This window comes from Cetorhinus maximus, chromosome 18 (genome assembly GCF_964194155.1).
Source record: "Cetorhinus maximus chromosome 18, sCetMax3.hap1.1, whole genome shotgun sequence".
Classification (NCBI taxonomy): Eukaryota; Metazoa; Chordata; class Chondrichthyes; order Lamniformes; family Cetorhinidae; genus Cetorhinus; species Cetorhinus maximus.
Window position 1 is genome coordinate 55,778,513 of NC_135896.1, and position 72,089 is coordinate 55,850,601.

General features: G+C 44.6%; 1 long non-coding RNA gene across 2 annotated transcripts; it reads left to right on the forward strand.

The window, feature by feature from the left end:
- Positions 1-34,196: 34,196 nt before the first annotated feature.
- Positions 34,197-41,233, forward strand: LOC144693186 (uncharacterized). 2 transcript variants are annotated; one of them, XR_013579482.1, is made up of 2 exons: positions 34,197-34,273; positions 38,025-41,233. It is a non-coding gene; the product is annotated as an uncharacterized LOC144693186 (long non-coding RNA). The 2 variants fall into 2 exon arrangements; XR_013579483.1 differs by lacking the exon at positions 34,197-34,273 and adding an exon at positions 36,275-37,888.
- Positions 41,234-72,089: the final 30,856 nt, after the last annotated feature.

Consider the following 72,089-nt stretch of genomic DNA (forward strand, 5'->3'; position numbering starts at 1 on the left):
AACAGCACTAAAATCCTAGCAAATTATGTCATTGCTATAACAGTGCCATTATTCACTAACAGAATAATTTCCTGGGGCTTTAGCAGTGACACTAAATAACTGAGTGAATTCCTGCCAGCTGATATTTTGGAGTCCTCGAATATCCCTTCTCCTGCCTTCAATCCCAGTTTTAATGTCTCCCACCTGCTGCCCATTCTCATTTGATCTCCAGCCTCCATCTACTCACTACCAGTCCCTCTATTACTCCCACTTGTTCCTACCATGGTTTGGACTCAGCATCCCATTTTGTGCCCTGAATATCTGCTGTTGAACCTCATGACACCGAGCCACATCAAGCAATATTAAGATGACCAAAAGCTTGGTCAAAGAGATAATTTTTAAAGGAGAAAAGAAAGAGAGGCTGAGGGTTTTAGATAGGGACTTCTGAGCTTAAGGCTATGGCAACTGAAGTTATGGCTGCCAACGATGGAGCAATTAAAATCGGGATTGCTCAAGAGGCTAGAAATAGAATAGCGCATTTATCTCAGAAGCTTGTGCGGCTGGAGAGGTTTATGGATTTGGGAGAGGTAAGGCCATGGAGGGATTTGAAAACACGAAAGGGAATTGCATAACCGGGAGCCAATGCAGGCCAGCAAGCTGCAGGTAGGTGAACCTGCACCTCCCCTCTTATATTCCTAACCCTAAGATTCGGCCTGAAGCCGTCTAAGTGGGGAAAATGGAAAAGATTTGTAACTCTCCTTTTTAATAATTTATTGTAACATTGATAAAGTTACAACATTCTTACCCTGCTCTCCTTAAATTAAATCAATACTTTCAAACGCTGTTTACCATTGATAACGTCTGAGCTGCACTCATGTTATTAAACTTTGAGGAGTTGCTGCTCTTTCTTTTAAATTTCTTTAGCATATCCCATTTTAGTTCATCCAATTCCCTTGCTAGTTCATTTTTAAAAGTACAAAAATCCCACCCATGACAATGATTGCCACAAAGTCTTCCCTCTTTTGATTGTGCCTTCTAACATTTTGCAACAATCTCACACTCTGGGCTCATGACTAACCCATTAACATATGCATGTGTTTCAATGGGGAAGATTTTTGCCCACCACATTATCAGGCTTTGCTTTAGCTAAGCAATTCTTTGCGATTAGTATTTCCAAAGAATTTGGGGGCACCCAGACACAGTGGTTCCGTAGCTCATTAGTCTGCAAGTAATATTTACAGTTCTATAGCAGTTCACGCAATCCCATGGTTGAAACAAATTCCTTTAAATCTTGAATACATGCATTTCATTGCTTGTCTTCATTGCCTCTGTCATCGGTTGTTTAGTATGTTGAAAATTCACTCGTGTCTATGTGAAGTTTTCAAGATATTTTTTTGGGTCCAGTTCGAAGGTTCCATGGAATGCTGGGAGGCAATGTTTGGCCAATTTCTGAAAATCGTCCATTTCAAAGAGCCTTTTTTCAGTGCCTTCTATTGAACTTACTCAGGAGTATAAGAGGGGAGATGCGGGTGCACATACCAACAGCACCTTCTTTTGGGCTTCTAAATGTTGTCTTCTTTTATGTTGAATGTGTTTTTGCTGAAGGGCTAGCTACAAAGCAGAGTGGTGCTGGCTGAATGGACTTGGTGCAAGCAAGGTTACAGGCAGCAGAGTTTTCGATGACTTCAAGTTTGCAGAGGATAGAAAATGGAAGGCCAGTCAAAAACATTATTGAAATAATCAAGATGCGAGGAAACAAACGCATGGTGGAGGCTATCAGCCACAGATGATCTGAGGCAGCGGTGGATTTGGGCAATATTACAGAGATGGAAATAGGCAGACTAAGCTGTGGATGGGTGATCAATGACAGTGAGTTTGTGAACAGTATGGTTCAGTCTCAGAGAGTTACTAGAGAAAGAAATGAAGTCGGTGGTTGGGGAACAGGGTTTGTGGTGGGGACCGAAGACAATGGCTTTAGTCTTCCCACCTCTATTTATCTTGCCTGGAGTCTAACGCTGGATACCAAATACAATTCATATCAACTTACCATCCACTGCCAGAACCCTGCCACACAATATGAGCAGAATTTAGAGCCCCCAGGGAGTGGGCTGGGGGGCCTGTATAATGGTGGGCCGTATAATAGATGGGAAGGCGTGGGTGGAGAGCCCACCGCCTTCCCAACCCCCCCACACACACACACACCACCCCCCATCCCCCCACCCCCACCCCCGCCACCAGTTAAGTCCAAAGTGGGAAGAATTGATGATGGCCTTCGTGACTGAGGGTCAGTTGAGGCCCTTATGTAAACAACTGAGAATTACTTAAGGGCCTCAGCCCACCACCGCTGGTAAAATACCAGTGGGCGGTGCTCCATGTGAGCAAGTCACCAGGTACACCCAGATCTCCTCGGTGGCACGGCTGGGACTGAAGACCTGCTGTTTCCTGATTGGGTGACAACTCTTGGAGGTGTGATCCCGATTTCGAAGGCACTGGGAACCCTGGCACTGACCAGGCAGGTGCCTGATTGACCTTTAATCATATCAGGGTGCCCGGGAATGACTGTGGAAGGGTTGGCACCAGCCCTCCAACAGGCAGACAGGCCCACTGCCCGACCCAGTTAATCCAGCACTATGACTTCTTTCAGCTATATCTTCCACAAAGCAGCTGTATGCCAACTCCCTATCTTGTTTGTACCCCTTGGCTGCACAAGTTCCCATTATCCCCTGCCTATCATTATGGTCCACACTACTTGACCCATCAGAATAGCCTTTTGTGAAGCTAGTTTCCTACAGTAAACTTGGGATTGGCAATTTGAAATACAATACCATAAGCTAATGAAAATGTTATAAGCATTTCAAGAACAAACTTTCATTCCCCATTTACTGGGATGTGGTTAAAAAAAGATCAGTGCAGCGGTGTTTGGGTGGTGAGGCCAGGCAAAGGGTGTGACTAAACAGCAAATATAGTAAGCCAGGGCTACAATTTCCTCCTCACTCCTTCAACCATAGGCTCTATCTTATTCCTTCACACCAGTTATTTCACCCCTAACTGGCTCCATTCCAGAGTCCTTCCCTAATAAAGTTGACTCCCAACACTATGCTGGGGTCATCAATTAAGTTTTAACCTTATGTTATGGTTTTGATAGAATCCAGTAGCCTTTTTTTAAAGTAGACAAAATTTGAAATCACGGTTATTGACTCAGAGATGAAGCCACAAAATTCCACCATTTAAAACAGAAGAACTTTACTGTACAAGAGTCAACAAAGCAAACAATAAATATTATTGGGATATTATTGGGGGAGGCAGTGTCAGAATGGTATTGTCACTGGACTAGTATTCCAGAAACCCAGGGTAATCCTCTGGGGACCTGGGTTTGAATCCCATCAAGGTAGATGGTGAAATTTGAATCCAACAAAAATCTGTAGTTAAAAGTCTGATGATGACCATGAAACCATTGCTGAATGTCATAAAAAAAAACCCATCTGGTTCACTAATGTCCTTTAGGGAAGGAAATCTGCTACCCTTACCTGGTCTTGCCTACATGTGACTCCAGACCCACAGTAATATGGTTGACTCTTAAATGCTCTCGGAACAAGGGCAATTAGGGATGGGCAATAAATGCTGGCCTAGCCAGCGATGCCCAAATCCCATTAATTGAATTTTTAAAATTGATCTATCCTATACCCTAACTTTCAGAATTAACATGAATTAACGGGCAAATTATGGTTGAACATAAACTATAAATTACACAGTAAATGACAGATACACAAAGACAGAAGTTAAGAATTGGGTCAGCAGTCCACTCAGATTTTGGTGAGCACACTCAGTCACAAAATCCTTCAAACTCTCATGAGGAATTTCCACTCCTCCTTATAGGAGCTAGTCTGATCCCTGGCCAACAGCAGCGCACAACCAACCCAAGTTCTACTGGCAATATTTTCACCACAAATGCCATGTGTCTGCAGAACCTGCTCAACTTGGTCTGGATTTTAAAAAACATTTGTTAACACTTTTATTTACAAGAACATCTCACTGGAAAGATTGACACCCTCTTATGAGGATTTAAGCTGCTCAGCAGATATTGCACTACAGTTGAGATGGCATTCCATTGAATAACATAGTTTCTTTTCTTGAGCATTTGGTGCCAGACTAAAACAAATGGAATAGGAAAGTCAGCGCCACAGAACACTGCCATCATTGCCAATAGCCTCCACTTGTTCTCCACAGAAAATGGCAAGTTCTTTCCTGGGCCTTCCTCATAGTGTGATCTGTGGGTTAACGAGGTACTGAAGTTACAGACCATGTGTCCACAACATGTCTCCCAATTTCAGTGACTTGAACCTTATTCCTGACCTTCACCTGTGAGCCAGAAGGAGGATCGTAGGTCCAACAATGTTACCTTCAAGTAATAGAAACAACTGCAGCAACTTATTCTCTTTGCTTTTTATCAGCTTCTAGATCTAGCCTCCTCTTCTTAAGTCTTCTTCAGCTCGTCTGTTCTGCTCCAGTGGATTCAACAACTCCTCCTGGGCAGCTAGAATTGATCTGTGTCCTTTTATATCTTTAAACAAGGTTTCAGTTCAATTTTCCAACCTCAATTTGTTTTTGGGTTTCTTAGAAACTGGGAAGTTCAGTTTCATTTCCAGGTTTACCTTTTATACTTTCCTTTCAGTTTAATTTTCAATTCAGTTTCTGTTTTGAATTTAGGACTGTCTCAAAAACAAACAAATTAGATTTAAAAATATAGATTCCCTCTCACTTTTAACACTATCACTAAATAAAATTTTGTAAGTTTTTAAGAAAAATAAATGACCAGTACTTATCTTGGCGCAGAGAGAAGACGACTGGGATGAGAGGGGAATTTGAATTAGGAAAAGCATCAGGATGAAAGGGGCACTGGACTAAAGAAGAGGGTGGAAATGAGAGGGGGACTGGGTGCAATAGAAGATGGCCAGGATGAGAGAGCAATTAGGACCAGGAAAGAGGATGCGGCTGAGAAGGGGGTTGGGACTAGAGAAGATGACGAGGATGAGAGGGAAACAGGAACCAGGGAAGAGAGAAAAGAACCAAGTTCAAAATTTGGGCTGGACAGCACAAGGATGCATGAGGTAAAGCCCTTTCCCAAACTATTTACAACCACATTCCTACCGCAGAACAAAAATTCTCCTTTGCTGTGAACAAATGGAATAACAAAAAGTATCACAGCCAGACCAGCTCCCTCCTTCTATTCTAGCACTATTATTCTTCACAATTGCACTTCCTTTCCTTGTTCCTCCACCTAATACTTGGTATTGCCCTTTCATCAACTTCCTGGAAAGCAAACTACAGGGGAACCCTTTTAAATGCTACCCCCATCCTATCCATACCACTGCAACACAAACAGATTCACTGGAGCCAGAATATTTAAATAAACCTGAGGGCAATTGACATGAATATCACAGAACTTGTTAAGCAGAAACAGGTTTAAAAACATACCTATTCACACAAAAGCTTTTCACACAAAATTTCCATTCTCATTCCCTGTCAAATCCTACTGCCTTCAGGCTAATACCTGGAGCTCCCATTTTAACTGCCCCTTTAAGGTTGCTGCAAACTTTAAAGATTCTTTAAACATTCAAACTTTCTCAATATTCTGTGCCCTGTGCAGATCAGAAATATTGCAAGGAGACCAAACAAGAAGGTCATGTGTTGGGATCAGTGTCCCCACAGGGTGCTCTTCCATTGCCCTGATCAAAAGGATCCACAATATTGTTAATGACGTGGACAGCACATTAATGCATTGAAATAGCCCAGTAGGGACACAACAATGATTCATGGATTTAGAGCTCTAAGTTGTGAAGACAGGTCCATCTGTTCTCATTAGTGAAAATAAAAATGAAAAGGGAATTATCCATGTCTTTGCACCATTGAAAGCACAGGACAATTGTCCTTTTTAAACCGAGGAATTCTGGGACACCTTGAATAGTTAATTCTTGAATTCTGGAAGTGCTGAGTCAAATGATCATTAGATACCATCAGATGTTGCCAATAAAAAAGACTGGTGTCAGATGGGCATTGGTTTACCAGTGGTACAGGTTTATTGATTACTGGATGAATAACGTGGTGTGAATAGATAAAAGCATATTGAAGGAAAAACCATAAAAGACTAAAGTGTCCTTTTGTTTATGTTGATGCAGTGGAAAAAAGGAAGAGAGTTTAATTTCTAGATCGAGTGAAATCTGATTTCAGGTTGAAAACTTAACAGTGACACATTAATTACAAACTTTAAATGTAATCTTGCTAAGCAATATTGTATTCTTAGACATTGAATCTAATTAAGTGATACTGCAATAAGCAACTTCTAACTAAAGTTGGGACACAATGATATACAGAGGTTATATGTATTCCTATTATATTAGACTCTGTCAATTAATAATATAGCTGAGTGTTCTATGTATTCTGCAATGCTTAACCCAGTGATTTTGTTGACCATATGATGACAAATGTTTTCAAAAGTAATTTTCTACTGTGTCCAAATTCATCTTTAACAGCTCTAGCGAATAAGATTGATTACTTCACTAAGTGTTGTATTGCATACCTATGTTATTTCAATTTATTCCTTCATCGGATGTGGGCGTTGCTGGCTAGGCCAACATTTATTGCCCATCCCTAATTGCTCTCGAGAAGGTGGTGGTGTGCCACGTTCTTGCTGCAGTTCATGTGGTGTAGGTAAACCCACAATGTCGTTAGGGAGGGAGTTCTAGGATTTTGACCCAGCAACAGTGAAGGAACAATGATATATTTCCAAGTCAGGATGGTGTGTGTCTTGGAGTGGAACTTGCAAGTGGGTGGTGTGCCCATATGTCTGCTGCCTTTGTCCTTCTTGGTGACAGAGGTCATGGGTTTGCAAGGTGCTGACAAAAGAGCCTTGGTGGGCTGCTGCAGCACATCTTGTAGATGGTACACATAGCTGCCATGAGCTCATTCAAATTCCACTGCCTGTATCCGAACTTGCACCAAGTTCTCTTCACCCATCACCCCTGGCCTGACAAGCTAAATAAAAAAATATTACCTTGCCTTCGAGAGCCGCCCTTTTCTCCTTCCTGCAGCAGGCACTTCAATTGGTGGTGCGGCCGAGGCTGCAAGCTGCTGGCTCTCTGATGGGGCCAGCAGCTCTGGGAGGGACTGGCTACCATCCGCAATTGGATAACAGCTCTGGAGGCAGACTCTTAACTGGCTGCTTCTGGTGAAATGCTGCCCACAGTTCCACTGTCCGGCCATGGGCTCGGGTCCCACTTTCTGTCCTGGTGGTGGGACATCCTGACCTTTGATAAAATTTTGGCCTCTGTCCCTCTATGTGACTCCGTGTCAAATTTCAGTTTATAATCATTCCTGTGAAATGAGATGTTTTATTACATTAATGATGCTATATAACTCCAAGTTGTAAATTGCAACCCAAATATCTAGCATGTATACAAAAAATAAAATACTGTGGATGCTGGAAATCTGAAATAAAAAAGGAAATTTCTGGAACTATTCAATATGCAGGCAAAAAATGAAAGGAGAAACAGAGTTGACATGTCAGGTCAATGACTTCTCATCAAGGCGGGAAAAAGCGAGGGAAGAATTTTACCCTTGGCATGCAGGCGAATGCCCGACACGTCCGTGCTTGAAATAAAGCACCTTGACGTCAGCCGAGCGTGCCGACATCACACGCACTCGCGCGATGCTTAGGTCGGTGGGCGTGCGTCAGAGCCAGCGGCGCACCTGTTGACAATTAAAAGGCCTGTTAAGGCCATTAAGTTAACAATTGTCCTGAATTTTTCACTGCCCATTCAACCTAACAGTTGGCGGGCAGGCAAAAAGGCCAAGCAGCCTTTGCATTTTTTATGGAACTATGGGCGGCATGAGGTTTTTTTATTCATTCACGGGATGTGGGCTTCGCTGGCTGGGCCAGCATTTATTGCCCATCCCTAGTTGCCCTTGAGAAGGTGGTGGTGAGCTGCCTTCTTGAACCACTGCAGTCCATGTGGTGTAGGCACATCCACAGTGTGGTTAGGAAGGGAGTTCCAGGATTTTGACCCAGCGACAGTGAAGGAACGATGATACATTTCCAAGTCAGGATGGTGAGTGACTTGGAGGGCAGCTTCCAGGTGGGGGTGTTCCCATCTATCTGCTGCCCTTGTCCTCCTAGGTGGTAGTGGTTGTGGGTTTGGAAGGTGCTGTTGAAGGAGCCTTGGTGAATTTCTGCAGTGCATCTTGTAGATAGTACACACTGCTGCTACTGTGTGTCGGTGGTGGAGGGAGTGAATGTTTGTGAATGGAGTGCCATTCAAGTGGACTGCTTTGTCCTGGACAGTGTCCAGCTTCTTCAGTGTCGTAGGAGCTGTAGTCATTCAGGCAAGTGGGGAGTATTCGATCACATTCCTGACTTGTGCATTGCAGATGGACAGGCTTTGAGGAGTCAGGAGGCGAGTTACTCATCGCACGATTCCTAGCCTCTGACCTGCTGTTGTAGCCACAGTACTTATGTGGCTAGTCCAGTTCAGTTTCTGGTCAATGGCAACCCCCAGGATGTTGATAGCGGGGAATTCAGTGATGGTAATGGCATTGAAGATCAAGGGGCGATGGTTGGATTCTCTCTTGTTGGAGATGGTCATTGCCTGACACTTGTGTGGGTGCGAATGTTACTTGCCACTTGTCAGCCCAAGCCTGGATATTGTCCAGGTCTTGCTGCATTTGGACAAGGACTGCTTCTGTATCTGAGGAGTCGCGAATGGTGCTGAACATTGTGCAATCATCAGTGAACATCCCCACTTCTGACCTTATGATGGAAGGAAGGTCATTGATGAAGCACCTGAAGATGGTTGGGCAAAGGACACGACCCTGAGGAACTCCTGCAGTGATGTCCTGGAGCTGAGATGACTGACCTCCAACAACCACAACCATCTTACTTTGTGCTAGGTATGACTCCAACCAGTGGAGGGTTTTCCCCCTGATTCCCATTGGCTCCAGTTTTGCTAGGGCTCCTTGATGCCACACTCGGTCAAATGCTGCCTTGATGTCAAGGGCAGTGACTCTCACCTCACCTCGGGAGTTCAGCTCTTTTGTTCATGTTTGAACCAAGGCTGTAATGAGGTCAGGAGCTTAGTGGCCCTGGCGGAACGCAAATCAGTGATCAGGTTATTGCTAAGCAAGTGCCGCTTGATAGCACTGTTGATGACCCCTTCCATTACTTTACTGATGATTGAGAGTTGACTGATGGGGCAGTAATTAGCCGGGTTGGATTTGCTCTGCTTTTTGTGTACAGGACATCCCTGGGCAATTTTCCACATAGCTGAGTAGATGCCAGTGTTGTCGCTGTACTGGAACAGATTGGCTAGGGATGCGGCAAGTTCTGGAACACAAGTCTTCAGTATTATCGCCGGAATCTTGCCAGGGCCCATAGCCTTTGATGTATCTTGGGGCCTCAGCCATTTCTTGATATCACGTGGAGTGAATCGAATTGGCTGAAGACTGGCATCTGTGACGCTGGGCACCTCTGGAGAGACTGAGATGGATCATCCACTCGTCATTTCTGGCTGAAGATTGTTGCGAAGGCTTTAGCCTTAACTTTTGCACTGATGTGCTGGGCTCCTCCACCATTGAGAATGGGGATATTTGTGGAGCCTCCTCCTTCAGTGAGTTGTTTAATTGTCCACCACCATTCATGACTGGATGTGGCAGGACTGCAGAGCTTGGATCTGATCCGTTGGTTGTGGGGTTGCTTAGCTCTGCCTATCACTTGCTGTTTGGCACACAAGTAGTCCTGTTTTATAGCTTCACCAGGTTGACACCTCATTTTTAGGTATGCTTGGTGCTGCTCATGGCATGCCCTCCTGCACTGTTCATTGAACCAGGGTTGATCCTCTGGCTTGATGTTAATGGTAGAGGGGGGGATATGCTGGGCCATGAGGTTACAGATTGTGTTCCAGTACAATTGTGTTGCTGCTGCTGGCCCACAGCACCTCATGGATGCCCAGTCTTGAGTTGCTAAATCTGTTCAAAATCTATCCCATTTAGCACGGTGGTAGTGCTACACAGCACGATGGAGGGTATCCTCAATGTGAAGGCGGGACTTTGTCCTCACAATGACTGTGCGGTTGTCACCCCTATATGGACAGATGCATCTGCGACAGGCAGGTTGGTGAGGATGAGGTCAAGTATGTTTTTCCCTCTTGTTAGTTCCTTCACCATCTGCCGCAGACCCAGTCTAGCAGCTATGTCATTTAGGACTCGGCCAGCTCGGTCAGTAGTGGTGCTACCGAGCCACTCTTGGGTGATGGACAATGAAGCCCCCCACCCAGAGAACATTCTGTGCCCTTGCCACTCTCAGTGCTTCCTCCAAGTGATGTTCAAAATGGAGGAGCACTGATTCATCAGCTGAGGGAGGGCAGTACATGGTAATCAGCAGGAGGTTTCCTTGCCCATGTTTGACCTGATGCCATGAGACTTCATGGTGACCAGAGTCGATGTTGAGCACTCCCAGGGTAACTCCCTCCTGACTATATACCACTGTGCTGCCACCTCTGCTGGGTCTGTCCTGCCGGTGGGACAGGATATATCCAGGGTTGGTGATGGTGGATTGTGGGACATTACCTGTAAGGTATGATTCTGTGAGGATGGCCATGTCAGTTTTTTGCTCGACTAGCCTGTGACAGTTTTGGCACTTTCCCCTAGATGTTAGTAAGGAGGACCTTGAAGGGTTGACAGGGCTGCGATTGCCGTTGTTGTTTCCGGTACCTTGGTCAACGCCGGGTGGTCCGTCCGGTTTCTTTCCTTTTTTATGTCTTTGTCATAACTGAGTGGCTTGTTAGGCCACTTCAGAGGGCATTTAAGAGTCACATGTATCCCAGATCTCCTTCCCTAAGGGACATTAGTGAACCAGATGGGTATTTACAACAATTGTTTCATGGTCATCATTAGACTTTCAATTCCAGATTTCTATTGAATTCAAATTCCACCATCTGCTATGGTGGGATTCGAATCCAGGTCCCTAGAGCATTACCCTGGGACTCTGGATTACTAGTCCAGTGACAATACCACTATGCCATCACCTCCTTTAAAGCAAATAAAAAAAAAATTAACACTTGAATTAAAAACATGTCCCTGCTCATGTGACAGAGTCACATGAGGGGACATGTCTTATGACATTTTTATTTTGTTCATTAGTTTTTTTAAACAGTGCTTCATCTCCCTGAGGCAGCTCCGTGCTTCAGGGAGATTGGAGTACTCTTTCACGCTCATGCGTGAAGTTTGCATTAGGCTCTCTCGCCCTCCTCCCCCACCTCTGCCGCTGCCGCTCGCGTTACACGCTGGCCTTAATTGGCCCGTCCGCGTAAAATTGGGTTGCGGTGCCGATCGCGGGCAGCGGTCAGCTTCCCGACCGCCCCCGCCCGCCCCCACCGAGCACCCCCGCAAACGGCAAAATCCTGCCCTTAGGGATGGAATAGGTTTTAAGGAAATATAGATGCAGGGAGAGGGGAGGAAAGAACAAAAGGGGGTGAGGGGTTGGAAGGCAGCACAGATTAAGTGACAAAATGGATGATGGTGCAAGGCAAAAAGTGATGGTAATGGGACAAGAAAATAAAGAAAAGATGTATCCCGAGCAGATGAAAAAAGCAATATCACAATTATTACTAACAGCTGCTGTCTGAAAAATGGGAGCAGTACTTGTGATCTGAGATTGTTGAACTCAATGTTCAGTCCGAAGGCTGTAAAACGCTTAATTGAAAGATTTCAGAAGTGCTTTCCTCAAGAAACCATTGGGCTTTATTGGAACAGTGTAGAAGGCAGAAGATAGAGTGGGGCTGGGAATTCAAATGTTCAAGCACCCTGCACCTAATATTCCATACATAATTAATGGGGTTATCATTCTCACAATCTTATAAAAGATAGGAATAATGTTTATGTAAGTGCAAAAGCGAAATAGTGTGTCGCTGGAAATCTGAAATTAACAGAAAATGTTGGAAACGTACAGCAGATCTGGTAGCATCTGTGGAGGGTGAAACACAAAGTTAATGCACAGTATTTAATGCAGGCGACAGATTTCGCTGAAAAGCCAGCGAAGGAGAGCATCACATCAGCTCCTTTGGGGAAGACCCACCGATGTTAAGTGCCCTTCAGGCACTTAAGCCGATTAGCAGGCCTTCCCCTGGAACAAGGACCCGGGAGCGGAATCCTGCCCCCCCTCCGAGAACTGTCAGCCAATCAGAGGCTAATGGCTGTCAGTTGCAGGAAGCATCATGGGAGCGGTGCCAGCTGCCAGCAATGCACCAAGGGAGGGCCCTAGGATTGCCGAGGGACCCGGGCATCAGGTGGGTGAGGGTGGTACGAGGGGTTTGCAGAGTGTGTGTTGCAGGAGAGGGGGAAGGGGAGTCAGCAGCAAGGGCTGGTGGGGGTGGGGGGGGGTTCTCCCAGCAGGCCCCACTCCTTCCTGATCCCTTGATCAGGTACTAAGTGTCTTTGAATAAGGGTCCCTCCCCAGAGCCCAAAAGCAACCCAGACAAGGTTTGCTTTGCGGGCTTCTCGCGTAGCAATTGCCCTGCCCGCCGCTGGTTGAATATCAATGGTGATAGGATGAGCCCTTAACTGAGCATTAGTTAACCACAGAAGGGCCTCAATTGGCTCAGGGACAGGAAAGCCATCCATGAGCCTTCCCATCCCAGACTTAATCAGGGCAGAGATGAGGAGGCAGTGGGGTCCACATTCAACACCCTCCCATCTGATTCAATGCACCCTGCCTCCAAATGCATCTTGGGAGAGGGTATTAAATACCCCCCTCTAATGTTTCAGGTCACTGACCTTTCAGACCTGAAACCTTAGCTCTATTTCTCTCTCCACAAATGCTGCTAGACCTGCTGAGTATTTCCAGCATTTTCTGTTTTTATATTATATGTGAGTTATTCTATGTAAAACATTATTACTGGACTAGAGAACACGAGTACAAAATTAACAAAGTTCAATGAAACTGGGGATTAGAAATTTTCTCACCCAGAATATCAAAACTTGTAATCTATTGTGAAAAACATGTGGTATTTGTTAACCTATTTAAATTGGAATTGGATAAATATCTGGAAAAGAACAAGATCGAAGTGTAAAGGCTAAGATAAGCATGGATGATTAAATACTGCACATGAATGCAATAATATAATACTGGTACAAACGTTAAGAGCTCAGTCTGGATATATCTGATCAGAGTTTTGTTGGTTGAAATGTTAGGCTGGAGTTTTCATTGACAGACTATAGAGGTTTAGAGGACTACAGGTTTAGCTTCATGGCAATTTTACCCCTGGTTACTCATTTCACACAATATTAAAAAAGTAGAATCCATGATTTATTCCTGCCTCCTGGAAAGGAATGACTTGATGCACAAAATGACTTTTTTCTGATTGCATAATCTTTTATCTTATCTGGGACTTGCCAATGTATGTGATATTCTGAAGAGGCATTTTTCACTGGCTAATTCTGTTTGCTTTCAAACCTCTTAAATGACATTATTAATGATATCTAAAATGACAGTAATGCTGTCATGAGGGATTGCACAACTATCCCAGTTCTAATTAAAAATAAATTGCGGTGTGCAGAGTCCAACTGAATGCACAAAGTAAATAACGCTCATTTAAGTTATGCAACAAATATTCAACTCCAAAATATTTTAGCCAATTCCCAATGAAACAGGTTATTTGAAATAATAGACAAATTATTCCAACATAACAATGTCTCTGTATGAAGACAAATGTCAGTTCAAATGATTCAGGAGCTTTGTTACTTGCTGCATACTCTAAAGACTTGTTACAAGCAATTGTACAGACTTTGCAGATAAAACCTTGATTTTTTTTATGTATTCTGATTTATTACAGGCACCAAGACTGAAACTGCATTGCTGTGATTTGTTTTTTGCTGTGGATGTTTTAATAATTTGATCTAAAGGACTGCCATGCATATCAACATATGTGAACATGGACTCAGAAGAACATGATTCTTATTTAATTCTGCAGTTCAGCATTTCAAAGGTCAATGTTATTACAGCAACCAAATCAGTGTACATTTATGTATCATCTTTGCAGTTAAACATACATCAAGATGCTTCACTGCAGTTTTATCCAATAAAAGTGAATACTGAGCTAGAGAAAGAGATTTTGGGTGTATGACCAAAAACCTGGCTCAAGACATGTCAACAACAGGCAATTCTTTATGGCCTGTGGAAAGACAGACCTGATATACCAAATGACTTTTTCTCACTGCGTTACTCTTGTATATTTTTATCCGGATCTGGGCGATGTATTGCAAGTTCTGAAGAAACATCTTTCACTGAAGTATTTTCTCAAAATTGTGTAAAATGCATCATGGCATTTTCGATATTAAAGAAGCCTTTAGCAGGAGAGGGAGGTGCAAATATGGAAGGATTTAGGAGTAAATTTCAGGGTGTGGGGCCTAGGGGCAGAATTTTGCCCATGGCGGGGGTGCTCGACAGGAGTGGGCGGGGGTGATCGGGAAGCCAACCGCTTCCCCCGATCGGCATCGCACCGTGATTTCACACTGCAGGCCAATTAAGGGCCACTCAGTGTGAAATGCGAGCGGCAGCACTGTGCGGGCAGGGGGAGGAGTACGAGCGGGGCGAGCGCGAACTTCACGCATACGTGTGAGTGAACGCTGCATAGTCTTCCTGAGGCATGGAGCTGCCTCAGGGAGATGAAGGGAGATGAAAAAATAAATAAATAAAAATGTAATGAAACATGTCCCCTCAGGTGACTCTGTCACATGAGCAAGGACATGTTATTAATTAAATTTTAAAACTTTTATTTGATTCGTATTTGCTTTTGGAAACCTCATCCTGCCCGTGGATGAGGTTTCCAAAAAAATGCATAAAGACAGCTTGGTCTTTTCACCTGCCCGCTAACCGTCAGGTTGGATGGGCAGCGAAAAAAATTAATTTACTTGATTATTTCATGGCATAAACAAGTTTTTTAATTGTGAGTGGGCACGCGCTGGAGTTGGCATGCTCGGCCAACGTCATCGCACATAATTTCACGCTCAAGCAGGCCAGGCCCGGGCCCACCCCACCTGCCGAGCGAAAATCCCTGCCCTAGATGTCAGATGACCCTGATCGGAGCTACTGATGTCACTGAAATGCTGGGGGGTTTGTTTTGTAACAGTGATTGCATGGGCTGTAGGGTTGGGTAATCAAGCAGAGATCTGAATCATTGGGTGGAATCTTCCATGCCCACTGGCACCGGGCATGTGGTGTGAGTGGACAATATGGCTAGAAGGCCAAAAATTGGTTTCCCAATGTCCGCTCAGCCCGTCAATGGCGAGCCGTGGTTCCCGTCATTGGACGTCAGGAGCCTCATTGTAATACACCTCCGTAACATTATAAGTCCAGCCCACCAAGATCATCCCCTCATGCTAGATTGGTGGGAAAACATGCTGGTGCAGAACACACCTTGAGAACTGTGACGTGCAGAAGTCGGAGCTTACTACCAGGGCATTGTTAATATCACAGATATCTGAGGGGCAGAAGATGCTGGAGCCCGACAGCAACGGGACCCTGGAGGAACGTCCATGGTATGCTGGGTGCATTCTCATGGATATAGCCCAGTCGTGAAGCAGCTCATGGAAGTTGGAATGTCACTATTGAGGGTCTGCTCACAACTGATGATGATCAAGGGGGTGGAGAGGAAGATCTAGGATTAACTGGGAGAGGAAGAGGTATCAAGGGAGGAGTGAGGTTAGGAGGGATCGAGGGGTTGAGGTTGAAAAGGGAGGAACAAAGGTGTTGGAGGGGTTGGGAGGGGGGGAAAAGGTGTCAGGGGAGAGGTTGGGGGGAAGGACTATGGTGGGAGGAGGTGGTAAATGGGGAGAAGACAGAAACTGCGGAGGTAGGTGTAAGGAGGGGGTCGAAGATGTAAGGGAAGGAATTCAGTGGGGTGAAGGAGTGCAGAAAGGGGAAGGAGTCCAGGGGGAGGCAGGAGTCTGGGAGAAGGAAGAAGTGTAGAGAGGGGAGGGAGTAAAGGTAGAGGAAGAAGTAAGGGTGGAGGAAGAATTAAGGGTGGCTGAAGAAGTCAGGAAGGGGGAAGGACAATGGCGGGGTGGTGGGGAGGAGTTCCAAGGTGGGGAGGAGTTCCGGAGAGGGTAGGGGTTCTGGGGGGAAGGAATTTCAAGCGGGGATGAAGTTTCAAGGGGGGAAGGAATGCGGAGAAGGGGATGTCCAAGTGAATATGGAAGGGACGGCTCTGGTGAGTCCATGACTGCCTCCTGGGGAGCAAACTGAGGGTCGACGAGGTATGAGGGAATAGTGAGAATGACCGAGGGAAAGTGAGGCAGTATGGGGGGGGGGCAGGTGATGAGAAGGAACAGTGAGGGTGATTGGTGGGGACTTGGAGACAGACACGGACCCTGGAGGTGGGAAGGAGCAGGTCGGGGAGGCGAATGTGGATGGGGATTGGATTTTCGGGAAAGAAGGGAATGTACACGTTCACCTGGACATCCCCGATAGAAAAGGGCTGTGGTTGGTCGGTCATGGAGGGGAGGTGGAAGGTGATGCCAGGTGGGTCGACAGTGATGGGGAAAAGGAAATAGGTGACTGGGGGAGGGGAAAGGATGGGGGAGCGAAAGGAAAACAGTATAACCACCACGCTGTCTAAATCGAAAGTGTAACGAGAGTCATGGTGGCCAAGATCAGGTGCTGCATGGGAGTGTGATCAGTGGGTGGGCGGAGATGCAGGTCAGCTCAGATGGACAACTGAAAGCGAACCCCAGGAGGCAGCATTGAAAATGCTCAGGACATTGAGGTGAGCGTTAAATGGGAAGGATCCATGCGTGTGGGAGTGTGCTTGCACAAGGCTCCAAAAGGCCCTGCTACATGCGTACTTCTCCCTCCAGAATCACTTATGGTCCGGCTGCGTGCAGCTGAACTGCTAGTGGCAGGTGCCGGGGGAGTTGCAATGGGAGGACTCATGAAGCCTGTCAATGAAGTTGAAAGACGCCATTACACCTTGTTCAGTGAAAGTGAATCTCTTTCCAGGTTTTTAAAAATTCATTAATGGGATATGGGCTTCGCTGGCTGGGCCAGCATTTATTGTCCATCCCTAGTTGCCCTTGAGAAGGTGGTGGTGAGCTTGTAGAGTGAGAAGTGTGTTCACCCATGTAACCAACTGCACTCAGAATTTCTTGGCTTTTTAATGCATTAGACTTCAAGTTGCTGCCCTGACATCCACAGCAGGGGTGGAGACAGCCTGTGCAATGGTTGGCCTTGTTGCCTCTGATGACTTTGGCGTGTATCCTCTGGAAAGCCAAGGACTTGGAGGCCCTGGCTTGCTTTGGCTGCCCCCCTGTGGGGCAGTTGCTCCCTCTGTGGTGACAGAGGATGAGGTTGAGGGGCTCACTGGCAAAGGGGACTTGGAGGGAGAGGACAGCCTCTAGGATTCCTGAATGGATGACCCAGGGGTGTCGAGCTGCCATTCCTCCTCCCTTCGGGTGCTCAGGGGCATCGGCCTGACACCTTGAGGGGAAGGAGCACCTGGGGGGACATCTAAGTCCCCCGTTTCCCTCTCGCGTCGCCACTGCAGGAACTCATCTTTGGTTATCGAGATGGAATGCAGGTCTGCATGAACCTCATGTGGTGCACATGTGGGCACCACTTCATCAGAGAGTAGGTGGAAGCACTCTTCCAAATTCTGTGCCACTTTACTCAGGGCTTCCAACAGTTCTGCATCATATTCCTTCTGTTGACTCTCCAGGATGAGTTGGAAGGCCAAATCCAGAGGCTCGTCATCTGACTCGGACCTCACAGACACCTCTTTTCCAACAGTAATCCACCTGCTGTGTCTCCGTGCCCGTGTCTGTGTGGTTATAGAGAGGGCTTTAAACTAAATAGAGGGGGCATGGGGGGGGTGGTTCTGGAGAGGAGATACATAGGCTTAGAAAGCAAAAGGATATGGAAGCATTGCAGGGCAACTATTTAGGTAATGATACCCAGAGTGTGACAGGAAGGGACTAAGTGTACAAACTTAAAAAAAAAACAGAAAATAGGGTCAAAGGGGGAAAAAATGGTAAAAGGGCAAAATTAATGGCTCTTTGCTTAAATGCGTGTAGCATTTGGAAAATAATATAAATGAGTTAACAAATAAAGGTTAATGGTATGATCTTATAGCCATTACGGAGATAAAGCTGGGAACTAAATAGTCAGAGATATGTGACTTTTTGAAAGGACAAGCAGGATCGAAAGGGTGGTGGGGTAGCTTTGTTAGCATGAGATGGACTAAGTACAATAGCAAGAAATGATCTTGGATCAGAAGATGTAGCATCTATATGGGTGGAGTTAAGAAATAACAAGGGGAAGAAGACACCAGTTGGAGTAGTCTATAGGGCCCCTAACAGTAGCTATACTGTAGGGCAGAGAATAAATCAGGAGATAACGAGGGCATGTAAAAAAGGCTGTATATTAATCATGAGTGACTTTAATCTTCATATAGATTGGGAAAATCAAATTGGCAGAGGTAGCCACGAGCAAGAATTCATAGAGTGTATTCAGGACAGTTTCCTAGAACAATATGTTGTGGATCCAATCAGGGATCAGGCTATTTTGGATCTGGTAATGTGTAAGGAGGCAGGTTTAATGAATGATCTCAGAGTAAAGGGTCCCCTAGGAAACAGGGACCATAATATGATAGAATTTAGCATTCAGTTTGAGAGTGAGAAACTTGGGTCAGAAACAACTGTGCTAAACTTAAATAAGGATAATTACAAAGGAATGAATGCAGAGCTGGCTGGAGTGGACTGAGAAAGGAGTTAAGGAAAAAAGACAGTTGGTGAACAATGGCAGACATTTAAGAAAATGGTTCATGACTCACAACAAAGATATATCCCACTGAGGAAGAAGGATTTGAGGGAGGAGATAAACCAACAATGGTTAACCAAAGAAGTTAAGGATAATATCAAATTGATAGAAAAAAAACAAACAACATGGCAAAGATTAGTGGTAAACCAAAAGATTGGGAAAGTTTTAAAAAACAACAAAAGATGACCAAAAAATAATAAAGAGGGAGAAAATTAAACTTTGAGGGTAAACTAGCAAGTAATATAAAAATGGACAATAGGAGCTTCTTTAAATATATAAAAAGGAGAGAGGCCAAAGTGAACATCAACCCCTTAGAGAATGAGGCTGGGGAAATAATAATGGGGTACCAGTGTGGGAATTTGCAGATTGCCATGGACTCAGAATGATACTCATGGATTAATATAGCATGATCTGTCTAATGCTTGCAAACACCAGATGGCCATGACTAACATGGGAAAGAATGTAACAAACAAGATAAGTCCTTTATTTGTACCATACTATAAAGGTGGGAACCTTCCAGTCAAATTTCAGTCAGACTTCACCCATGGACTGGGTCCGCGACTGGTGCCAAGGAACTTGAGGGTATCTCTCGACCAGCTGTCGCTGCCGGGTCCCTGACAGGCAGAAGGACGTGAGATTATTGCTTGTAGTTATGTAAATATAATAAAGTAACATTTAGTAGTTAGTTGTCTCCATTGATTCCACGAATATCGGTCAGATCTGAACAAAGCTTTACCCTACAATGTAACATTGACGTAATCGGCAGGATCTGAGCGATATGTGGAAGGAGAGCAAAGCGAAGAAACTGGAAGGTAGATCCAGTTAAAGTACAGGCGTTGCTAACGTCCAATTAGGACCCCGGCCACTGGGACGGGGATAGTTGGTACTCTTCGGATGAGGAGTACGAGTGGACAGATGGAGAGGAGGATGAAGGGGGTCCAGAAATCCGTCCCCTTATAACATCAAAAATGAATTGATCTAAGTTACAAGAGCTATTTGTGCTGGAGAGAGAGAGAGAGAGAACAGGGGTGCCCCTAGGGGGGTTAATGAGCAGTGACAGGCAGGAGCAGAGGAAATGTGAGCTTCAGCCAGTTTGATTGTCCCTGTTGGTGGAGGCTCCAAGATCCCTTTATTCCCCTCACTGCTACTTGAAATTTTGGTTAGAATATTTTAAGTCGTTAAGTTCATGTTATCAGAATATAAATACATACCTTTATATATGTGTTTGTTTGTGTGCAAGGAAGCATTTGTATGTGAGCTTTAATGTGTTTTCTTCCATAAATTGTCATTTGTGTGTTTAGTTCAGCACCTTAGAGTCGAAAGCCCAATGTTAGTTTAAAGAAAAAGTATAACCAAACATTCCAAAGTTTTGAGTATAAGGCTTGAGTTGAGATTTCTGGCAAAAATTGCAATTTGAAGGTATTGTAAAGCTAAAACAGGGTTAGATGAACCAACCTTTGTACCACCCCCTTGCAGACTAGTATCACCAGCTTCCAAGCTGATTGGAATTGATACATATGAGTTACATTTGCTCATAAGAGTTGGTATTCTAAAATTCTGAGGGAAAATAATTACCTGAAGTTCAAAGGATCTTAGGAAAACCAAGGGGCATAAACATACGGTCTAGGTGGTTCCAATAGATAAAAAGGAGTTTCTTTTGAGGAGATGAATTAAATAGGAAAGGAAATATGCATCCCAACAGCACTGTGATTTGAATTTGGGACAACATTGAGATGTGAAAAGTGCAGTGTAATTTAACAGGTTACTTCTGAATAACTAGGATGCTACCTAAGATGAAGAGCATCTTTAAAGGGACCTTTAAACTGGATACAGATCAATACACATGAGAAAGAGATAGTTTAATTTTAATAGTGTAAATTCCATTTCTTACAGAGTTTAAAATTTTGAGGTTTGGTTCGTGATAAAGTTCTCAAAAGGGAATTTTCATTTTAAAGGGTTTTTGACAACAATTGGCACTAATTCAAATTCTGCAAGCTTTTGTATTTGTAAGTCTGTTCCCAAAATATGAAGTTAAGCTCAAGACCTTGACAAAGCTTGGCAGAAATCCAATTTTGGCCGAGTTAATGAATCTGGGATAATTCTAAAAAAAAATAGTGGGTTACTTTTGAGACAATAAAATGTTGCTTGAAGAAGAAGATAAGGAAACAAAACATGTCAGTGCCTGATTTCTGTTTTAAAACTGTTATGAGAATACATTATTGGACTGTAAGTCTCTCCAGACAACCTGAACAAAATAAGATGGTAGCTTTTGCATGTGTAAAATGGTATGAAGAAGTGAGACAGAGAGAGAAAGAGAGAGTGAAGCAATTTGTCCGGGAGCTGTGCAGGCAGCTTCACCGACTAAGGCAGGCATGCTGGACTAATGTGACAGAGGCGGGTAACTATTTGCAAGAGATGGCGACCCAAATAGGAATTTATACCGCAAACCTTCAGGGACCAGATCATGAGCCATTTATGGCTGGTATGTGAAATCGATTAATGCAACACGGTCCTCCACACTTAAAAGCCGCTTTGCTAGCTTTGTTAGGTCCAGCACAAGGACAACCAGTGGAAACTGTGGTAATGTTGTTAGGACAGCTAGGGGATGTCGAAGAAGGGCGAGCGAGAGCCAGAGTCACAAATGGTGGAAAAAGGAAACCAAGGGGAGGTAAAAATGGTGGTATTAGGAAGAAGATTGCCAGATGAGAGTTTCAGCTCTCTTGAAGTCGGGGGTACCTGAAGAAGAAATAGTTGGTATCCCGGCTGGGATTATGTATGCATTGTGGAAGAAACAGTGTGGGGTTAAAAGGGAGCCGAGTGCGCCTCTGGTGCGGGAAGCGGCGTCTGACCTAGAGAAACCAGATAAGTCATACGATAAAGGCAATCAGGGAGAGCCGCCAAAGCTGCCGAAACTGAGATTGTGCCCTGATTTAGAGGAGTTGGGAAACTGGAAGGTTAGTTATCCAACATAGGGACATGGCACAGGGACCGAGGTACGACTAATAAAGAGAGTCGAGCCTGGGGACCTGAGGCCACATGTGCCGATTACAATATATTGGAATAACGGGAATAGACAACATGTAATGGCTCTTATGGATACGGGAGCCGAGGTGACATTAATTTACGGAAATCCTAGAAAACATGTGGGCATACAGATGGTAATAAATGGGTTTGGAGATGCCGAGAGCCCGGCAGGTAGAACTAATATACGGTTAGCTATTGATAATAGGCCACCAAAGATAGTCCCAGTATTGATCACTGAAATCCCAGAATCAGTTTGCCTTCACATAGGATGGCAGGCAATATACTTTCCAGAGACTGCCCCTGGGTTATCTACATAGTCCAACTCTGTGTCATGGGTTGATAGCATGTGATTTGGAAAGTTGTAACCTCTCCTCGGGAATTAGCATCACCCACTATATTGATGATATTCTAATCTGAGGACCAACTGAAGAGATAGTCAGGGAAGCTTTGGCTACATTGGTGTAACATATGAGAAACAGAGGATGGGAAATCAATCCCAAGAAAATCCAGGGGCCTAGCAAAACAGTTATGTTCCTGGGCATACAGTGGACAAGAGGAGAGCGAATTATACCAGATAAAGTGAAAGATAAGATCCGAAATATGCAAGCCCCTACAACAAAAGAACCGATGCTTTATCGGGCTACTAGGATATTGGAGACACCATATTCCCCATCTAACAAGTTTGCTACAGCAAATTTATAAGGTAACGAGAAAGAAAATTGCCTTTGAATGGGGACCAAAGTAATAACGGGCCTTTGAGACAGCAAAAGAAGCTGTGTTGACCGCTATGCCTCTAACCCTAAAGGTTGCGGGACACCCCTTAGAATTGCAAGTATCAGTAGAGCAGAATGTGGCAACTTGGAGCCTATGGCAGAATTTGCCAGGGAGACAAGCTCCATTGGGATTCTGGTCCCAGAAAATGCCAGAAGCTGCGACAAATTACTCTCCATTCAAAAAACAACTGTTGGCGTGCTATTGGGCTCTGGTAGAAACTGAAGGATTGACCAGTCCAGACAAAATTATTCTTAGGTCAGCTATCCCTATCATGACCTGGATACTGTTTGATCGTACCGATAAAATGGGACAAGCACAGCAAAGCTCGATCGTGAAATGGAAATGGTACATTGCAGATAGAGCGGCTAAGGGAAGGGATGGGGTGAGCCGAATACCTAAGGAAGTGGCTAACTACCCTACTGACCCTAAGACTACTGCTACTCAGCCTCCACCTCTACCTGAATCTTCTGTTAAATGGGGTCAAATGTATGACAGTTTGGAAAATAAGGACTTAAAGCATGCTTGGTTTACTGATGGGTCGGCTATGTATTGCCAAGGTAGATGAAGCAGGAAAGCTGTGGCATTTAATCCAAACACCCAGACAATCTTAGAAGAAGAAGGTACTGGTGGTTCTAGTCAATATGCTGAACTAAAGGCAGTAATCCTTGCCTTAGAACATGATCAGGAGGGACCGGCAGTACACATTTACACTAACTCGTGGGCAGTAGCCAATGGAATGGCAGTCTGGATGCCAAAGTGGAAGGATAATCAGTGGGCGATACATGGAAAACCCCTTTGGGGTAAAGACTTGTGGGCTCAGATATGGGAAGAAGCTCATAAGAGATGGTTGTAGTAAATCATGTGGCCACCCACATGAAAACTACCACACCCACTAGCATGAACAATGCAAATGTTGATGAGATGACAAGGGTTCGAGCTATTGAAGTTGAAGAAGAGGAAGTTAAGCAGGTTGCACAATGGGCTCATCGGAAATCATGACACCTAGGGGTGGCAGGAACCCGACAATGGGTATCTGACAGAGGAATCCCAGTTACACATGATACCACACGAACGGCAGTTGCTGAGTGCCCAACATGCCAGAATGTAAAACAATTCCCACTACAGAAGAAACCCTTAGGACAGATAAAAAGGGAGGTAGGACCAGGGCAAACCTGGCAAATTGATTATATAGGGCCTTACCCCTTTAGCAACGATATCAGTATGTACTTACAATGGTAAATATGTACTCAGGTTATATGGTCACCCATCCCACTGTGAAAGCAAACCAAGCTGCAGCAATAAAAGGGTTAGAGTATCTTGTGCAGAGATACGGTGTCCCTAATAAGATACAGTCAGATAATGGCTCACACTTTGCGAGACAAGGAGTTAGGCAATGGGCAATAGACAATGGGATTTTGTGGGTGTATCATATACCACATTATCCACAGGCCTCAGGATTAATTGAACGAATGAATGGGCTATTGAAGCAACATATCAAATTGCTAACCCCCAACCATACTCTAATGGGATGGTTGAAAGTATTAGCTCAAGCAGAATACAACCTTAACGATCAGCCTAGGCCTGGGGGTATTCCTGTTGAATGGATGATGGGGCGGAACCGAGTTTCTCCCTAACAACTAAAGTCCACTGAACAAAATGTATGTGAAGGTGGAAAAGTATTGGTGCATTACCCTAATAAGAAACCAGTTCAAGGAGAAGTATTGGCACATGGGGAAGGTAATACCTATTGGGGGTTACTTGAGAATGAAGATATACCAACCTGTATAAACACTGATAAACTGAGGAAAAGAGAGTGAAACTGTAAATAAGAGCAGCTATTACATTATGTTATTACAGGTGAAGATGACGTGGTTACTTCTGATGGATGGACATGGGACCTTATTTTTGACCTAATGCAATGCAATTTAATGGAATTGTATGAGATAGCCCAACGGAATGAATTGAAACTTGCTCTATATGCCGGACATTATAATGCATGAATGAAGCTGTTAAATTTGACTAATACTAATTTGACTATAAATCCAGACCTGAAATGTACGCAATGTAATAGCACTGCATGCAATGTAATATTTCCAATTTTAAATGAAACTCATAAAGATATATGGTGTGTATTTATTACATTACCACATTTATTTGGAGCTAGGTTTTGGCTCCCCGTATTCTATGGAACATGGTTGGATAAATATAATAAGACCCAGGTCAGGGAGGATTGTGAGTATTGGCCTGAAGGATTGGTATGTCCTTATCACACCCCAGTGTTTGACGGACAAATTACATACCTTAACCACCCATCATTGGTGGGATATTTTCAGCGGATGGTCTCCCAAAGCCTCCACGATCCTCATCTTAATTATGCATCCAATTGTGATTTTACTAATCATACTCTGTATTGCATGTTTGGTTTTATGGATATTACTATGTAAATTATATAACTTGTATCATAAGGTAATGGCTATTGAGCAATTAATTCGTGCAAATACTCGTTTGCTTGATAACCCCTGAGTATCAAGGGGTGGAATGTGGCAATTTGCGGATTGCCACGGTCTCAGAATGATACTCGTGGGTTAATTTAGCATGATCTGTCTAATGCTTGCAAATACCAGATGGCCATGACTAACTCGGGAAAAAATGTAGCAAACAAGATAAGTCCTTTGTTTGTACCATACTATAATGGCGGGGGCCTTCCAGTCTAATTCGGACTTCACCTATGGACTGGGTTTGCGACCAGTGCCAAGGAACTTGAGGATATCTCTCGACCAGCTGTTGCCGTGGGGTCCCTGACAGGGAGAAGGATGTGAGATTATTGCTTGTAGTTGTGTAATTATAATAAAGTAACATTTAGTAGTCAGTTGTCTCCTTTGATTCCATGAATATCGGTCAGATCCGAACAAAACGTTACCCTATAACGCTACAACCAAGAAATAGCAGAGGAGTTGAATAAATACTTTGCGTCAGTCTCCACAGTAGATGACACTAATAGCATTCCAAAAATACTAAATTAATCAAGGGGCAAAAGGGGGGAAAGAAATACATATAATAACTCTCACTAGAAAAAAAGTACTAGGGAAACTAATGGGGCTAAAGGCCAATAAATCCCTTGGAATTGATGGGTTTCATCCTAGGATATTAAAGGAAGTAGCTAAACAGATAGTGGATGCACTGGTAGTAATCTTCCAAGAATCCTTAGGTTCTGGAAAAGTCCCAGGGGATTGGAACACTGCCAATGTAATACCCTTACTCAAAAAGGGAGACAAAAAACAAGTAACTTTAGGCCAGTTAACTTAACCTCCATCATTGGGGAAATGTTAGAGCCTATTATAAAGGATGTAATAGCAGAGCATTTAGAAATGCATAATATAATCAAGCAGAGTCAGCATAGCTTCACAAAGGGGAAATCATGCCTGACAAATTTATTTGAATTCTTTGAGGAGGTAACAAGCAGGATGGATAAAAGGGAATCAGTAGATGTAATATATTTGCATTTCCAAAAGGCGTTTGATAAGGCACTGCACATAAGGCTACTTAATAAGTTAAGGGCCCATGGTGTTGGTGGTAGTATATTAGCATGGATAGAGAATTGGCTAACTAAGAGAAGACAGAGTTGGGAAAAGGGGGTCATTGTCAGGATGGCAACCAACTAGTGGAGTGCCACAGGGATCAGTGCTAGGGCCACAACTATTTACAATACATATTAATGACTTGGAGGAGGAAAGTGAATGTACTATCGCCAAGTTTGCGGATGACACAAAAATAGGTAGGAAGGCAAGTGGTGAGGATGACACAAAGGGTCTATAGAGGGATATAGACAGGTTAAGTGAGTGGGAAAAAACTTGGCAGATGGAATATAATGTGGGAAATTGCACTCTGGCAGGAAGAATAGAGGAGCTGAATATTATTTAAATGGAGAAAGACTGCAGAAAGCTGCAGCACAGAAGAATTTGGGTGTCCTTGTGCATAAATCACAAAAAGCTAGCATACAAGTTCAGCAGGTAATTGGGAAGGCAAATAGAATGTTGGCCTTTATTTCAAAGGGAATGGAGTATAAAAATAGGGAAGTCTTGTTAAAACCATACAAGGCACTAATTAGGCCACACCTAGAATACTATGAACAACTTTGGTCCCCTTATCTAAGGAAAGATATGCTGGCATTGGAGGCAGTCCAGAGAAGGTTCACTAGGTTGATCCCGGGTATGGAGTGATTTTCTTATGAGGAGTGGTTGAGTAGGTTGGAGTCATGAGCTGTACTCATTGGACTTTAGAAGAATGAAAGGCAACTTTATTGAAACATATAAGATTCTTAGGTGGTTTACCAGGGCAGATGCTGAGAGGCTGTTTCCCCTTGTGGGAGAATCTGGAGCCAGAGGGCATAATCTGAGAGTAAGGGGTTGCCCATTTGAGACAGAAATGAGGAGGAATTTCTTCTCTCAGTAAATCTGTGGAATTCTTCACTGCAGAGGGCGTTAGTGGCTAGGTTGTTAAGTATATTCAAGGCTGAGATTGATAGATTTTTAATCAGTAAGGGAATCAAGGGTTATTGGGAAATGGGAGGAAAGTGGAGTTGAGGATTATCAGATCACCATGATCTCATTGAATGGCAGAGCAGACTCGATGGGCCGAATGGCCTACTTCTGCTCCTACATCTTATGGTCTTGTTGTGAACCTGAGCCTGCTCTACATCTAGGTCCCACCGAAGTGTGTGTCTCTGCATTGGTGGAGGGTGTGGGTAAGCATTGTGATGGGTCTTCCAGACTGCTTGTTTCCAGTTCCTCAATGGAGGAGGAGTCCTCTTGGCTGGAGATGCGGACCTGAATGGAGCTGAAGGACTGGCTGGCTGAGGGTGTCAGTTGCTCAGTAGAGTACCCTATGAACCAAAATAGATATAATTAGTGCATGTCAGCACAGTCAAAAGCAGGAGAGAGCAATCACAGTTGCTGGAGAGCGGGATGATGTGGTGCAGGATCCTTATGTGGGTGTTCATCGCCGACTCCATCGTCGCCGCAGGCAAGGTCCACATCCTCACCAGTCAGCGCAATGGCCCACTTGTCAAAGTGAGTGAGGGGCCTAATGTGGGCCATTCCACTCCCCCTCATTCCTTCCATGGCTCCACTGACCAAACAAACATTCCTCGTAGTGCCATGTGTTCTGCTCATACTCTCTCCATCTGTTCTCATGCAGGAGAAGCTTGTTCACAACAGTAGGGAGAATTGTTACAGTGCAGAAAGAGGCCATTCAGCCCATTGTGTCTGCACCGGCTCTCTGAACATTTTAACTTAGTGCCAATCTCCTGGCTTTTCCCTGTAACCCTGCACATTGTTCCTATTTCAATAATCATCCAATGCCCTCTTCAATGCTTCAGTTGAACCTGCCTCCACCACACTTCCAGGCAGTGTATTCCAATCCCTAACTACTCACTGTGTGAAAAAGTTTTTTCTCACCTGGCATTTGCTTCTTTTGCAAAACACTTTAAAACCGTGCCCTCTGGTTCTCGATCCATTTACCAGTGGGAACAGTTAATCCCTATCTACTCTGTCCCGACCCCCAATGATTTTGAAAACTTCTATTAAGTCTCCTGTTAGCATTCTCCTCTCTAAGGAAAACAGTCCCAACTTCTCCAATCTTTCCTCATAACTGAAGTGTCTTATCCCTGGAACCATGCTCATAAACCTCTTCTGCACGCTCGCCAATGCATTCACATCCTTCCTATAGTCTGGTGCCCAGAATTATACACAATACTCCAGCTGAGGTCTAACCAGTGTCTTATATAAGTTCATCAAAACCTCCCTGTTCTTTAACTCTATGCCCCTATTAATGAAGCCTAGAATACCGTATGCTTTAGAAACAGCTTTCTCTACCTGTCCTGCCACCTTTAATGACTTATGTACATATACACCCAGGTCTCTGTGCTCCTGCATACCCTTTAGAATAGTATCCTTTATTTTATACTGTCTCTCCATGCTCTTTGTACTAAAGTGCATCACCTCACACTTCTCCGCATTGAACTTCATCTGCCACCTATCTGCCCATTCCACCAATGTGTCAATGTTCTTTTGAAATTCTACACTGTCCTCCTCACAGTTTACAATTCTCCCAAGTTTTGTGCCAACCACAAGCTTTGAAATTGTCCCCTGCACACCAAGATCTAGATCATTTATATATATCAAGAAAAGCAAGGGTCCCAGTACCGATTGGGGCTACACCACTACAAACCTTCTTCCAGCCCGAAAAATACCCATTAACCATTACTCTCTGTTTCCTATCCCTCAGCCAATTTTGTATCCACATTACTACTGTCCCTTTTATTCCATGAGCTATAACTTTCCTCACAAGTCTGTTGTGTGGCACTGTATCTAACACTGAACACTGTATATGGAAGTCCATATATACCACATTAATGGCTTTTCCCTCATCAACCATCCCGGTTATCTCTTCAAAAAACTCCAGCAAGTTAGTTAGACACGATTTTCCTTTAACAAATCCATGCTGACACTTCTGAATCAGTTCACATGTTTCCATGTGATTATTCATTCTATACCAAATAATTGTTTCTAGAAATTTTCCCATCCTTGAAGTTAAACTGACTGGTCTGTAATTGCAGGGCAAATCTTTACAACCTTTTTTGAACAAGGGCATAATGTTTGCAATTCTCCAGTTCTCCAGCACCTCCTCCGAATCCAGGGAAAATCGAAAGATTATGGCCAGCACCTCTGCAATTTCCATTCTCACTTCCTTCAATATTCTTGGATGCATCTCCTCTGGTCCCGGTGCCTTATCAACTTTCAGTGCAGACAGCTTATCCAATACCTCCTCCTTATCAGATTTAAACCCATCTGGTGACTGAGTTTCCTCCTCCGTCATCGTGGCCTGGGCAGCATCTACCTCATAGGTAAAGACAGATGCAAAGAATTAATTTAACAGCTCAGCTATGCCTTTTGCCCCTGGGCAAAACTTTTAGCTCGGCTGGCGGGTGCCTGCCCGACCCGCTGAAGCATAAAATGGCGCGCTTCCCTATGTCAACGCGCGACAGAGTCACTTGAGGGGACATGTTTCATAACATTTTTAATTTCTTTATTTTTTTTTTAAACTCTTCATCTCCCTGAGGCAGCACTGTGCCTCTGGGAGATCTTCAAACGCTCACTCATGCTCGGTCCGCTCACACTACCCCCCACCACACCCACACAGGCAGCGCTGCTGCTTGCGTTTCACGCTGGGTGGGCCTTAATTGGCCCGCCAGCGTGAAATCACCTTTCGGCCTCGATCGCGGGTGCCGGTCGGGAAACTGACTGCCCCCATCTGCCCCAACCGAGCCTGCAAATTCTGCCCCCAGTGTGTAAATCCCCCTTTTGGTCCCTAATCAGCCCTACTCCTCCTTTTACCACGCATTTACTATTGATGTGCTAACAGAATACTTTGACATTTCCTTTTATGTTAGCTGCGAGTCTTTTATCATAATCCCTCTTTGCTTCTTATATTTGCTTTTTCACATCCCTTCTGAACCTTCTGTATTCAGCTTGGTTCTCAACTGTATTTGCTACCTGATACCTCTCGTAAGCACACTTTCTCTCCTTGAACTTAATTTCTATCTCCTCTGTCATCCAGGGACCTACTCTTCTCCTTTAAGGGAACATATCTTGACTGTGCCCAATCCATCTCCTCTTTGAAGGTAGCCCATTGTTCAGCTACTGATTTTCCAGCCAACCTTTGGTTCCAGTCTATCTAGCCCAGCTACGTTCTTGCCCCATTGAAGTCTGCTCTGTGCCAATTGATTAATCTTACTCTGGATTGACCAATATCCTTTTCCAACATCACCCTAAACCTTATGATACAATGATCACTGTCCCCTAAATGTTTCCCCCACTGTCACTTGATCTACTTGGCCCACCTCATTCCCAAGAACCAGGTCTAGCAGTGCCTCCTTTCTTGTTGGACTGGACACGTACTGTAAGAAATTCTCCTGAACACAATCTAGGAATGCTTGTCCCTCACTGCCCCTTACACAACCACTATCCCAGTCTATATATGGGTGATTAAAGTCCCCCTCCATAACTACTGTATGATGTTTACACCTCTCTGCAATTTCCTTGCAGATTTGTTCCTCTATATCCTTCTCACTAGCTGGTGGTCTATATATTACATCGAGCAATGTATTCCTTATTCGAGCTTATTCCTTAGCTCTAGTCAAATCAATTCTGCCCTTGAATCCTTTGACACATCCTCTTTCTCCGGTATTAACCAAAAATGCCGCACCTTCCTCCTTTTTTCCGTTTCCTATCTTTCCTGAACACTTTGTAACCAGGAATATTTAACACCTAGGTCTGCCCTTCCTTAAGCCAGGTCTCCGTTATTGCCACAACATCATAATCCCTCAAGGCAATCTGTGCCTGTAACTCCCCAATTTTATTAACTATACTCCATGCATTCACGTACATGCAGTGTAACCCTGATTTAGACTTCATTACTTGCTCCCTTATGTAGGGGGTGGTGGTGTGTGTGTCAGCTTCACCTCTGACTTCTGAGTGGTTTGAATTGCCCCCACTCCCTGGATTCTAGACCTTGGTCTTATTTGGGGGTTGTGACAAAGTGCAGCAGACAACTGGTTTTGGTGCAAGAAAAACTGAGTTTATTGAAGTCACAAATGGACTTATAATATTAGAATTACACTGAGATTATAAAGACCTACAAAGTACACTTAGTTAAGAATGGGGAACACATGGCATAATGAGGGAAAATCACGCTACTAATCCCCTAACCCTTGTCCCACCCCCAAAACCTAACTAAATTGAACTAGGAGAGGTCAGGGATCATGCTCACCAACCAGGGTTCCTTGACAGTTCGAAATCCAGCCAGGTAAGCCGGTTGCAGTTTTGGGTTATGCTCTTTGTGTCCTCTGGGGCCTGCCGTCCCCACGCAGTCCTGGTATGTGGAATCTGCGAAGGTTCTTCAGTTGGGTGGAGGGTGCGGTTGTGGGTGGTCGACCTTCATGGAGGGCTGCGGTTGCGGCTTTGTTTCCACCCAGTGCCCCTCGCCGTGATGTTGCCTGTGGGCCTGCAAATCGCCAGATCTCCTTCCTCTGCTTGGCTCAGCTCCCTGTTTAAACTCTGCAAAACCACTTCCAACTGCTCACTGCCCTGAGTCAGCTTTCAAAACTGCTCACCCTTCTGTGTCACTGCCCAAAAACTGTCCTCTTCAGATCTGCTGGCCCAGTTATACTGTTTTTTTTGAATTTCTTGTCTCAATCCAAATCAATGTTAGTTCTTTGTTTGATTTTGGTGGGCTTCCCCAGGTGATTGCTGTCTCGTTCTTTTTAATGGGCTCGTATGATGTTTATCATTGTCTTCCTACTCCCATAACTAGTTTTGAACTGAAAGCCATTGTATGTGTGGAATATTGATGGGTTTGCATAATTGCATTGATTGTTGTCTTCCTGCCTTAGTAGTTAGTAGTGATTATTTATGCAAGATTTTGATGGGCTTTAGTTTAAGTCTTTCTCTGGTTTGATTGCTTTAAATGGAAGAATGTGTATTCTGTCTCCTCTTGTTGTCTGGTTTCAGGTAAAAGTCCAAAAGTCATATCCTTGTTGATGATATGAAAAATGTGGGAATTTTGAGAACCCTTCACTTACTCCAGCTCCATCCGTTAACTCACTAGTCTTTATTTTAGTGCTACCTGCTCTCCCAGCTTTCCACGCACCCTGGTATTACTTTCTAATATTCTCTCCTGGTTCCCATACCCCTGCTGCGTTAGTTTAAACCTTCACCAACAACACTCGCAAAACGACCCGCAAGGAACTCAGTCCCAGCCCTGTTCAGGTGCAACCCGTCCAGCTTGTACAGGTGCCATCTCCCCCAGAGTCAGTCCCAGTGTCCCAGGAATCTAAAGCTCTCCCTTCTGCACCATCTTTCCAGCCACGCGTTCATCTGTCTTATCTTCCTATTTCTGTACTCACTGGCACGTGGCACTGGGAGCAATCTGGAGATTACTACTTTAGAGGTCCTGCTTGCTAATTTTTAACCTAACTCCCTAAATTCAAACTGCAGGACCACATCCCCCTTCCTATCTATGTCGTTAGTATCAATATGGACCACAACCTCTGGCTGCTCGCCCTCCCCCACAAGAATGTCCTGCCGCCATTCTGTGACTTCCTTAACCTAGCACCAGTGAGGCAACAAACCATCCGGGAATCACATTGACAGCCACAGAAATGCCTGTCTGCTCCCCTAACTAAAGAATCCCCTATCAGTACTCAGCAGGTCTGGCAGCATCGGCGGAGAAGAGCAAAGTTGACGTTTCGAGTCCTCATGACCCTTCAACAGAACGGTTCTGTTGAAGAGTCATGAGGACTTGAAACGTCAACTTTGCTCTTCTCCGCCGATGCTGCCAGACCTGCTGAGTTTTTCCAGGTATTTCTGTTTTTGTTTTGGATTTCCAGCATCCGCAGTTTTTTGTTTTTACCCCTATCAGTACTGCCCTTCCGCTCTTCTTCCTCCCCTCCTGTACAGCTGGGCCACCCGTGCTGCCATGGGCTTGGCTCTTGCTGCACCCCCCCCAAGTTTCCATCGCCCTCACCTATATCCAGAACGGAAAACCAGTTAGTGAGTGGGACCTCAGGGGACTCCTGCACTACCTGCCTGTTTCTCTTGGACTTCCTGGCGGTCACCTATTCCCTATCTCCCTACTTGCCCTTAATTTGTGGCATGACCACCTCTCTGAACGTACCATCCACGTTGTTCTCTGCCTCACAGATGCACCTCTGTGACTCCAGCTGCTGCTCAGGCTCTGAAACGCGAAGCTCAAGCTTGTGTAGCCGGTGACACTTCCTGCACATGGGCTTGTCTAGGTCAAGGGAAGTGTCCACAACTCCTCACATGCCACAGGACAGGCATTCCCCTTGGCTGAGCTGTTCTGCCATGCCTTAACCTTAAACTTTTAAATCACTTTTTCACTTAAACTTTAGTTACTTTTACTTGCTTTAACCTTACTTTTGTACTATTAACTATAAACTAGTAGAGAGTAGAAATTTTTTGTCCTTACTCAAAAATCAGCTCCTTCTCCTGTGCCTATTAAATTCTTCCTTTCTGTGTGCTTGTTTAGAAATGTACGTTTCTATACTCACACTGCTTTCAATTCCCAACTGTCTCTCCACTCGGCTGCTTATCTCCTGAACTCTCGCTGTTTTACCCCCTGAACTTTCGCTGTTTTGTCTCCTGAGCTTTCACAGTTTTATCTCCTGGCCTCTTACTGTTTTATCCCCTGAACTCTCGCTGTTTTATCTCCTGAACTCTCGCTGTTTTATCTCCTGACCTCTTACTGTTTTATCCCCTGAACTCTCGCTGTTTTCTCCAAATAGAAAATTATTTTGGTTGGTCCTACTTAATAAACCTTGCCAAAAAGTACAGTTCCTACTTTATTCTAAATCCTAGGAATAGAATAAACCTTAAACACTTAATGGATACAAGATAGTCACCAGATACTCACCAAACAGCTAGCTTTGTCTACAACCAATCAAATTGCTTCTTCCCTGTGATGTCACAATTTGTTTTTTCACTCTCCTTTCGAACAGCAGCACAGGCTGGTTCTGAGCAGCTGACAGGTCCACCTCTCCTTCTGCTCTTCCCGAAGGTGAGTGATAAAGGCCGTGCTCCCCGGGCTGTATTTATTCCCTCCCCGCTTTGTCTATCTCCCAGAGGTCCATCTCTCCATCTGCTCTTCCCAAAGGTAAGGTCCTGTGGTCTCAGTGAACTACAGCAGAGGATGGATGTTGGCTGGTGTTTTGCCCAGTAGGCTCCTGCTCTTCTTCTGTCATCACCCACCTGCTCCTGCTCACTCTTGTCTTGTGCTCCACCCAGTAAGCCCGACTCATGCTGACATCAAAATCCCTCGGGGTAGATCTATTTGTACTGATTTTTCCTGTGTAATGTCAGCTGTTGTGAGCTATTTTATCCCAGACCTGCAGCATGACCTTTTTGGAGCTATCAATCCTCCCCATGTCTCCTACCCTCTTTATTTTCCTGTGTGACTTGTTGGTATTATGTGGATTCCCTCAAACCAAAGCACTCCTTTGCTGCTTTGATTCTGTTTCCTTCTGTTATGAGCAGCCCTGTCCTGTAAAGTAAAGTCATGAGATACTCTAAATTGGAGAAGTACATAGATGAGTGAGAACCAAGTGGGTATCCTTCAACATAAAAGTAGAGTGCAACCATTGTGGAGTTAGTATTTTTTTGACATCCGTCACAGCTTTAAGTGACAGAAATATTTATTTTATTTCAGTCAAGGTAACTGTGAAAGTCAGTGGGCTTACAATAGATATTGACTAACAGCCTGTCCCCAGAAATAGAAATAGAGAAAATTTCTGCCCACCCACACCACTCTGCTCCACTTTCATCTTCACATGGTCCATCTCTAATTCATCCCATCCTCGAATTTCCTGTCTCCGTTTCTGGGGATAAGCTCCACAAACTCCCACAGCCACCTTGACCATCTCTTCCCATCCTGCTTCCTGATCCACTTAGTTTTCTCAGTTTCTGTATCTCCATCACATTTATTCTGACAACATGACCTTCTACACTGGCATTCCTGACATGTCTCTATTTTACCTCAACCAAGGATAGACTTTCCCTTCCCTCCCCATCCCCTTTTTTCTGCTTCTGTAATTGGTTAAAACGATGGTATTTCTAACACTTTCCTGTTCGATGAAAAGTCACCAATCTGAAATGTTAATGATGTTTCTCTCTCCACAGATATTGACTTCTTAGCCTGGTTCCCATTTTAAGCTGTGTAATAATCAATTACTCCATTTGGCAGGCTACAGTCACAAAATTTGATAGGCTCAAAAGCAGCATGGGAATTGTGTTGCACAATTAACCCGTGCCCGTTGTTTCTGAATCAAATAGCATGCAAACTTTGTGCTTCCTTCTCATTTACTTGATTGCAGCATGCAGTTAGCACTAAGCATGCTGTTGAATCACTTCAGGCCTGAACAGGGGGTGCAAAATCTCATGCAAAATAAGCACGGTGCAAAATCTCTTAAAGGAGGTGCATTTTGACTGGAGTAGATGCTAGAAGTCATTTCAGCAATGGATATATCCTGAGGAAGAGACAACAATGGCCCAGTTAACACCACCCCACCTCAATTCCATGACCCCACATAGAGCATCACTGCCCAACAGTACCTCTTGCAGCTGCACACCTGCTGCTTGAAGATCTACCTCCTGCAAACTGCTGCAGTGAGAAGATCCATGTGACTGATGCTCCACCCGCCCACTGCTACATGTGATGTTCCAGAGTCCGGTCACTGGAGGCCTCCATCTTCTCTTCCAACATGCGCAAGCTACCCCAGGCCTTCTTCAGGTAAGTGCCAACATGTACATGCCATGTTGGCCCAGGCTTGTTCTGGATTGGCGTGATTTCCCACTGGCGGTACAGACAATTGGGCGGGGCATTGATTCCAGCTGGGCCTTCATCTGTATCCTGTTAATGGATGCAAATCGGTTACACACCTGGCCTCTGGCGAGCATGGCAACCCGCCATGGCGGGCAGGAGCGCAAGTTCCCATCGTCATTTTATGCCAGCGGGAAGCCGATTTTTAAGCTTCCGCCGCATTGTCCACCCCCCTGCCCATCACTAAACCCACCGTGGGGGCCTGGAAAATTCCTCCCATAGTTTCACCTCAGCCTCATACATTTAGCAGTGCTGTACACAGCCTGCACACTGTGAGCTATTTAACCATGACAGGAACATCACCAAATAGATTGCAACACGTTCACTCACAGACTTCCCTCTATCTTGCAGGACAGGTGGTGCAAAAACAACAGGCTGCAGGAACTAACTGGAGCACAGGCTTAAGTCCTAAACCACATTGGGTACACTGTGCTGGCTGTTTTTAAAACAGCCATTGTTCAGATCATGGCCTGTGGTAGGGCTCAAGCCCTTGAAGATGATGGAATGCTTATTCTTAATCCTCCTTCTCACATCCCACTTTCCTCCTATCCCACAATTTGTTCTGATTTAGAAGCTGTAAATGTTTTAAGAAAACACCTCTTGGCTTTGCCCATCCCTCCCCCCACCGCCATCCCTCCACTCTACCCTTATGCCTTCCTCATTTTTGATATCAAAGAACTACACCTTGGCCAAGCAGCACTACAGGGGGAAGATATGGAAGGGGAAGAAGAGCCTGATAATGAAGGAACTCCATCACTCCCTCCAATACTCACAGCCCAACCAGCTGAGATAATGAAACTGCTTCAATTTAGAGTCTAGCTTAGAGACAGGATCTGCATGTGTGAGATAGCAGGAGAGAAGGAATGAGTAGTGCAGTTGCCAGCTCACCAGATGGTAAGGTTGCATGCAAATTCTGCTCCAAGGGATTCAGATGATGAATTTGATGGGGCAGCAAACAAGAAAAGGTTGATGGGTATGCATACAGAAATGCTTGATGCATTGGCAGGCTTGCCAGGAAGCCTGCTGTCATTGCCATGGTGGCCTCTATCACCAACCTTGCAGATGGCTTTGTGCAGAGATTGGAACCCATCATTTCCAGTGTGGAAGTGGCGACCAACTCCATTACCATACTTGTAGATCCAAGCACGATGCAATGTTGGAGGGCTGATAACTCAGCTTCCATTGCGAACCAAAGAGAAGCCACCCAACATCTCAGTGCTGCAGTGGAATGTCAGATTAAAGTCATTCAAAACCTCAGACTGCTGCCATCCTGGCTGCAGATATCAGTTGTCAAAGGAGATTGCAGCCTCTCACAACAGTCCAACAATCTGCCCAACAATAAGGTAATCAGGATTGCTAAGGTACCGTCCAGGTGAGTGACAGTGGCTCCATGAGGCAAAAACCTGCTGCTATCTCTCAGGATGTCAGCATTGATCCTCCCACCCCTACCACTATGTCAGTGCTCTTGCTGTCACTTGACAGCCAGCCAGATTACTGCTGCCCATGCCAAGATGGCACAGTTCAAAGCCAGGCCTGTAGGGCCAGAAGGGTTAACTGCAAGTCAGCAGCCTTCCACCAGCCATGCTTCAGCCACCAGTGTAGCACTGCAATAGAGCACTAGGACAATCAAAGACACACAAAAGGCAGGCACTAAGGGAATGAAGAATGATTGTTGATTTTTGCATGCAATATTGGATGGTTTGAATGATAAAAGTTGGTTTGAAATGTTTATTTTGTTTTATGTTTGCATTGTGATCAAGTGGACACCATTGTGGTCAGTTACAGAGAGCAGAGCAGGTAAGATATGGGCCTGAAATTTTCAAATGGCGGGTTCTCCCTTCCCACCATCCATGAGTTGGCGGGGAACACATCCCTGCTGATTCCGAGTTCCCCACAGTTAATTTACGGTTAAATGAGTGTCAATATGTTGCAGGTTGAACTTCCTCACTTGGGAGGAAGCCCCACCTTGGAGAGCTGACAGCCAATCTGATTGGCTGAGAAAGTCCCTGCAGTAACACTGCTGCAGTGCACAGAAGAAGGAGGTGCTGAGAATTTTGTATTGGACAGTGATGTTCCTCCAGAGAACATGAATGGGATGGAATGGTAATGAATGGGATATGTAAAATAGAGTGAGAGGAAATGATTGAGGAAGGTGAAAGAGATAAAGGAATCACATCGCCAAATGGGAATTGGAAAAATCACTTGGACACAGTCCAACAGAATATCTGGTAACCATGGTTTTGTAGTGAAATTTAGGAAAGTGCAGGTGAGATAGTATATTGATAGCTTTCGCTTGGATGTGTTTCTGTCGTTGCCTGCAAATTTTTAAAGAGAACTACATTTGATAGTCTAGCCACTACCTGCGGCATTGGGACCATGCAGGCTGAGATAAGCAAATATATCCAACCACTCAGCCCCTGCCCTGATCTTTAGATCAGATCAACTGAAAGTCCAAGAATAGTTTCTATTGGAAGCCATGTTTGACACGATATTGGAATATCTAAGTATGCAGATGTTTTTTGTTGCAGGTGAAGTGACAAACATGTGGAAATACATGGTGAACTTGCACTGCAGAACCTGTCTTAGGCAAGCTCAACCTACTGACAACAGCACAACATGAAATGGATAATGTGGCCAGTAGATTGAGACAAATTTTTACATGAACATTGACACATATTCCATGCAGAAATTGACTTTGAAGCAATCAGGATAGGGTTAAACATACTGACACCTGCCAGAGTGAGTCAAATTAAAATAAAGAGGGGCATGGAATGTGGAGAAAGAAAACAGAGGCCAAGAGAGGAAAAATACTTAGTAAGAACTATCTACAAAATGCTTAAGGCTGAAGTGAGAGCTGGAGAATCTTAAAGTTCGTGATTTATTGATGATACGGTAAACTGCAGCCTTCTGTACAATATGTTATGATTTTCTTTGTCCATATCATTATCTATTGCTTGAAATGTATGTACATGGTCAACATGCTAATAACCTAGAAATATCACTTAATTAATATTATTATTAAAATGGCCCTCCTGCAAAAGGAGAAAAGATCATGCAGATGTCACTCCAGGCACAGTCAGGACAGAACTGGAAAATAATGGAGTGAGATGGAGTGAGTGTCAGAGATTGCTCTTCCCCCTCAAAGGGGTAGACTGTAAGAATCCTGGAAAATGTCGACATCGGATTTTCTTGCTAATTATTGAAAGCTAACTTAAATACCATGATTGATTGTAAATTAGAATTTTCATTAGTTGTGATATGGCAATCTTATAGTGAACTATTTTTTTTATTCCTGCTTGCAATATGCCCTGGATAACAGGCACTGAGAGGTGAATTGTTGGAGAATTATGATTTGAACCTTCATCGACCGAGTGGATAGAAAAGTCAACTTCAGCAGAAATTGAGCAGAACATGAATAGGGACAGCCTGCTGCATGAGAAGTAAAAGATAAACATCTTAGCAGAACAGAGGCCCAGATAAGGGTAGAACCAAGATAAAATCGCTGACTACCCAAGGCCATATTTTGCTCCCTTTAGCCAAGCCTGGCATTGGAATGCCAATGTATTGATAAGGGTCCTAGAGTAGGAAGAAGATAGATGATGTTAGGAATCAGGAGACTCTGACCTGGTTTGGGCAGGCAGATGCTGAATGACATCCAAAATAATTGGGCTGGTCAAATAATAGTAAGGTAATGATTGGATTAAATAGGCCTCCATAGACTTTCCTGTGTAAAGGAAATGTAAGAAGGAATTTCCTGAGCACAGAAATTGTAGAGGTTTTACATGTCATATTGACTGATACTGATAGTACCTGGGGCACAACCAGTGGGTAGTTACATGGGGAGATCCACTTCTTCTCACGGTGTAATGATAATGCTGTTGTGCTTTGATACTGCTGCTCGGACATTAGCATGTGTCAAGGCTTACTTATACTGAGTAAAATAAACTACTGTTACCAATAAGGGTATCACTTAAAATCATTTCTGAATTTGAGAATAAGGGGTTAATTGACTCTGATACCTCTAATTCCAAAATGAAGTACTTTAATAGCCTGATTAATAACATGTGTGTGCCAGCATGGCTGTCATTATATGCATTCTGCCCATGTGTTCATGAAAAAGTGGTCATCAGATAGCCCTTATTGCCCAGTAGCCTCTGGTTTCTCATGATGCCTCAAATACTGATGGTCCAGCAGATTGGTGGAGACTAAAGGCAGCATGCCTGCAGCCAGGATGATGGGCATTGCCTTGCCTTGCACACTGACTGAATTCATGATCTGCCAACTCTGCAAACTTCCAGCCCATGCTCCCAGCACCCACACCTTGGCCTGTCCAAAACAGCATTAAAGTAACCAACGCCAGACATGTGAGCACATGCGCATGACATGAGCGCCATTTTGGGCCCAAAATAATGTCCATAGTGCTGAAAATATGGGTGCTTCACAATTGAATTTGCAGCCTACATGGAGGGCTTAATTTTTGGGCCCCAGTGAGGTGAGAAACAATGGCGAGTGGGGCCCAATGATTATGTGGTCAGCCAGTGTCCTAGTATCCCAACTCCATCCCTGATGTCAGCCCGTTTGGCTGACATGGGTTTGGGGCCAGGAAAGGCTTGGCCCCCATAAGGCGGACAGGCAATTAGATTTCCATTTCAAAAGTGAAAATCTAGCCAGTGGAATCAGGTTTTTTTTTCAGATATGATTTGCTAATAGAGAAGGTACTTTACTGACCAAGATTTTCCTGCAGCTTTGCACCATTGACATGGCGTATTTACAGTTTTGGGCCCCCTGAATGGTACAAAAGATGAAAATTATGGAGCAAGTGGCTTATGCCATTACTTATGCTAGTCCATATTTTTCTGGGACTTTGATGCTGCACCATAGTCAATATCACTGCAATCGGTTTAGAAGATAATTATTAAAGCTCTGCAGTCCATTAAAATCAATGAAATTGCCATTCCCTGCATTTATGTCAGTTTTCATGATGCTGCCACTTAGACTGAACAATAATGGCCAGCAATTGAGTGATTTTTTACTCCAAAATCGATTTATTTTAAATAAGTTTGTTTAGTTCTTGGTGTTTCTCATTTTTTCTTTGTTCTGAAGTAATTTGAAAGATTTACAAATAAAATTGCACTGAAACCTCTAAGTTGTCTGCTGAAATTTGTATTTTCTTGTTTTGTTTCCTGCTTTCTTAATCATGGAATGATGATAAACCATAAAGGTCCACTTTCTAACACAAATGCCGTAAGGAAAGTACAGATAAAGATGAGAAACAGAAGCATGTGGATAGATGGCATGGACTGAGTGTAGGGAAAGAATAAATAAAACTCGTCTATCTCTTTTATAAGATGTTTAATTAATCCTGGGATATGTATGCTGTAAGTTGTTATGATCTGGATATGGACTAAATGAAAGGGTGGCTAGCAGAAGCAGTTTGAATAATAACTTCCAAAAGGGAATTGAAATAAATTTGCAGGGCTACAGGGAAAGAGCAGGGAAATGAGTATTAATAGGATAGCTCTTTCAAAGTGCCGGCACAGGCACAATGGGCTGAATCCTCCTTCTGTGCTGCTCCACTTTATGATTTAGTGATTCCATCATATGAGAGAGGACAGCTACAAAGAGCAGCACAGAACATGGTTTCAGAAAGCATACAAGTTTGCAACGCTATTTGGACTTAGATAAGTGGGAACTTGAATTAGTCTAAATGCTTAAATTATATCTCAAAGGCAACAGAGGTAAATTAGTAAAATACATGATGATTTGCTTGGCAGAGGAACCATGTTGGAGGGACTTTCTATTTCCTGCCTTTTTTCAGTTGTTAAGACGATGCTGATGAACAGGGCAGTGTGCTTTTGGCTCTTGTGTACTTTAATGATTAGCTTATACTGTTAATAGTTCATTTATCTTCATAAGCCTATTGCATTGAGGGTACTGCTACCCTGAGCATGGGCAATATTAATTGACACATTGCGTTATGAACAGAGTATATTTTTTCATAAAACTTCCTGAAAATGTTCAAATGTAAATTAGAAATAGCAAGAGAGGAAGAAAATATGAAGAGGTGGACCATTCAGTGCCAACAGAAAGCCATGTTTTCTAAATAGAGTTGATCAAATATATGACCTGATACAAGCACCCAATTCCAAATTCCCATTCAGACCCATTTTATTGCAATCAATTCCCAATAATGTAAAGTTTAAATCCTGATCCTTTTAAACCAGGCAAGTTGTCCAACTGTAACTTGAGTCAATGATGTCAAGGGGGGAGGACGGTTGTGGGGGGCAGTGGGCAGTGGAATGTGGGGTGCACAATCAGATTTTAAGGTTAATAAATCAGCCTTCTGAGGAGAAGAATATTGGTGCATAGTGAACAATTATATTTCCCAGGTGGACTAAAATAATCGACATGAATAAAACCATTGGTATTTGGAGCAGTAATTTATGTCAGCATTTGAGCAATTGATGGGAATTAATCAATTACTGTCCCAGAATCCATACATCATGGATCATTAAATAATTTTTGCTGACCAATGGGCAAATGTTATTGATCTGATTAATGACCGCATGTGAGGGTCATTCACTGATGATTCCACGGGGACTGTGAGAGTTATACATCTGGTGAAGCTATGTGCACAGCGAGAGACATTTTCTGTTGACTCTTGCTAGGATTTTAGAGTGCAGAAACAGAAGGCAATAGAGGCAAGGGCGGGGGAGCCGTAAAATTGCGCGGGATGGCATTGGGTCATGGGGCAGAATTTTTTGCTCAGCATGCGGGCGCACGCCCGACACTCTCGAGCATGAAATAGTACGCGATGACATCGGGTGAGCTTCCTGACATCATCACACAATCACGCGATATTTGGATCGGCAGGTGCGCACGAGAGTCGGCAGCACATCCGCAGACAATTAAGAGGGCTATTAAGCTCATTAATGCTGCAATTAATTGTGATTTTTCGCTGTCCGTCCAACATTATGGTTGGCGGGCAGGTGAATTGGCAAGGCAACCTTTGTATTTTTCAATTAATTTTTAAAAAGATAAAAATGTTTGGACGCAAATTTCAGCATCTGTATGTTTATTCATTCTTATGGGTGGGCATTTTTTGCAGATTTTAAAATCTGTTTTTATTCAATTTAAATTCTTCAGCTCCCTCAGGCAGCTCTCTGCCTTCAGGGAGCTTGCATTCCACGCTCCCCTGTGCCCACACTGACTTCAGTGCTTGCCCCCCTCCTGCCCCCATCCCGGCAGCGCTGAGCCTTCCCTCATGCCTTTCACACTGGCAGGCCATTAACTGACCAGCCAGCGTGAAATTGAGCTCAACAATTTCAGATCATGAACTCTCTCCTCCATCCCCATCCCCTTTCCGATCCCCCTTTTTCCAATAATTTATAATTTTTTAACAAATATATTTTTCTTTTCCCTCCTATTTTTAAATTTATTTCGATCTATTGTTTCATCTCCACCTTTTAGCCCATTTCGATCCCTTCCCCCCAGCCCACCCCCACTAGGGCCATCTGCCACTAGCTTGTCCTGCTTGCTACCCTTAATGTCCCCATTAGCACATCCTTTAGATAATATCACCACCGTCAACACCCCTTTATCCTTTTGTCAATGACATCTTTGGCAGTCTCTTCTTGACCTCCACCTATCACTGGCCCCCTATCGAGATCTACCTGTCCCACCCCCCTCTACCAGCTTATATTTCATCTCATTTCTATATGTCTTAGTTCTGATGAAGGGTCATATGGACTCGAAACGTCAACTGTATTTCTCTCCGCAGATGCTGTCAGACCTGCTGAGTTTTTCAAGGTATTTTTGTTTTTGTTTTAGATTTCCAGCATCCGCAGTATTTTGCTTTTATTAGGATAGTAGCAACCTCCTAATCGCCTGCAGGGCCAGCCGGGTAATAATGAAGTGACATAAGGCTGCAGAGGACTATCAAGGTAGCAGTGCAGAGACAAAGGTGCCCTATCACTGGAGTATACAAACGAAGGATGAAATACCTCCAGATTTCAGAGCGGCAGTGTTGCCGATGCTGAACCTCTCTGGTGAGGCCATGACCAATATGCGCACCATGATGGTGGAGGAAGTGAGCTCCAGTTGTTTTGGTGGTCAGCCGATGTCCTGAATTTCCATGCTTCAGGTTCAGTCCAGGGGTCCACAGGGGCCCATGTGTGGCATTTCCAGATCAGCTGCACATCACTGCATCAAGATAGTGGCAGATCCCCTCTTCAGGTGGGCCAACCAGCACAACAATTTCCAAACCAAAGCAAACAGTCAAGCCGAGAGAGCCCGAGGGCTCAGCGCCATGGCTGGGTTCCCCCAGGCGCCCGGCCTCATAGACTGCACACATGTGGCCATCAAGGCTCCCATAGGCCAACCAGCAGTCTTCATTAACTGGAAGGGATTCCATTCCGTCAATATCCAACTCCCCTGCAACCACCATCAGCAGATCCTGCACATGTGAGCGCATTACCCCAGGTACAGCCACAATACTTACAATCTCTAGCACTCCCAGACACCACATCTTTTCAACCTCCCCCTCCACATCAGCAGGGATGTTACTTACAGACAAGGATTACCCACTGAGGAGATGGCCACTGACACCAGTGAGGAACCCAAGGATGAGGGAGAGAAACCTTGCAGCACGAGCTACACTGCAACCAGAGTGACCTTCAAACAGGCCATTGGTCTGGTGAGGTTCTGGTGCCTGGGTTGATTAGATGGGGCATTTCATTATGTCCCAGCGAGGGTCTCTCAGATCGTGGTGGTATGCTGGCAGTATGTGTTACACAACCTGATGTTGCAGAGGGGGGAACTCCCTGGTTGCTGAAGATAAAGGAGTATGAGGCACCCTCAAAAGCGGAGGAAGATGAGGAAGCTGATGACGAGCAGCAGAATTCTGATAGTCATGAGGAGCCACTTGGAGGACATGAACAGAGAGTCGGGAAGTACTTATATTCATGCGTTTCAGATGAAACTTACCCATTCAGCTAAATAAAGCACACTCCACACTCCCCACACTCCAAGCACACCACAGTCACTCGCCTTGGCACAGGTCCCCCCCATCTACTAGCACCTATTGTTTCTGTGATATGTAAATGGTGAGCGTACACACCACGATCACCCTCAACACCGGATGGAAACTTTCATGACCCAAATTAGACACTTAATGCATTAACAATGAATCATTAACTTTCTAATCACCCTTGGGGCCCAAGTGCATCGAGTGTGTTTTCTTAAATTTCCTGTGTGCTTCTATGGTGATCCCTCTTTTCTGCCAGCTGAAGTGGAAGCAAGCTGCTGAACTTGTTGCCCTGTGACCCGGGATGACACCCGCTGGCTGCCTGAGGCCTAGTAGGCCCCGACATGCTGCACAGGTCTCTTCAGTCATCATGGCAACTTGAGGCAGTGGTGTCACTGGCAGGCAAGCTGAGGAACCGCTGTCCACCAGGAACGCCCTGAGAGGACAATAAATATAATTTTGACTTCTTTAATTCCCTGTTACTCAGACTCCATCTAATACCATATTATTTTATACTCTAGTGCTACCTGTCATTCCCAATTATCTGTGCACTTTGTTTTTCCTTGTTAATATTTTCTGCAAGGTTAGTTTAAACCCTCCCCAATAGCACTCGCAAAACCCACACAAGGATATTGGTCTCGACACTGCTCGGGTGCAACCCCTCTAACCTGTACAGGTCCCATCTCCTCCAGAACTGGCCCCAATGTCCCAGGAACCTAAAGCCCTCTCTCCTGCACCATCCCTCCAGCCATACATTCATTTGATCTCTCCTTCTACTTCTATCCTCAGTAGAATTTGGTATTGGGGAATAATCTGAAGATGACTATTTTTGAGATCCTACTTGCTAGTATCTTTCCTAGCCCCCTAAGCTCTGCCTGCAGGACCACATCCCACTTTTAACCTATGCCATTGATACTGATATTGACTGCGACCACTGGCTGTTCATTCCCACCCTCCCTCTCTGACTGCTCTACAGTCGCTCAGTTACATCCTTGATCCTGGCACCAAGATTCACATGCAGTCACAGAAAGGCCTGTCTGTTCTCTTAATTATAGGGATATGGGGAGGTTACATAATTTAAACAATGCATGTAAGAATATGCAGTGCTAGGGAGATTTTAGGCTGCCTGTCAAAAGGAGGATGCAACTTCGGAGGAATGCAGGCCATGGTCCCGGCCTAGACTTCCAGCTGGACTCTGCTTCTGCCTATATGTCAAGCCTAAATGACTGCAGTCGCTTGGATTATTGGCCTCTCACTCTTCTGTCAGGTCAGAGCTTAGTCAATTCCTGGCCAAGGAGTTCCCATCCCCTTAAAAACAATCAACAATGACAATGAAAACAACAACATACATTGTGTCTTTAACATAATAAAATATCTCAAGTTGCTTCATACCTGTGTCATAAAGAAGATTTGTCAGTGAGCCACATTAAGTGATATTAGAGCAAATGGCTGAAAGCTTGATCAAAGAGATAGGTTTTAATGATGTCTCCCAGAAAGAGAGGTAGAAAGCTGGAGAGGTTTAAGGAGAAAATTCTAGAGCTTAGGATCTAGGCAGCTGAAGTCATGACTGCGAATGCTGGAGTTATTAAAATTGGGTACACTCAAGAGGCCAGAACTAGAGGAACACAGATATCTTAGAGAGTGTGGCATTGGGGGAGATTACATAGTTAGGGGAAAGGTGGCTGAGGTCATGGAGGGACTTGAAAACAAGGATGAGAATTTTAAAATGGAGGCATTGCTTAATCAACAAAGGTCAGCAAATACAGGGTAATGAATGAATGAAACTTGGCACAAGTAAGGGCAGAAGAGATTTGGATTATCTCAAGTTTGCAGAGGGTAGAATGTGGGAGGCTGACTTTGGGTGTATTGGAATGGTCAAGTCTAGAGGTAATAAAGGCATGAGTGAGGGTTTCAGCAGCAGATGAAATGAGGCAAAGACAAAATTGGGTGATGTTACAGGAGTAGAAAAAGGCAATCAGGATGATGAAGCAGTTATGTGGTCAGAAGATCATCTCGGGATCAAATACGACACCAACACTGCGAACAGTCTGGTTCAAACTTCGACATTGCCAGGGAACTGAATCAAGTCAGTAGCTAGGAAAAAGAATTTGTAGCGGTGACCAAAAACAATGGCTCTGGTCTAACCAATGTTTAATTGGAGGAAATTTCTGTGCATGCAGTACTAGCTGTTGGATAAGCAATCTGACAATTTAGCAATAGTGGAAGAGTTCAGAGAGATGGTGAAGTAGAGTTGTGTATTATCAGGGTGCACATGGAAACTAATCCTATCTTTTTAGATAATGGTGCCAAAGGACAGTATGTAGATTTGAAGTAGGAGGGGGCCAAGGATTAATCTTTGAGGGACACCAGACGGAATGGTGCAAGAGTAGGAAAAGCCATTGTGTGTGATTCTCTGCTTATGATTAGATGGATAAGAATGGAAGCTGGTAAGTGCGGTCACCCCAAGCTGGTAAACGAGATGTTGGAAGAAGATGGCGTGGTCAACCATAGCAAAAGCTGCAGACTAAGCAGAAGGTTGAGGAGGGAAAGTTTACTTTTGTCACAGTCACAAAGCATGTGGTTTATGACTTTTGATAAGCTTAACAAGACTCTGCTGGAATGGGCAAAATAGGAAAGGACCTAGCACATCCACATTTTGGTCTAATTTCCAGCTCTTCTATTGAATATAAGGCAGCAGTGCCCGGGAAGGAATGTGGATTTTGGTGGAACACAAGGTGGAAATTTGAATTTTAGCAGGGGATTAAATTGAGTGATGTCCGATTGACCGTCCATTGCAGAGTAAGATAAGTTTGGTTGTATGTTGGGTGGTGAATTTAACAGCCGCATTTTACTCACCCTCCATAGTTGAGGGTCCCGATCATGGTTTCAATCCTTACCCTGGATGCCATTGTTCATACATTAGTCTGGACAATGTTGTCAGTCTGTTTGATTGTGTGAGTATGATAGCAGGGCTTGTTACTGTTGTTACCAGAAAATACTTTTGAAATACTTTTCAAATGCTCAAGAGGAGAAATTCTGGCAGATTTTCCCTTCTTTCACTCATTTATCCCAGGGGTGCTGAAGTTACCTGTTGTCCTTCCCCTGTTATCCTGGTTAAGATTGCCCAACTTAATCTAGAACAGGAAATGAGCATAGAAGCTTTATATTTTTTAAAAATTATTAATTCATGGGATGTGGGCATCATTGGCTAGGCCAGCATTTATTGCCCATCCCTAATTGTCCTTGAGAAGGTGGAGGTGAGCTGCCTTCTTAAACTGCTGCAGTCCATGTGGTGTAGGTACACCCACAGTGCTGTTAGGGAGGGAGTTCAGGATTTTGATCCAGTAACAGTGAAGGAATGGTGATATATTTCCAAGTCAGGATGGTGAGTGGCTTGGAGGGGAATTTCCAAGTAGTGGTGTTCCCATAAATCTGCTGCCCTTGTCCTTCTAGATGGTAGTGGTCATGGGTTTGGAAGGTGCTGCCAATGGAGGCTTTGTGAGTTCCTGCAGTGCCTCTTGTAGACCACTCTGTTTCAATGATGGAGGGAGAGAATGTTTGTGGATGTGGTGCTAAACAAGCGGGCTGCTTTGTCCTGGATGGTTTTCAAGTTTAGACCATAAGACCATAAGACATAGGAGCAGAAATTTGGCCATTTGGCCCATCGAGTCTGCTCTGCCATTCAATCATGGCTGATATGTTTCTCAACCCCATTCTCCCGCCTTCTCCCCGTAACCTTTGATCCCCTTACCAATCAAGAACCTATCTATCTCAGTCTTAAATACACTCAATGACCTGGCCTCCACAGCCTTCTGTGGCAATGAATTCCATAGGTTCGCCACTTTCTGGCTAAAGAAGTTTCTCCTCATCTCTGTTCTAAAAGGTCTTCCCTTTACTCTGAGGCTGTGCCCTCGGGTCCGAGTCTCTCCTACTAATGGAAACATCTTCCCCATGTCCACTCTATCCAGGCCTTTCAGCATTCTGTAAGTTTCAATCAGATCCCCCCTCATCCTTCTAAACTCCATCATGTATAGACCTAGAGTCCTCAAACGTTCCTCATATGTTAAGCCTTTCATTCCTGGGATCATTCTCGTGAACCTCCTCTGGACCCCCTCCAGGGCCAGCACATCCTTCCTGAGAAACAGGGCCCAAAATTGCTCACAATATTTGAAATGTGTTCTGACCAGAGCCTTATAAAGCCTCAGCAGCACATCCCTGCTTTCATATTCTAGTCCTCTCAAAATAAATGCCAACATTGCATTTGTCTTCCTAATTACCGACTCAATCCGCAAGTTAACCTTAAGAGAATCCTGGACTAGAACTCCCAAGTCCCTTTGCACTCCAGATTTCTGAATTCTCTCCCCATTTAGAAAGTAGTCTATGCTTCTATTCTTCCTACCAAAGTGCATGACCTCATAGTTCCCCACATTGTATTCCATCTGCCACTTCTTTGCCCATTTTCCTAACCTGTCCAAATCCTTCTGCAGCCTCCCCGCCTCCTCAATACTACCTGTCCCTCCACCTATCTTTGTATCATCTGCAAACTTAGCTGGGATGCCCTCAGTTCCTTCATCTAGATCATTAATGTATAAAGTGAAAAGTTGTGGTCCCAACACTGACCCCTGCAGAACTGCACTAGTCACTGGCCGCCATGCTGAGAAGGACCCCCTTATCCCCACTCTCTGCCTCCTGCCAGACAGCCAATCTCCTATCCATGCTAGTACCTTGCCTCTAACACCATGGGCTCTTATCTTACTGAGCAGCCTCCTGTGCAGCACCTTGTCAAAGGCCTCCTGGAAGTCCAAGTAGATAACATCCATTGGCTCCCCTTTGTCTAACCTACTCGTTACCTCCTCCAAGAATTCTAACAGATTTGTCAGGCATGACCTCCCCTTGATGAAACCATGCTGACTTTGCCCTATTTTACCATGCACTTCCAAGTATTCTGAAATCTCATCCTTAATAATGGACTCTAAAATCTTACCAACGACTGAGGTCAGGCTAATCGGCTTGTAATTTCCCGTCTTTTGCCTCACCCCCTTCTTAAGCAGGGGGGTTACATTAACGATTTTCCAGTCCTCTGGGACCCTCCTTGACTTGAGTGATTTCTGAAAGATCACCACTAACGCCTTCACTATCTCTTCAGCTATCTCCTTCAGAACTCTGGGGTATAATCCATCTGGTCCAGGTGATTTATCCACCTTCAGACCTTTCAGTTTTCTTAGCACCAGCTTCTTGGTTGTTGTTGGAGCTGCACTCATCCAGGCAAGTGGAATGTGTTCTATCACACTCTGGCTTTGCTCTCTGTAGATGCTGAACAGGCTTTGGGGAGTCAGGAGGTGAGTTCTGCCCTGCAGAATTCCTAACCTCTGTGCTGCTCTTGTAGCCACAGTATTTAAACAGCTAGTCCACTTTGGTTTCTGGTCAATGGTACCCCCTAGGATGTTGATAGTTGGAGATTCAGCAATAGTAATGCTATTGAATGTCAAGAGACGATAGTTAGATTCTCTCTTGTTGGAGATGGTCATTGCCTAGCATTTGCATGAATGTTATTTGTCAGCTGTCAGCCCAAGTCTGGATATTGTCCAGATCTTGCTGCATTTTGACATTGACTGCTTCAGTATCTGATGAGTCACGAATGGTGCTGAACATTGTGCAATCATCAGCGAATGTCCTCACTTCTGACCTTATGATGGAAGGAAGGTCATTGATGAAGCAGCTGAAGATGGTTGGGCCGAGGGAACTATCCTGAAAAACTCGAGCAGTGATGTCCGGAAACTGAGATGATTGACCTCCGACAACCATAGCCAGCTTCCCTGGTGCTAGGCATGACTCCAACCAGTGGAGAGTTTTCCCACTGATTTCCATTGACTTCAGTGTTACCAGGGATCTTTAATGCCACACTCAGTCAAATGTTGCCTTGATTTCAAGGGTAATCATTCTTACCTCACTCCTGGAGGTCAGCTGTTTTGTCCACGGTTGAACCAAGGCTGTAATGAGGTCAGGAGCTGAGTGACCTTGGTAGAACCCACACTGAGTGTTAGTGAGTAGGTTATTGCTAAGCAAGTGCCGCTTGGTAGCACTGTTGATGAGGCCTTCTACCGCTTTACTGATGATCGAGAGTAGACTGATGGAGCGGTAATTGGCTGGGTTAGATTTGTCCTGCTTTTTGTGCACAGGGCATACCTGGACAATTTTCCACATTGCCAGGTAGATGCCAATGCTGTAACTGTGTTGGAACAGTTTGGCTAGGGCACATGAAGCTTTGGAGCACAAGTCTTCAGTGCTATTGCTAGGATATTGTAAGGGCCCATAGCCTTTGCAGTGTCCAGTGCCTTCAGCCATTTCTTGAGGTCAAGTGGAGTGAATCGAATTGACTGAAGACTGGCATCTGTGATGCTGAGGACCTTTGGAGAAGGCCCAGATCGATCATCCACTCAGCGCTTCTGGCTGAAAATTGAACAAATACTTCAGCTATGCGGTGGTCACTACTACCGATACTGTCATGGGCAGATGTGTCAGAGGTAGGCAGCTTGGTGAAGATGAGGCCTTGTTGGTCTGGAAGACTGGACTCTACATTTCAAAATTTGGGAATATACATTTACCAATCAATGTTTGAAGGACATTTTGTTTGTTTTTATTTTGACATTTTTTATGTTTCTCTGAAAATTAAGTGGTCAAAATTGGTTTTGATTTGTTTTCAGGTATGCAACATGTGTCCTAACCAGGAGACCAGAATTCAGCCAGTTAGTCTTTGGCCTTATTATCATCAGTCGTGCCCCCAGCGGGAGCTTTCTCTTTTTCTAAAGATAAATATCAGGCCATATGCTGCCTCAGCAACAACCCACAGCTAAGTCCTGAGAGGAGAGACATGGTGTCAATGGGAGATGCTCACAAATGCTTTGGAGTTGGGGGAACAATTCTTCTCTTCCTGCCTACACAGCAATGGATTCCACAGTTTAAAGAAAGTATAAACTTAACTTTTCTTGCCAGCCGCTTAAGATTTTTGAGCGGAGCGGGCTTGGCTCCTGCTAAACTTAACACTGTCTTCCTAAGAAGAAGGTCTAAAAGAGGGTCTGGGACCTTCATTTTGACATGTAAGGAGCCTAATATGTGTTGTAGGCTGCTGGCAGGGAAACCAAAGAAAAATAGGCCTGATGAATTTAACAGTGTTCTCAAGTTATGCACTGATTGGCTGGTGGGTGCTGCTGAGGCAGGTCAGTGACAGTGAGAGTACCTCAACATAGCGGTGCCACACTAGCCTGCACATCAAGCATTAAATAACCGGGGTCAAGACCAGTAGGTGAATCAGTCTGGAGGGGAAACCCCTCCGCTAGATCAATCTTTGTCAGAATTGCAGACTTTCATGAATGCACATCCCTCTTTGTGGCATGGAGCCTCTGGCTCCAATGGTTTACTGGCCTGCTGTAGTGAGGCCATCTCCATTTATCTGGCGGCCTAGCCACACAGTTGATGGGGCGGCAGTGTGCTGCCAGCAGCAAAATGCCCCCTAATTCAGACCTCTACATTGTTAATTGGCTGTCCAATTCAATGAAGTGAACAGCCAACCTGATTCTCAACTCATCCTTGGGAAAGGCCTCCGATGGTGGCAACATGTTGGGGAACCATCTTTATGTGGGCTTCCCCTTTTTTCCTGGTTACCCTGCCTCTAAGTCAATGACCATGAGGCTGGGAAACTTTAGCCCTTTAACTAAGTAAAATGGCCTATAGGCTCCCCCACTTGATAGCACTGGCAGAAACCATAATCCCTTTGCTGATGGTACATTCCAAAGAAATGGAACAGAAACCTTTTCTTGTTGTTTATATTCAGTGCAAAGATGAAACATCAATCTTCAAAGGACAGATACATGTTGCAGGTGTTAGGAAAGCCACAATCTACTATTTTTTCTTCTGTTGGAAGATGATTAAAGTCAAAACTGTTGCATAAGACAGCCATGATTTTTGCAACTGCTTTTAGTTCATGATAAACATACTAAATACTCATGTTGACTGTAGCTATTCTGCTATTTGGAATTTCAACCCTGACCTCATCATAACATGTTTTAGTTGTTAGGGAAAGTTATTGAATGGAAGATGACAGGTGCTGGAGAATTTCAGACATTCTTCAAACTACATTATTTATTGCCATGGGCATTAATTACCAGCAGTTCCTCAAACTAGGTCATACACCAATGCTGCTGTTTGTTGAAAGCTCCAACATCAAATCCCCACATTGTGTACAGAATCTGAATAATGAAAACTGATGCTATATATAACTTTCTAAAGGTGCTTTAGCTAAAATTTTGTAGTGGATTGCAAAGGCTTCTAAATGATATTAATACATCTTTTAGAATTTCCTGCTCTTTAATCTATAATCATACAATTAACATTGTTAATGAAACCCAGACTGAGTAGCTAACATGAACTGGTATAGCATTCAAAGTTATTCCATCTTATAGCTGTGCCAATTGATCCACTTGCTGATTGCACTTTCTGTGGGTTGAATTTTTGGGTCCTCCCAGGGCAGGAACAGAGGCAGACACAGCTGGAAAATACCAGTGCCAACTTTTCTGCTGGTTTCTTGGTGCTGTTCTCACATCGGCTACATTCATTAAGAGCTCATTAAGGGGTGCTATTGAAAGTTTCATAAGGGTGCACAGGCTACACATGCTGCCTAAGGAAGATCAGGTGAAGAGAGGTGAGTACAGAATGGAGAACCATTCCTAGCCCAGAGAATTATCCCGGACCCATAAAAGATTAAAGGGTGCAGATGGGTATTGCTCAGTGGCAAACAGGTGCTCGTGGCGCTGCACGGTTGCCAGGGAGAGTTGGTAGCATTCGGTGAGTGTGGAGGGTCATCACCTTCCAAGCAGCACAGGAGCAGAAGAACAGGGGTCAAGGCTGTCAAGGACAATTGGGCAACCAGTTGACCACAAGGATGGCAACAGCTGGCAATGGGAGCATGACTGTCAGATTTTGCATCTAATGGTGTGAAATACACTCTGCAGGAAGAGCAGAGCCCCAGGGATTAGGAGGGCAGGGGCGTGGAATGAGGTATTAGAAGGAATTGGAGGCCATATCCTCAGCTAAGGATCAAACACTGAAGATGAAGCTATCAGGAGGTGACTGAGACCCGATACCCCAGGAGATTGCGAATCACTAGGAACATGGTTACAGGCATCTGTGCCTTTGTTGCCAAAGACCTCACACCTCGTAGCTCTGGCCGCCATGTCCTGCCATTAGCTGTCAAAGTCACTGTTTGAGTTTCTTCACTTCAGACTCTTTCCAGGATTCGGTTGCAGGCTTTGGTGGTATCTTGCAAATGGCTAAACACCGCTTCATCTCGCTGGTCACTTTTTGCCAGAGCTGAACAGATGGGGCCTTACAGGGGTAAAGGACATTGGGTTTCACCATCATTGCTGGATTCCCCAAGGTGTAAGGGCATCATCAATTCCACACTTGTGATCATCAAGCCACCACTTATTGGCCAGTGAGATCCATCAACAGGAAGAGCTTCCACTTCCTCAACGTCCAAGTGGTCTATAACCACAACAGGAGATTCCTTTGTGCTTGCTTTCTTTGCTGCCAACATGACTCCTTTATCCTCTTCCAATCCAGGCTGCTGCAGATCTTCACTCTAAACCCCAAAGTCTGTGGATGGATCCTTGGGGACAAGGAATATTCCTTGAAGAGATGGCTATTCACCCTTCTAACAGATCCCCAGACAGAGGCACAAGTGATACAACCAGTATGCACTGGCTTACTAGGTCCATCCTTGAGCAGGCCATCAGGCTCCTCAAAATGTGGTTCCATGCCTGGACCATGGGTGGTGTCCTTCAATAAACCCCTGCAAGTTTCTCTGTCATGGCGGTGGTCTGCTTCATTCTCCTTAACATTGCCCTTCAGAGAAGTATGGACCTTGAGGATGGCGAGGCTCTGGAAGGAGACAGCTCATTGAAGGAAGAGGAGGGGTAGCAGGAGAAAGAGGAGGAGGAAGAGGATGCAGAGGGAGAGATTGCAGGACAGCGAGGTGCTCTGGCTGCACAAGGCAGTAACTGGGAATGGTTTGGGGAGCAAAGCTTTCATCAGGATGTCATGATTCAAGAACATTTCAGCTGAACCTCTCTGACCCAGGATGAAGGACATGTTGGAGAAGTCAGATTGAGGTACCTGTGCTAACACATCCATTCAAGACATAGCCTGAAACATCTAATCATTTGCGGCCAGTGAAGGGTGCAGATCTGTCCAGAGCCTTTGCCATCACTGTGTAGGAACCCTTGATCTCCTTAATCACCTCATAGCACTTTTCTTGTCACCCTTGCAATAAAAGAAGTCTCAGGCATGTGACATTAAAGTGTAATTATTTCTACAGTGCTAAGAAAGGGAAATGGTACACAAAGACAGTAAGAAGATGTCTCAGTGACCCACATGGTGCTCTGAGTGGTTAGGTGGCCTCCACACTTAATCTTGGAGGAGGCGTCCAGCCTCCTACTTGCCTCAGCTTGTGGCTGCAATGCCTGAGGCAGCACAAGTTTACAGCTGGGATAACAAGTTTGCATCCAGGATCCCACAAAAGGGCTGTGGCAGCTAGCTGAGGTGAAAATAATTTTTTAATATTATTCATTCATGGGATATGGGCTTCGCTGGCTGGGCCAGCATTCATTACCCATCCCTAGTTGCCCTTGAGAAGGTGGTGGTGAGCTGCCTTCTTGAACCGCTACAGTCCATGTGGTGTAGATACATCCACAGTGCCGTTAGGAAGGGAATTCCAGGATTTTGACCCAGTGACAGTGAAGGAACAGCAATATATTTCCAGGTCAGGATGGTCAGTGACTTGGAGGGGAACTTCTAGGTGGTGGTTTTTCCATCTATCTGCTGCCCTTGTCCTTCTAGATGGTAATGGTCATGGGTTTAGAACATGCTGTCAAAGGAGCATTGGTAAGTTCCTGCAGTGCATCTTGTAGATCATACACACTGCTGTTAATGTGCATTGCTGGTGGATGGAAAGAATGTTTGTGGATTTGGTGCCAATCAAGTGGGCTGCTTTGTCCTGGGTGGTGTCAAGCTTCTTGAGTGTTGTGGGCACTATACTCACCCAGGCAAGTGGGGAGTATTCCATCACACTCCTGACTTGTGCCTTCCAGATGGTGGATAGGCTTTGGGGAGACAGGAGGTGGGTTACTCGCCACACTATTCCCAGCCTCTGACCTGCTCTTGTAGCCACAGTATTTATGTGGTTCGTCCAGTTCAGTTTCTGGTCAGTGGTAACCCCAGGATGTTGATAGTGGGGGATTCAGTGATGGTAATGCCATTGAACATCAAGGGGTGATGGTTGGATTCCTGATTGTTTGAGATGGTCATTGCCTGACACTTGTGTGGCGCGAATGTTACTTGCCACTTGTCAGCCCAAGCCTGGATAGTGTCCAGGTCTTGTTGCATTTGGACATGGACTGCTTCAGTATCTAAGGAGTTGTGAATGGTGCTGAACATTGTGCAATCATCAGCGAACACCCTCACTTCTGTCCTGATGATGGAAAGAAGGTCATTGATGAAGCAGCTGAAGATGGTTGTGCCGAGGACACTACCCTGAGGAACTCCAGGAGCTGAGATGACTGACCTCCAACAACCACAACTATCTTCGCTTGAGCTAGGTATGACTCCAACCAGTAGAGAGTCTTCCCCCTGGTTCTCATTGGCTCCAGTTTTGCTAGGGCTCTTTGATGCCATACTATGTCAAATGCTGCCTTGATGTCAAGGGCAGTCACTCTCACCTCACCTTGGGAGTTCAGCTCTTTTGTCCATGTTTGAATCAAGGCTGTAATGAGCTCAGGAGCTGAGTTGCTCTGGTGGAACCCACATTGGGTATCAGTGAGCAGGTTATTGCTAAGCACGTGCTGCTTGATAGCAGTGTTGATGACCCCTTCCATTACTTTACTGATGACAGAGAGTAGGCTGATGGGGCAGTAATTGGCTGGGTTGTACTTGACATGCTTTTTGTGTACAGGACATACCTGGGCAATTTTCCACATAGCCAGGTAGATGCCAGTGTTGTAGCTGTACTGGAACAGCTTGGCTAGGGGCAAGGCAAGTTCTGGAGCACAAGCATTCAGTACTATTGCTGGAATATTGTCAGGGCATTTTCACTATCCAGTGCCTTCAGCCATTTCTTGATATCACAGGGGGTGAATCGAATTGGCTGAAGGCTGGCATCTGTGATGCTGGGGATACCTGGAGGTAGCCAAGATGAATCATCCACTTGGCACTTCTGGCTGAAGATTGTTGTGAATGTTTCAGCCTCATCTTTTGCACTGATGTGCTGGACTCCTCCATTATTGAGGATGGGGATATTTGTGGAGCCTCCTCTTCCAGTGAGTTGTTTAATTGTTCACCACCATTCACAACTGGATGTGGCAGGACTGCAGAGCTTAGATCCATTGGTTGTGGGATCGCTTAGCTCTGTCTTTCATTTGCTGCTTATGCTGTTTGACATGCAAGTAGTCCTGTGTTAAAGTTTCACCTGGTTGACGCTTCATTCTTAGGTATGCCTGGTGCTGCTCCTGGCAGTCCCCCCTGCACTCTTCATTGAACCAGGGTTGATCCTCTGATTTGATGGTAATGGTAGAGTGGGAGATATGCTGTGCTATGGAGTTACAGATTGTCCTCGAGTGCAATTCTGCTGCTGCTGATGGTCCCACAGCGCCTCATGGGTGCTCAGTCTTGAGTTGCTAGATCTGTTCAAAATCTATCCCATGTAGCATGCTGGTAGTGCCACACAACAGGATGAAGGGTATCCTCAATGTGAAGGTGGGACTTTGTGTCCACAATGACTGTGCAGTGGTCACTCCTACCTATCATGGATAGATGCATCTGTGGTAGGTAGGTTGGTGAGGATGAGGTCAAGTATGTTTTTCCCTCACCACCTGCTGCAGACCCAGTCATGTCCTTTAGGACTCAGCCAGCTTGGTCAATAGTGGTGCTACCAGGCCACTCTTGATGGTGGACATTGAAGCCCCCCACCCAGAGTGTATTCTGCACCTTTGCCACTCTCAGTGCTTCCTCCAAGTGATGTTCAACAGCATTAAAGAGCACTAATTCATCAGCTGAGGGAGGGTGGTACATGGTAATCAACAGGAGGTTTCCTTGCCCATGTTTGGCCTGGAGTCAATGTTGAGGACTCCCAGGGCCAACTGCCTCCTGACTGTATACCACTACGTTTGCTGGGGTCTGGCTGGATAGGGTATACACAGGGATGGTGATATCTAGGACATTATCTGTCAAGTATGATTCCATGAAGCTGTTGCTTCACTAGCCTGTGAGGCACCTCTCCCACTTTTGGCACTAGCCCCCAGATGTTAGTAAGGAGGACTTTGCAGGGTTGACAGGCTGAGATTGCTGTTGTTATTGTCATTTCTGGTGCCTAGGTCAATGCCAGGTGGTCCATCCAGTTTCATGCCTTTGTACAAGTGGCTTGCTGTGGGTCTGGAATCACATGTAGGCCAGGATGGCAGATTAGTGAACCAGATGGGTTCATCAATCAATTTCATGGTCATCATTAGACTTTTATTTCCAGATTTTTACTGAATTCAAATTCCACCATCTGCCATAGCAGGATTTGAACCCAAGCCCCTGAGGCATTATTCTGGATCACTAGTCCAGTGACAATACCACTATGCCATCACCTCCCCTTGGAACAAAATCAAGATCCTGTGAAGCAGGTGCTTCGATGCACTGTCCCACTCAATGAACGTGCAGGCTATGAGCGGCAATCTCCTCACCAAGGACCTGTCTGCTTACTAGCTCTTTACTTGAGCACTGTCTTTGCATTGTGTCTTCAAAGCTTCTCTGTGTAGTCACCATATTGTGATTTCAGCACTCTCCAATGCTGTGGCTTCGTTGCGGTCTGACCAAAATATCGGGGGTTGTCTCAAGCCATGTAGCATGATCTAAAACTGTTCACCTTGTTATACCTGTACTGCATCTTGCTGCCAGGCTGGGCACCTTGTAATTTAGAAGGAACCACTGCTGCACATCATGTCATGTTTTTCTAATGATATAAAGGCACCCATCACTCATAAGGGATTGGGTAGACACATTGTAGGTTCATTTATTAAGACTAGGTACATGTGAACAGATATACATGGATATAAAGCGTAAAGACATCAGAGCTGCAGAGTTGAGTGTTTGTGCTCTTCTGAAAGTAAAAGTGAAACTAAAACTGAATCACGTGACACATTTCCTGTCCAGTGATATCATGCTCCTACCCCTTAAAAACATATTACAACAACCTCTTCTTGCCACTCTCTAGGAGAAGAATCTCCCTCATGGCCTCCAACATGGCCTCAAGGTCTGCACTGGAGAAACAAAGGGCATCCCTGTTATGGGTTCCTGCCCTGTTCCGGGTTCCAACCATAGGTTCCAGGCCTGCCTAGGTTCCAGCCCTTCCCCAGTTTCCATCCCTGTTCTGGGTTCCAGACCTGCCCTGGGTTTCAGACCTGTCCCTGATCTAGAACTGCCCTGGTTCCAGACCTGCCCCGGGTTCCAGACCTGCCCCAGGTTCCCGATATGCCTCAGGTTCCAGACCTGTCCCAGGTTCCCAATCTGCCTCAGGTTCCAGACCTGTCCCAGGTTCTAGGCCTGTTCTGGGTTCCAGCACCATCCCAGGTCCCAGCTGTGCCCTTGATTCCAGCCCCGTCCCTGATTACAGCCCTCTCCCAGGTTCCAGCCCTGATTCAGGTTCCAGGCCTCGAGCTCTTTTAGGATACCTTGGAGATGACAGCAGGATGAATTATACAGCGGTCACAATAATGGTTGCTGTTATCTATTTTAATCAGGTTTGTACTTGAACACTCCCAACTCCAGGCATCCGACTCACTGCAACTCATCTGGCATCGATCTAGGCACCGGAAACAACAACGGCAATCGCAGCCCTGTCGACCCTGCAAAGTCCTCCTCACTAACATCTGGGGACTAGTGCCAAAATTGTGAGAGCTGTCTCAGAGACTAGTCAAGCAACAGCCTGACATAGTCATTCTCGCTGGATCATACCTTAGAGATAATATCTCAGGCTCCACCATCACCATCCCTGGATATGTCTTGTCCCACTGGCAGGACAGACACAGCAGTGGTGGCGGCACAGTGGTATACAGTCGGGAGGGAGTTGCCCTGGGAGTCCTCAACATCGACTCTGGACCCCATGAAGTCTCATGGCATCAGGTCAACCATGGGCAAGGAAACCTCCTGCTGATTACCACGTACTGCCCTCCGTTAGCTAATGAATTAGGGCTTCTCCATGTTGAACATTACTTGGAGGAAGTATGAGGGTGAGAAGAGCGCAGAATCTACTGTGGGTGGGGGATTTCAATGTCCAACGCCAAGAGTGGCTCAGTAGCACCACTAGTGACCGAGCTGGCTGAGTCCTAAATGACATAGCTGCTAGACTGGGTCTGCTGCAGGTGGTGAGGGAACCAACAAGAGGGAAAAACATACTTGACCTCATCCTCCCCAACCTGCAGATGCATCTGTCTATGACAGTATCAATAGGAGTGACAACCGCACTGTCATTGTGGTGATGAAGTCCTGCCTTCACATTGAGGTACCCTCCATCGTGTTGTGTGGCACCACCTCCATTCCAAATGGGATAGATTTTGAACAGATCTAGCAACTCGAGTCTGGGTATCCATGAGGCGCTGTGGGCTATCAGCAGCAGCAGAGTTGTACTCGAACACAATCTATGACCTCATGGTCCGGCATATCCCCCACTCTACCATTACCATTAAGCCAGGGGCTCAACCCTGGTTCAATGAAGAGTGCAGGAGGGCATGCCAGGAGCAGCATCAAGTGTACCTAAAAATGAGATGTTAACCTGGTGAAGCTATAAAACAGGACTATTTTCATCCCAAACAGCATAAGCAGCAACTGATAGACAGAGCTAAGCGATCCCACAACCAACGGATCAAATCTAAGCTCTGCAGTCCTGCCACATCCAGTCATGAAGGCTGGTGGAATTAAACAACTCACTGGGGGAGGAGGCTCCACAAATATCCCCATCCTCAATGGTGGAGGAGCCCAGCACAGCACTGCAAAAGATAAGGATGAAGCACTCGCAACAATCTTCAGCCAGAAGTACCAAGTGGAAGAGCCATCTTGGCCTCCTCCGGAGGTCCCCAGCATCACAGATGCCAGTCTTCAACCAATTTGATTCACTCCACGTGATATCAAGAAACGGCTGAAGGCACTGGAGACTGCAAAGGCAAATGGACCTGACAATATTCCGGCAAGAGTACTGAAGACTTGTGCTCCAGAAATTGTCGCACCCTTAGCAAAGCTGTTCCAACACATGTACAACACTGGCATCTACCAGGCTATGTGAAAAATTGCCTAGCTATGTCCTGTACACAAAAAGCAGGACAAATACAACCCGGTCAATTACCACCCCATCAGTCTACTCTCCATCATCAGTAAAGTAATGGAAGGGGTCATCAACAGCGCTTAGCAATAACTTGCTCACTGATGCCCAGTTTGGGTTCTGTCAGTGCCACTCAGCTCCTGACCTCATTACAGCCTGGGTTCAAACATAGACAAAAGAGCTGAACTCCCGAAGTGAGGAGAGAGTGACTGCCCTTGACATCAAGGCTGCATTTAACTCAATGTGGCATCAAAGAGCCTTAGCAAAACTGGAGTCAGTGGGAATCAGGGGGAAAACACTCCACTGGTTGGAGTCCCACCTAGCACAAAGGAAGTTGGTTGTGGTTGCTGGAGGTCAGTCATCTCAGCTCCAGGACATCACGGCAGGAGTTCCTCAGGGTAGTATCCTTGGCTGAACCATCTTCAGCTGCTTCATCAATGACCTTCCTTCCATCATGAGGTCAGAAGTGGGGATGTTCACTGATGATTGTACAATGTTCAGCACCATTCGCAACTCCTCAGGTACTGAAGCAGCCCTTGTCCAAATGCAGCAAGAGCTGGACACTATCCAGGCTTGGGCTGACAAGTGGCAAGTAATATTCGCGCCATACAAGTGTCAGGCAATGACCATCTCCAACAAGACAGAATCCAACCATCGCCCCTTGATTTTCAATGGCATTACCATCACTGAATCCCCCACTATCAGCAGCCTGGGGGTTACCACTGACCAGAAATTGAACTGGACTAGCCACATAAACACTGTGGCTACAACAGCAGGTCAGAGGCTAAGAATCATGCGACGAATAACTCCCATCCTGACTCCTCAAAGCCTGTCCACCATCGACAAGGCACAAGTCAGGAATGTGATAGAATACTCCCCACTTGCCAGGATGAATGCAGCTCCTAAACTGAAGAACACTGAAGAAGCTGGACACCATCCAGGGCAAAGCAGCCCGCTTGATTGGCACCACATCCACAAACATTCACCCCCTCCACCACTGACACACAGTAGCAGCAGTGTGTACCATCTACAAGATGCACTGCAGGAATTCACCAAGGCTCCTTAGGCAGCACCTTCCAAACCCATGACCACTACCACCTAGAAGGACAAGGGCAGCAGATAGATGGGAACACCACCACCTGAAAGTTCCCCTCCAAGTCACTGACCATCCTGGCTTGGAAATATATCACCGTTCCTTCACTGTCACTGGTCAAAATCCTGGAACTCCCTTCTCAACAGCACTGTGGTGTACCTACACCATATGGACTGCAGCGGTTCAAGAAGGCAGCTCACCACCACTTTCTCAAGGGCAATTAGGGATGGGCAATAACTGCTGGCCCAGCCAGTGAAGCCCACATCCCATGAATGAATTAAAAAATAAATAAATTCCAGCCCCCGTAGCCTCTAATTAGAAGATGAAGCTGTCTCTATATCATTAAAGAGTCGCCCCAGTGAATTTTGTGCATCATTTGTGCCTCCCACCCTGTGCAGGTTTGCAAACCAGAAACCATTCTGGCTCATGTGACCTCCACCTGACATGAAAATTTAGCCCTACTTCTTCGAAAGGGAAAAGCAACTGGGGGAGATGGTAGCATTGTGGTATTTTCACTGGGCTAGTAATCTAGAGATGCAGGGCTTTGGGGACCTGGGCTCAAATCCCACCATGGTGGAATTTGATTTTGATAAAAATCAGGAATTAAGAGTCGGATGATAACCAAGAAACCATTGTCAATTGTTGCAAAAACCCATCTGGTTCACTAATGTCCTTTAGGGAGGAAATCTGCCATCCTTACCTGGTCTGGCCTATGTGTAACTCCTGAACCACAGCAATGTGGTTGACTCTTAAATGCCCTCTGAACAATTAGGTATAGGCAATAAATACTGGCCTAGCTAGTGACACCCACATCCCATAAACAAATAATAATGGAAAATGTTTAATTAGTCAATCCCAACCCTCCCTCATTCAAGTTAAAGAAAGTGGGGTGCCTGCCATTTTTTTCACCATACACATTGACTAAATTGAATGGTGAGGGAATAGCCATTTAAGGGTCACGTCTGCCTAGAAGGGAGTTGACACTCACACTGACTGTCAATTGTCTCACTCCCAAGACCTCAGAACAGGACACATCATCAGCAAGCCAGGCACAGTGACACATTGCACACTCACTTCTTTCTTTCCCAGCACATGTTTCACCTTCTTAAAGCAGCACTGATTCTACACCACAAGAGCAACATGCTCTGACAAAGAGTTCTGACAAAGGGTCATCAATCTGAAACATTAACTCTGTTTCTCTTTCCACAGATGCTGCCAAACATGCGTGTTTCCAACATTCTCTGTTTTTACTTGCTCAACAACTCTTTAAGGTGCTCTTTGATTAAGGAAAGGGACACAATGGCTACTCAGATCCCTACATAGCATGTGTTTACATACACAATCATAAAACATTCCTACCTTTAAACTCTTCAACTCCTTCGAAGGCAAGTTCATGCAGCTCATGGGGAGGCATTCAGCTCTTGTAATGCTAGTTTGTGAGGTTGGTTGCATCTAGATAGTACCATGTTGCTGACTAAGCACCAATGTTATCACCCTAGCATTCTTGTGAAGCACCACAGACATAACCTACCATAGCCTTCTCTGTCTCCTTAATGCCAAAGGGATAATGCCCACGCAACCTTTCCTTCTACCCTTCATTCTTGCAGATTCATCACAGCAATGTGTGACACAGCAGGGTGAAGGCGATAGTGTGGTGATGAAGATGATGAGGATCAAACACCTATAGGTTGAGCTGTGTGATATTGCCATCCTTCAGCAGGCAGATATGCTAGGCCTTCAACTATTCCCTTATAGCACTATACCATCAAGCAGCAAGCTGACATGAGATCTTCCCTACCTCAGCCCCAGGACCCTTTTGTAGAGCAGCCAGCCACCTCCTGTGAACCTATCTAGAAGAATTACATTAATAGGTGTCCATTGGAAATGCCATGCTTGTTCCTATAAGACTCAACTGTAATTAGGGCCAGTTGGGTGTGGGGTGGAGATGGTGATTCGGTTGGGCTCAAAAACCTGCCAGTGATCTGAAGCAGTCAGAAGCAAACACAGGTGCTGCAAGCAGAATTCCACGTAAAATATTCTTAAATTATTTCTGACCTGCAGAATATTCAAAGATCTCCAAATTTTCTGTTTCAGGGATTCTTCACTTCCACCTTGAACAGTTGGTCCTGACAGCTGTCGTGCCTCACAGGGCTCAGTGTAACATGTAAGGTAGTGATCCAAATCCAGCATCCTCAGTAGTGCTTCACCACTGGCTCTCATTTTGCCATATTTAAATGAGGCTGGTGGTGACTGAGCTGGCAGGTCTGGAGAGCTGCAAATGGCACCTCCAGGGAAGCGTAAAATGGGTGCAAATTGCATCCACCCAATCCAAGAAGGAAAAGTGTCCTATGCTATTCCTGCATGGTAAGGTCACTGGAAGCTGCCAGTAGTCTAACCCTGTGAGGATCAGACAGAAGGAAGTGCATATGTTTCTAGAATTTAGTGCTCTGGAGACAGTGAAACTACAACACCAGAACAAAGACCAATTTACTCATACTTAAATTAGCCCTTTGCTTTCCCAATCCCAAAACTGTCAGCACTTCAACTGACAGAGATCTGAGGTTTATGTGTGTCTTCACATGACAAATTGGCATTCCAACTAATACAATCTTCATATCAAATGCCTGCCAAGCTGCTGTTGACTGCTCTGCTGGGACCAAGCAAATCCAGATAAGTCTCATTGTAAAGTGGTACCTCTAGTATGTGACCAAATTAATTCAGGGTTCAATCTTGGTGTTTAAACTACTGCTGAGCGCAGTTGATACCATTTCAGTGATTGAATAGTAAGAAAGCTATTTGAATGAGCTGGCTCAAAATGAATGAGAGTTGGCGAGTCTGATATTCATTTCATACCAATATTAAAGAAACTATGCTTGACTGTAGATTTCATATGGATATGAGTGGAGTACAATTGAAGGTTTGGAAAGATATCAGGATGAAGCTTTGACTTCCCCTGTGCATCTTCACATAACAAGAGATTCCAGTGTAGTGAACTGAAGTTTTTGCTAATCTATGGTTGCATGATTGGATTTTAAAAATTCCTAGATCTGCTGTAGTGGAAATTTTCAATATGTCATAAAGAAGCTGTAAGTGGTCTAAATACAAATGTATCAAGAGTTAGATATTGGAAATACAGTACCACCATTTTGGAAGCTAAAGAATTCAGAAGAGATCCAAAAAGCCTGACTCCTTGTACTCTGAAATAAAGCACAAGGTGATTGAAATACAAAGGTGTAATGTTGATCGAGAAAGATGGGGTAATATTTCAGGGGAGACTCAACATCGGATCTGATATTTGGGGTTTACTTGCTCTGTATATTACCTGAAGTGCAATGTACTTACACCATGCCTGCACAATTATCACTTTGGAGAACTTATTACCAAGCTACATCCAAACAAACAGAACGTACGTCCCGTCATTAAACGTGGGAAATAAATAACTGCATTATATACTTAATGAGGTATTTAAAGCAGTTTTTTTTAGAATATTACTGGCTTTGCCCAGTTTAACCCCATTTACAAACAAATAGCAACTTGAATCATTTGCAACATTATCTGAAAAATCTTAGCTGATTTTAACATCACAGAATCACATAATGGTTACAGCGCAGAAGGAGGCCTTTTGGCCTGTCAAGACTGCGCTGGCTCTCTGAAGGAGCATTTTACATACTGCCACTCTCTGGTCTTCTCCCTGTAGTCTTCCACGTTCTTCCTTTTCAGATAATAATCCAATTCCCTCTTAAATGCCTCAATTGAGCCTGCTCCACCACACTCTCAGATCCCAACCATTTGCTGTATGAAAAAGTTTTTCCTAGTGTTTCCATTGTTTCTTTTTCCAATTACCTTATATCTGTGTTCTCCTGTTCTTGATCCTTCCACCAATGGGAACAGTTCCTTTTATCTACTCTGTCCAGGACCCTCATGATTTTAAATTACTCTATCAAATCTCCCCTCAAACTACTCTTCTCCAAGAAAATCAGTCCCAACTTCCCCAATCTATCTACAGAACTAAAGTTCCTGTTATGATCAGGTGAGGAAGGATAGGCTGGTTTTCCTCTTGTTCCACTCCCCATTTGGTTATAGCAGAGGTTTTAAATTTTAAAAAGGATGCTGTATTGCCAATTCAGTATGTACTTCACTGTGTGCAATTTGTAAGAATTAAGTTAAACTGGTATTCTTGGGCTAAACACTTTAAGGGGCCAGTTTTTTTTTGCTAAAACCCACACAGGCAAAAATATAAAAAATGCACAAATACATCCTACTTCCCAGTAACGCACGCAAACACATACTCAAGCCCCAAGAGGGCAGAAAAGCATACAGCTTTACAGTGTATTTGATGTTAATCTTGTCCAAGTTAAAGTGCAGATTGAAAAAAAAGGAGAGTCAATTAAGTTTCCCTTATAGTATCTGGAGGCGGGTGGTCCTTCAGTTGAGGCCATCGGTTTAAAGTTGTGGCCAGTATGCTATTTTGCTCCTAGAAAAACTGTTGTAGAAATCCAATGGCCGGGATTTTCCAGCCCCGCGTGGGTGGGAGCTGAACGTGGGCGAGGCGGCTCCCCAGCCAGCAGTCCATTGACCTGAGGTGGGATTGGAAGACTGTGGCGGTGGGCGGGCGTGGAAAATCCCACTCAATGTCTTTCCGTAAAGAATCTCTATTTGCTGTAAGAATGCAGAAATTTTTTTATCTCAGCCAAACAGGCTTCAACGCTTAAATGGAATACTGTAGAGAGAGAGCGGGCACGAGACAGCCGCTCAATCCAGCAGCTAGAATATCTCTGCCAAATCTCAAATTTGTGCAGATGAGCTGGGTTCAAGTAACTGTGGTGCTCTAGTCAGTCCCAACAGCAACTTTGGATCATATTATTTGTGTTAATGCCTTTTGATCGCCAAGCTTGTCAGTTATTTGAGATAGGAAGGAAGCCTGTCACACCTCCGAGGAGGTAATTGTCTATTGGGACCCCCAAAACCCCTATGTATCCATGAAATGCAATGTGGCTATACAGAAGCAAATTGGCAACTATTTTAAGCCCATGTCTTTGCGTTCCAGTGAAATGCCTCTTTTAAAAAAGTTTAATATGTAAAATCAGCTGCTGAGACTATCAAATTAATTCCATATGGCACATCTTTATGACATTCCCCATCCCTGGAACCATTTTAGTGAATCTTTTCTGCCCTCTCTCTAATGCCTTAACATCTTTCCTGAAGTGTGGCACTAAAACTGAACACAATACTCCAGTTGAGGCTGAACCAGTGTTCCATCCAAGTTTGACATTACCTCCTTCCTTTTGTACACTACACCCATATTAATAAAGCCTATGATGCTGCATGCTTTATTAACCACACACTCAACTTATCCTGCCACCTTTAATGACTTATGCATATATACATCCAGGTCCTCCTGCTCCTCTACCCCCTTTAGAATTGTACCCTTTATATTATCTCTGTATTCTTACTACCCAAATGAATCACTTCCTAGTTATTTGCATTAAGTTTCATCTGTCACTAGTCCGCCCATTCTACAAACCTGCCAACGTCATTTTTGGGAACTCCGCTACAAACCTTAAAGTTTGTAAGTCTGACTCCAATACAATCCTTCCTCTGATCTGAAAACATGATGCAGTAAAATTTTGCTTTTCTCCATAAACAGGCAGGGTAGATTCCCCCTTTTTTTATAGAACCCTACCAATTTTCATCTGATTGATATTAATAGAATGAAAATCAGATGGCTTCCATAAAGAGTGAGTGATCGATTCTTCCAGATTTATCTAGATGTAACAATGTCATGTTTTTATCCCAATTTAATTTTCATTTTAATTTAAAGCTTAACTCGCAGGTAACAGGTGATAAAAAACCTTGATAATGTCAGTCTAATATAAAATAATTATAGAAGAGAGATTGCTACTGCCCACTCCCCACTGTAGCATCTAATTGTTTCTTAAATGATTCCAGGGTGTTTGTTTTTACTACCCTAACTAGAAATCATAGCCAAAGCATCTTTGGCAATGGCTCCTTTTCACACCTCCGCATCGAGTTCCTCAAGAATCTACCAATAGCCACCCTCTTCTTCTAGGTAGCTACAAACTCCTCTAGTTAAACACTGGGAAGACCAAAGCCATTCTTTTTGTCCCCTGTCACACACTTAGTACCCTTGCCATTGATTTCATCCCTCACGTAGCCACTGTCTCAGGTTGAACTAGACAGTTTGCAACTTTCAGGTACTTTTTGACTCCATGTCCCCTCGCCACATAAACAGCTTACTTCCACCTCACTCATGTGAAACTCTAATATATTTCACACCAAATCCCACTCATGCCCTAGCTAACCTATGTTGGTTCCAAGTGTGAAACACCTCCAAATTAAATCTGTTCGTGATCATGCCCTTTCCTAGCTTTTCAACCTCTTAGAGCTTCAAGGGCCTGACTTAAGAGGATAAACTGGAAAACCTTGGCCTGTAGAAAGTAAACATTTGAGATATGCTTTTATAGAAGCATATATACTTGTTACGGGCATAGAGAAAGCTTACCCAGAATATTACTTTAAATTAAACTCTGGGAGCAGGCTTGAGGACATGGGATCATTAATAAATAAGTAATTTTAAGGCTAATGGCAGAAGATTCTTCTTCACACAAAGTGATCAATGTGTAGAACGAACTTCCGGCTAAATGAATGGAGGAAATAGATGAATTAATCATAACTACTGTGATTAATGCGAGTTATGCATAAAAGCATCCCGTTTCAACGAACACCGAGCTTATAGAGATAACATTAGCTTATTGAGATGACATCTAGTTTATAGAGATGCTTTTAATTGTTAAGTTTGTTAGCAGCAAAGTATCAGCTGATTTTAGACTGCTCCCTGGTTCCAGAATTGCACAACTCTGAAATGAAATTGCAAATTATTATTAACAAATACATTATGAATTCTTTTTCTGTTATTTTAATGTTTATTGAGCCAGCTAAAGCAACATTGCCTCTTTGCACTCTGGGTATCTTGACACCAGGCACTGTGGAGAAGAAGCTGAGGAATTCAATCTGTCCCATAATTCAGTCAGTCATTTCATAGATTTGAGCCCTGACACATAATCCAACTCAGAATTAATCAAGACTTACCACCTCGTGGGTGAAATGGTGACATTGTCCTTTTACTTTAATTTCATTAAAATTATAAAGTGAGTACAACATAATTCTGAATATATTTCATCAAGAAGAGCATGATGAAGGAATTCTAGCATGAACTTGCTTCTGAGCCCATAGGCTGAATTATTCCATGTATAGTGAAGTCCTGCTGCCATGGATGAAAACTGAAGCCACCGCTGCTCCGATAGACGGCAGGACACTGGGATCACATTTTGCTGGAGGCAGCCAATTAAGTAGCCGCAGCTGGATTTGCCATCCAATTGAGGACAACAGCTTGACCCCAAGAGCTGCTGCTCAGCAGCCTCAGCAGTGTCACTGCTAGTGGATGGTGGTCAGGGGCTGGATGGTCATGGTGCACTAGCAGCACCTTGGGCATGGGGGAAGCCTTGCTTTTCGGGAGTGCCTCCCTGAGCATCCCTTAAGAGGACCCCTCCCCCTTGAACCTGCTGAGAGGTTGCCAGGGTTTGCCTGGTAGTTGCCCCACAAAGTGCCAGGCACTCAGAACGAGGGCAAAATTCCTGTGTGGGGAAGGCAAGGTAGCTCTTCATTGGGTCATTAAGTGGCTCAATATGCCGGCCAGTATAAGGCTGTGCCACAAAGGTTCCTGCCACTGGCAACATGCCATGATGGCAGGAAGACGCAAGCTGCCCTGCTGATGGCTTACCCACTCTATTGCCAGCTGTGCCGCCTCCCAGCCCATCTTCAATCATAGAATCAAAGAAAGCTTACGGTGCAGGAAGAGGCCACTTGGCCCATCATGTCTGCATCAGCCGAAAAATGAGCCACCCAGACTAATCCCACTTTCCAGAATTTGATCCATAGCCCTGCAGGCTACAGCGCCTGAGGTGCATGTCCAAACACCTTTAAAATGAGTTGAGGGTTTATGCCTCTACTACCCTTTCAGGTAGTTCCAGTCCCCTACGACCCTCTAAGTCAAAAATAAATTCCTCATCTACCCTCTAATCTTTCTACCAATCACATTGAATCTATGCCCTCTACTCACTGACTTCTCTGCTAAGGTAAATAGGCCCTTCCCATGCACCCTATCCAGGCCCCTCACAATGCTGTACATCTCAATCAAATCTCCCCTCAGCCCACTCTGTTCCAAGGACAACAACCCCAGCCTGTACAATCTTTCCTCATAACTGCAATTTTAGGTAACACCCATCTAAATCTCCTCAATGGGCCAAGAAAATACAGCCCTATATGTCCGCCATTTGGAGCATTTGATTGTAAGTGAAATGGTGTACACATCCATCTTTTCCAAACTTCCCATCACACTGCCCAAAAATTGGCTTGGATTTTGTGATCAGCAGCAAAGCACATGTGTTCGCTTCGCTGCCCAATCATGGGGATGCCTTGGCTGCATTACTAGTGATGTCAGCAAGCAGGTAGGCAACCAACCAATTTGAAGGAGTCACACAGCCAATTAGGAACTTTAGCAGCTCTTAAAATCCTTCAATTTTTAACTTAAATATTCAGATAGCAAAATAAATGTGTGACTGTATGAAGTTAGATGTTAAAATAAAGATAAGCAGTCTCTTAAAAAAGAAAAAAAAGTTATGTTTTTAAAAATGTGAAGTTTTTAAATAATTGTGAAGAAATTTGACAATCCATAAATATAAAAATAGCTTCTCATAGTCAGTAAGGGTGTTTAGTAATAATTAAAAACCAAGTTGCATCCCATTTAAAAAGGTGTAACTTTTCCAGGTTTTCTGCAATGAGACTAACAGCCTAGGAGTGGAAGTTCCCACTGTTAACTATTGATTGCAAGGGTGATAACCATCTTTGGGAACCTCTACATCACACCCTATGGAGCAGCACAAATTCATTGACAGTAACTCCTGGATTTCCATGTTATCCTGCGCACATCCGAATGCCACTCAGTTTCAGTGGAGAAGTGACAGCTAATGCTGTCAGTTTCACTATCATTACCAAAACAAAATCTGGGTCAGTAATTTATTTTGACTTACGGCCTTAGGCAGATTGCAGAACATAGGTGGCTGTTTCCCTAGTTTGGACACTGATGTATCACAGCTAATGTAAGTTAACCCACACCACACCCGAACCAGCCCACCTCACCCTCACCCCCACTTCCCCCACCCCAACAAACAGGGCCATCTGTCATTTTTTCTATGTTGTACTTTCATAGAGCACTGACCTTTGTTCTGCTTTCAACACATTGTGCTATCTTACCTTTATGCCACTATCAGTACCGTCTTTAGTCTTTAACACTACCATTAACACCCTTTTTGTCTTGTGTCCATAGGCAGGGTCTTTAGGTTGGTGAGTGGGGGTCGGGGCCCGCACGCCGAAGCGTAAAATGATGCGGGATGAT